The sequence below is a fragment of the Hylobates moloch genome, unplaced genomic scaffold, assembly GCF_009828535.3.
Source record: "Hylobates moloch isolate HMO894 unplaced genomic scaffold, HMol_V3 SCAFFOLD_21, whole genome shotgun sequence".
Taxonomy (NCBI): Eukaryota; Metazoa; Chordata; class Mammalia; order Primates; family Hylobatidae; genus Hylobates; species Hylobates moloch.
This window is the reverse complement of record NW_026652296.1, coordinates 981,380-1,049,660: the sequence shown is the minus strand read 5'-3', so window position 1 is coordinate 1,049,660 and position 68,281 is coordinate 981,380. Positions and strand designations below refer to the sequence as shown.

General features: G+C 56.8%; 3 protein-coding genes and 1 long non-coding RNA gene across 8 annotated transcripts in view; 1 reads left to right on the top strand and 3 right to left on the bottom strand.

Annotated features, from left to right (window-relative positions):
* Positions 1-19,150, bottom strand: part of YTHDF1 (YTH N6-methyladenosine RNA binding protein F1) — a 21,112-nt gene extending 1,962 nt beyond the window's left edge. Inside the window, exons 1-4 of the mRNA XM_032142015.2 lie at positions 18,838-19,150; positions 18,549-18,573; positions 16,835-16,914; positions 5,218-6,738 (exon numbers count right to left, since the gene is read on the bottom strand). Of these exons, the coding sequence (XP_031997906.1) occupies positions 5,218-6,738; positions 16,835-16,914; positions 18,549-18,573; positions 18,838-18,864 (1,653 nt within the window). The 5' untranslated portion in view covers positions 18,865-19,150. The remainder of the gene's footprint in view (positions 1-5,217; positions 6,739-16,834; positions 16,915-18,548; positions 18,574-18,837) is intronic.
* A 19,039-nt stretch (positions 19,151-38,189) lies between these two features.
* BIRC7 (baculoviral IAP repeat containing 7) lies at positions 38,190-43,442 on the top strand. Of its 3 annotated transcripts, XM_032142030.2 has the most exons (8): positions 38,190-38,319; positions 38,484-39,255; positions 40,710-40,809; positions 41,203-41,284; positions 41,377-41,422; positions 41,963-42,034; positions 42,160-42,412; positions 43,062-43,442. In XM_032142030.2, the coding sequence occupies exons 2-7, from the start codon at positions 38,907-38,909 to the stop codon at positions 42,405-42,407; spliced, it is 897 nt and encodes a 298-aa protein (XP_031997921.1). In that variant the 5' UTR covers positions 38,190-38,319; positions 38,484-38,906; the 3' UTR covers positions 42,408-42,412; positions 43,062-43,442. The 3 variants fall into 3 exon arrangements, with proteins under 3 accessions (XP_031997921.1, XP_031997923.1, XP_031997920.1); XM_032142032.2 differs by having other exon boundaries at positions 38,190-39,255; positions 42,214-42,412; XM_032142029.2 differs by having other exon boundaries at positions 38,190-39,255.
* Positions 43,443-43,564: 122 nt separating this feature from the next.
* Positions 43,565-57,719, bottom strand: NKAIN4 (sodium/potassium transporting ATPase interacting 4). 3 transcript variants are annotated; one of them, XM_058433196.1, is made up of 7 exons: positions 57,518-57,719; positions 52,890-53,027; positions 51,774-51,854; positions 50,606-50,803; positions 47,071-47,131; positions 45,349-45,421; positions 43,565-44,314 (listed from the first exon to the last, which is right to left on the bottom strand). In XM_058433196.1, exons 1-7 carry the CDS (start codon positions 57,569-57,571, stop codon positions 44,305-44,307), a joined length of 615 nt encoding a protein of 204 aa, XP_058289179.1. In that variant the 5' UTR covers positions 57,572-57,719; the 3' UTR covers positions 43,565-44,304. The 3 variants fall into 3 exon arrangements, with proteins under 3 accessions (XP_058289179.1, XP_031997931.1, XP_031997934.1); XM_032142040.2 differs by having other exon boundaries at positions 43,566-44,314; positions 45,337-45,421; positions 57,518-57,716; XM_032142043.2 differs by lacking the exon at positions 45,349-45,421 and having other exon boundaries at positions 43,566-44,314; positions 57,518-57,716.
* A 10,349-nt stretch (positions 57,720-68,068) lies between these two features.
* LOC131382239 (uncharacterized) overlaps positions 68,069-68,281 on the bottom strand; it is a 7,211-nt gene continuing 6,998 nt past the window's right edge. The window contains exon 3 of the long non-coding RNA XR_009211538.1: positions 68,069-68,281. This exon is cut by the window's right edge and continues 2,658 nt beyond it. This is a non-coding gene — a long non-coding RNA (uncharacterized LOC131382239).

The following is a 68,281-nucleotide window of genomic DNA, read 5'->3' as shown; positions in this document are numbered from 1 at the left end:
CCCACTCCCATAAGAGAATCATCTTTAGAGTGTGCGTGACACACAAGCTTGAGACTTACGCCCGAATCTCTTCCCACACTGGCCTCCCTGAGTAGCAGGGTCTAGAAGCCCCTTCAGTCTCCTTACAAGGCAGCATCCAAAGACGAAAATGTGTGATCTAAGGGGCACACGCTGCGCCGCTCAGCTCGAGAGACGTCCCAGGCCGAGTGTGGTGGCGCACCCTGTAATCCCAGCTATTCGGGAGGCTGAGGCGAGAGGATCGCTTGAGCCCATGAGTTTTCGACTGCAGTGAACTATTATCTGCCCTGCACTCCAGCCTGGGCAACAGAGAGAGACCCTATCTCAAAATAAAAACAAAACAAAAAGATGCATCCCAGGCACATCCACCCTCATCTGGCCCCCTTATCTATCAAGATGCAAACTAATAAAGAAAACCAGCGGGTGGGACACCCAAACATTTAACCTGAAACCTCCTCTTTTGCTAAAAATGGACTGAATGTGTCTTCAGGTTAATAATAAACTTTGCTGGGCAATGGAATAAACACCAGCCTCCTCAACTGTGGCTGCTCTCATAAGCAGCTGTGGTGCTCCCTGTCCCGAGAAGGCTCCAGAGTATTTTATTTGGATTAAGGACCTGGATAGGCAGGTCTTACTCAAGAATTAACATTTCCTCCCTACCCTCAAATGTAAAACTGGAAAAATTAAGAACTCTGTGTTTTGCATTCTCTTAAAAATTCTCTGTTAAAAAAATATCTCTTCACAGGCTGGGTGTGGTGGCTCATGCCTGTAATCCTAGCACTCTGGGAGGCCAAGGCAGGCGGATCGCCTGAGCTCAGGAATTTGAGACCAGCTTGGTCCACATGGTAAAACCCCACCTCTACTAAAAATACAAAAAAAATTAGCAGGGTGTGGTGACGGGCGCCCGTAATCCCAGCCACTCTGAAGGCTGAGGCACAAGAATGACTTGAACCCGGGAGGCAGAGGCTGCACTGAGCTGAGATTGTGCCACTTCACTCCAGCCTAGGGGACAGGGCGAAACTCTCAATCAATCAATCAATCTCTTAACAAAAGAGGTATTGCTGTTCCTAAAAAGCAAATACCAATCTCTTGAGTTCAAATGGCTGATGTTAAAGCCACTCATAGGGAAACTCCCCAGATCCCCGTCTCCCTTCAGCCCTTATAAACAGCTACAAAGTTTAGCTTTAATGTTAGTTTAAATGTGCTCTTTAAAAAATACTATTCCTCATAAAATTTCTCAAAAAAAAAAAAAAAAATGACAAAGAAGTACAGCTCGTTCTTTCGAGGAATGCTCACCAAGCATCCAGGAAATGCTTATGGGCTAAGATTCTCTCTGCTCTTTACTTAGTTTCCAAAGTCAAAGAGCCACTCTGCTGAGCCGGCCTGGAGGTCGACGTGGGGTCGGGTCAGGGGCACCTGCCGCCAAGGCAAGGACAGTCAGTCTGAGGAACGAAGCAATGCTCACAGTGTGGGACACTCACCACTTTCACTGTTTTAAGCTAAGAAGTGGCCGTTTCTAGGTTTTTTTTTAAACCAAAAAATGTATCAACCCAGGACTTGGTCTGACTCTGCTGCCATAAAAACTACTGCCGTCCTATGAAATCAGTATGTTTCTAAATTTATAGCTGGACAGCAATCTTGCAAAATGCTAACTCTATTTCACTTTCTCAACACTCAACTTGTTTATGACCTTTACAGCAATGGGGCCAAACTCTAAATGATAAAGAAAAGGTGGGTCTGTTCTTCGAAGTCCTGAGAGAACCTTGAGAAAACTGCCCAGGGGGCTCCACCAGCACAACCCTACAACTCTCTCTTCAGTACACTACTTTGTTCCTAAAACTGCACTGACTAGGCCGGGCACAGTGGCTCACGCCTGTAATCCCAGCACTTTGGGAGGCCGAAGCGGATGGATCACGAGGTCAGGAGATCGAGGCCATCCTGGCTAACACGGTGAAACCCCATCTCTACTAAAAGTACAAAAAATTCACTGGGCGTGGTGGCGGGTGCCTGTAGTCCCAGCTACCTGGGAGGCTGAGGCAGGAGAATGGTGTGAACCCAGGAGGAGGAGCTTACAGTGAGCCGAGATCACACCACTGCACTCCAGACTGGGCAACAGTGCAAGATTCTGTCTTAAAAAAAAAAAAAACTGCACTGACTCTTCACGGGAAACCCAGAGGGAGAAAGCATTAGACACCCAGAGTCTCAGCCTCAAGACACCTAAGACTCCAATCCTGGATGAGCCACTAGCCCAGCCCATTAAGCACAGGGCCTAGAGCACCTTGGCAGGCAGGGACAGCCAGCAGCCAAGTCCAGTCTGGGGACCTCCTCAAGGACCACCTCCATTTCTCTACACTGCCCAATAAGCTTAAAAGATATTTGACACCAGGTACAGTGGCTCATGCCTATAATCCCAGCACTTTGTGAAGCCAAGGTGGGAAGACTGAGCCCAGGAGTTCAAGACCAGCCTGAGCAACATAGCAAGACACTGACTCTACAAAAAAATACAAAAATTAGCCAGGCGTGGTGGTGCACGCCTGTAGCTACTCAGGAGGCTGAGGCAGGAAGACCGCTTGAGCCCAGGAGGTCAAGGCTACAACAAGCTGTGATTAAGTCACTGCACTCCAGCCTGGTAGACGGAGAAAGAACTGTCTCAAAAAAAAAAAAAAAAAAAAAAGCTATTTGAGGCGGGGCATGGTGGCTCACACCTGTAATCCCAGCTCCAGGAGGCCGAGGTGGGTGGATCACTTGAGGTCAGGAGATCGAGACCAGCCTGGTCAACATGGCAAAACCCTATCTCTACTAAAAGTACAAAATTTAGCTGGGTGTGGTCGTGGGCGCCTATAATCCCAACTACTTGGGAGGCTGAGGCAGAATGGCCTGAACCTCGGAGGTTGAGGTTGCAGTGAGCCAAAATTGCACTACTGCACTCCAGCCTGGCTGACGGTGAGACTGGCTCAAAAAAAAAAAAAAAAGCTATTTGAAATTCCACTAAACATTAACAAATCAGGTTCTCATTTGTCACTTTTTTTTTTTGAGACAGAGTCTGGCTCTGCCGCCCAGGCTGGATGGAGTGCAGTGGCGTGATCTCGGCTCACTGCAAGCTCCGCCTCCCGGGTTCACGCCATTCTCCTGCCTCAGCCTCCAGAGTAGCTGGGACTACAGGCGCCCACCACCACACCTGGCTAATTTTTTGTATTTTTAGTAGAGACGGGGTTTCACCGTGTTAGCCAGGATGGTCTCCATCTCCTGACCTCGTGATCCGCCTGCCTCGGCCTCCCAAAGTGCTGAGATTGCAGGCGTGAGCCACCGCGCCCGGCCTTGTCACTTTCAATAAAATGAATTAATGTTAACACGACCCACATGGGCCCAAAGTTTTCCAGCTTGGCTAACAGTTTAGGGGAGGGTTACCAAGTTCCTTCCAATGATGCTCCACCGACGGTTCTGTCGGACTCGCCCTGGAGCACCCGGTGGTTTGAGGAACACTTGGATCTTGCCTGCAGGCAGATGCCCACAGACCCTGCAAGCCACTTACCAAGATGCTTACCATAACCCGACACAAAAAAGCAGTTATCTGAGGATCAAGTTTTTATAATGCAAGTTGTAGGACACTAGAATTTTAAAAACACCAACCAGGTCAGGAGTCCACACACTTTATGAAAACCCAAGTATTACAGTATTTAAGAAGAAAAACTGTGTGCACACACACACACACACACACACACACACACAGCCAGCTTCCAGTTTAGCCAGCTAAGGACCTAAAGCTTCATTAGCAATTATCCCTGCAAATTTAGCAATTCAGTATTCATTTTATACCTAAAAGAGCTATGTCTGTAATCCCAGCTACTTGGAAGGCTAAGGCAGGACAATCACTCGAACCCAGGAGGTGGAGGTTGCAGTGAGCCGAGATTGCACCACTGCACTCTAGCCTTGGCAACAGAGCAAAACTCCATCAAAAAAAAAAAAAAAAAAAAAAGAGCTAAAACACGGAATTTCAGTAACTAATTCAGAGTTCAGTAACTGGAAATAAATGACATCCTATTCTCTTCTCACAAGAGAGGGACTGATACTTTTCCAAAGTTCTACAAGCCCCAAGTTGTTCAGGACTCGCATAATCTAAGACTGCAGACAGTGTAGGCGGCTCTACTCTATACATCCCTATATATGCCATGTACATGCCTTTCTGCCCAAAATACATTAGGACACTTGGTGCTCACAGGTGAATAATTCCTTTAATATAGAGAACTGAAAAAAAAAAAAAAAAACACTGAAAACCCACCTATTATCAACTGACATTTCAGGAAGGGATATTTTTTAAAAAGCAGGAGAGAATCTCAGAATGAACTCTCTCGAATAAAGGAAGCATTATGAAGTATGTCACCATCATCATTTTCCCATTGCTGGCTCCAGTTTATGGGCATCTGAGCGCTTCTGAAGAGCAAACACAGTCCCGTCGGACATCACATGACAGCACAGACTCAGGAGTTTGGCTACAAGTATCCCAGGAAATCAGGACTGTCTCAAAAAGGCCCAGTCAATGGATTTTTGATATAGGCTCCATATTTGTTATTATAAAATGTCTGGATTCCAAACCTACCCCACCACCACCATTTTCTTTACGACCTAGATGGAGTGAGTGTTTCCAAACACTGCAGGATACTGGGTTTTTTAAAGAAAAATAAAGCAATGACCTCCAGATCAAAGACCAGAGATTCCCAACTACTGAGGGGCAGTGCCCTGGGAAGCAAGGGCCCTTGGCCAGGTGGGGTCTCGATGCCCTACGTGCCCACCGCAGGGCTGTGTGAATATCACCTAAGTGTTCCTCATGGACAGAGGCTGGGAAGCACTGTTCCAGAAAGTATCACAATTCAAAAAGGAGAGGAGAAAGTTACCCTCAAATTCTTTGGAACAGAATGTGTACACTGCGGTCCCAATTATTCAATTATAATTGGAAAGTGATCAAAGTCGTTTGGTGACATCTACTCAAATACCATCACTGGTTACTAGCAGTACCCTCCGCAGGGAAAGCCCACGAGGCTGCCAGGACCCAGGCCCGCCCACCTGCAGCCAACTGGGAGCTGCCTGTCACGAGACTCAGCTCGGCGGACCTGCCGCATCTGCTCACCACCAGGCCACCTGGTCTAAGTACAGCACTAAGGACACACCTGCATGGCAGCTGCCTGCAACACCCAGCCTCACCTTGCGCACCACCTCCTCCTCCTCCTGGCGCTTCTCGTAGTGAGCAAAGTCGTCGAAGATGGAGGTTGTGTGCTTGTAGGAACTGATAATTTTCAGCACTTGTTTTGCTTTTTCTAAGGGCACCTCCTGGGTGTCCCGGGAGTTTGTGACCGGTTTGTTGTCGTTATTCTCCAGTCTGATGTGCCGGAGCTGGTTATTGGGCACATCCTTAACAAAAATCCACTTGACATCAAACTTCCCCTTCCACTTGTCCTGAGACCAGACCCCAGCACTGGTGCCATAGTCCACGGGGGACTTCATCTCGGCCACCCCACAAAAATGCCCACTCCCATTGACGCTGAAGAGCAGGTAGACGGGCCCCTTGCTGCTCATGCAGCGGAAGGCGCTGTCCAGGCGTTTGTTGCCGTGCTCTGTGCTACACCAGATGGAGTACTTAATGGAGCGGTGGATGTCATCCTCAGAATAGCTCTTGATGATGAAAACACGCCCGCTTTTCAGATTCCAGTCAAACTCCTTAGGGTTGTAGCTGTGAGCAGCCTTCAGTTTTTCAAGGACAGGGTGGGATTCGATGCTGGGGGCAGAATTAGGCTGGACATTTCCAAGAGAGTTGCTATCACTGCCAGCCCCTCCACTCTGCCCAAACGCTGCGTTTCTGTTGCGTGGGGCAACCCAGCGGGTCTGGGATGGCTGCTGAGGGCTCTGATACGGCGGTTGAGCCAAAGGTGGGGGCTGTGCTGGGAGAGGCTGAGCCACCTGCTGGGGCTGTGGAGCAGCCTGTGGAGAGGGTGCCTGTTGGGGGACTGGGGCCTTCGGCACAGGCCCCTTGTTATCCCAGGTGCCAATGTCCATATTATGCTTTATGGGTGGAGGGGGCAGCGCACCCCCCATGACAGGCCCGCTCTTTGTTTTCATTTTAGGCTGTGGTTTTGCAGGCTTGCTGGCAATGGCAGCCCACGAAGTCGGCTTTGAAACTGGCATGTTCACATTTGTCCCACCGTTGCCAGAAAGGACACCAGTCAGTGCCACGCTGCTGACGACGGAGCCCACCGTCTTGACAGCAGAGGAGCTGACGTCCCCAATCTTCAGGCCAACCATGCCCTGCTCCAGGCTGTTCATCCCGGGGGCCTTGCTGAGGGTGTCACTGTGAAAGCCTGGCTGCCCATCAACCACGGTGCCACCCAGGGAGCTCGGTGGGTAGGTGTAGCTGCTCCCATACGCGGAGCTCTGGGTCTGCTGACCTTGGGACCCACTTGTCCCCCATGCTGAGAACGCAGGGTTTTCAGGGAAAAAATTAAACCTGTGCTGATAGATGTTGTTCCCCAGGCCCCCAGGCTGCCCAAAAACAGCATCGTGCATAAAATGATGGTCTCCGTTACTGAGCTGTCCATAGGTGGTGAGGTATGGAATCGGAGGGTCCCCTGCAGTGGACCACGGAGCCTCATTGAGGGAGTAAGGAAATCCAATGGACGGCGGGTAATAGCTGGACAGGTAGGGGTCGCTCATTGAGGGGTAACTGTTACTCTGCAAAAGCAAACGTGACAAGTTACACCACTTCCACAACACGAGGAGATGCTAAGAATGCCAACGCCTATCGCCTAAGCACAGGTGGAGCAAAAACAAAACCTGCACAGCACGGGGCTACTCCTTCCAGAAGGAAAGCTGTGGTCGCCAATGTGAGAACCAAATCAAAGACAGAGAAATTAATAATGAACACAAACCAGGGTGTCGTCTCAAAATACGAGGCATCATTTGCAAGGCTCTGAATTCAGGCTAAATGACTAAGCTAAGCCTCTCTAGAACTGGCAAGGTAGCAGCCCCTCCCTCTACTCTTACCTACAAAGGAATCCAGAGTTAGGAATAAACCCCTGCCTGCTGACGACAACACTTATGACAGACACGGACGGCATCATGGGAACTGAAACAGCTTTGTAAGGCAGAGATACTTCCATTGGCAAACCAGGATGTGCAGGGCCGTGAGGCAGTTTGCTCCAGAGAACAGACCCCAAGCTCGCTGATTACTCAGCAGGCCCTGGGCGCCCACCTCGGGGCCTTGACATTCCTCCTGGGACACTCTCCCATACCTGGACCAAAGCTCTCCCAGAATCCTTTGAGGGTGCTTCAGAGGCTCCTTCCACACACCCTTCCTAGCAGACGGCCCCTGCCTCTAAGTCCAAGGGGGTTCACATTCCCATGATTTCCTGGGCACAGCGTTGGGCTCTTGCAGTAGGCCCCTGCACAGAGTGCCCTGGCTGGCTCCAGCTCCTCAGCCAAGAGAAAGCATCCGAAGTGTGGACTCTGCGCTCCGGGTGCAGAGCAGCCCTCGCTTTGGATGCCAACTCACCTGGGCTTCCTTATGAAAACATGTCTGTGTGGTGACTGGAACCTCAGAGAGTGGTTTTAAAGTGACGGAACCATGAGGCAAAAAGTTCTGCTATAGAAGGTGAGTGCCTGAGCGCCCCATCATAGGGGTCTCTGAAGAGCTGCCCAGGGCACAAATTTAGACTTAGGGTCAGCAGTTCTGGGACAGCATCTCCTTGGAGAGGCTCAACCAAGGTCTGGTCATGATTGGGACCCTCCAACACTGCCTTAAAATGGCTTTCGTGTGAGGTGTGTCTGTATGTGTGCACACACACACATGCACACAGGCGGGTGAGAAGGGGTCCAGTGTGAGGTAAGAAGGCTCCCGCCTAGATGCATCGTCTAAGAGTGCCAAAATGCTATTACAGAAAACAGAGCAGGAAGTAAAACACGGAGCTCTCCAGTCTGTGACACCCGTTTTTGGATTTTTAGTTTTCCTGCTCCCCTCCCCCGAGTCCCCCAAGTAACCAGAAGGTTCTACATAAAGAGAATATGCTCCAGACCTCATGTCACAACCTCATCCCTGCCACATTGACCTTTCATGATGGCATCAAAGGCCACACTATGAAGGATAACAGCACCCAGTCGGGGACACCAGGTGGGAAGGTAGCTGAGGCAATGAGGGAGACTGTGGGATCCCAGACAATGAAACAGGCCTGCTTCACTGGAGGGGTGACCACAAGCAGCTCTCCCTGGGGGCAGTGCCCCAACACCAGCCAACACTGGTGGACTAATGAACCGGTGACCCGGCCACCACTTCCTGCCTCCTGCTCCCATCCTAGAATACCCAGGGCTTCAGAAATCCAATTTATTTTCTAATTTTCTTCCTGTTGACTTCCCCACTTGTGAGCAGACAATTCCAGAACCCCCCCCGCCTTTCTTTTTTGAGACAAAGTCTCACTCTGTCGCTCAGGCTGGAGTGCAGTGGCGCGATCTCAGCTCACTGCAACCTCCGCCTCCCAGGTTCAAGCGATTCTCATGCCTCAGCCTCCCAAGTAGCTGGGATTACAGAAACACACCACCACACCCGGTTAATTTTTGTATTTTTAGGAGAGACAGGATTTCATCATCTTGGCCAGGCAGGTCTCGAACTCCCAACCTCAGGTGATCCACCCGCCGCCGCCTCCCAAAGTGCTGGAATTACAGGCATGAGCCACAGGGCCTGGCCCTAGAATCATCTTTTAAAATGCACTAACTGCTGTTTCCTTGTAATACAAATTTGAGATTCTGGGGGTATAAGAAGACAAGTGGGATGCTATCAGTGTTCTACAAACATGAGATTAATCTGAGCTTATTCTCCCTCAAAACAATTTCCATGATGCTGGCTCCTTTGCTGCAGCCTTTCCCTCGGGAGCTGCCCTGGCCAACAGGCCCAGACAGGACAGTGAGCAAATCAGGGGAGCGGTCTGTGCACAGGACTTGCTCCTTGAGTCGCTGGCCGCAGGTGCCTTCAAGGACAGCAGGCAAGGGGACAGTCCCCCCCACAGGGAAGCCAGCCCTCCTCCTCCCATTAGCTGGACACATGCTCCTCAGCAGCGCTGCAATCACAACACATCTTCCTTCCCATGCAAAAAGAGCAGATGGGAAAAAAAAGACCCCTACAGCTGTGTGGTGTTCTAATCCACTCGGCCACAACACCAACCAGAGGAGCCAGGCACAGAAACAGATGCCCAGGGACACTTCTGACTTATACTTAAAGCCTTAACTAAGACAGGACATCGCTTCCCACATGAAAAAATGCACATTACATTAAGCATGTAACATCCCTGAAAATCCGTTTTAAGTACTAACTAAATGGACACACCTAGCACACAGGCCTCAGAGAGAGCCCACAAATGACCCATCCAGCTTCCCTCTACCCAAGGTGCAGGGCCTGCAGTTCCAGCCAGTACTCTGCAAATCCTTCGGCTCCAGATCACCACCATTCACACCCTAAGCCACAGAAGACGGTGATGCTCATCAGCTCTGCCGGCAGCCCTAAACCCTCCTGACACTTTCTGTCCTCACCGGGTTCCACAGCCACACAGGCAGGCTGGATATAGTGACCTGCGGTCCTGTGGGCCGGATTTCCATTTTTACCTCAATCTTACTGACAGCCCATTTCCTATTAACATCTGCCATCTTTCCTCCAAAACTCTGAAGGTAAAGAAGCAGGTTAATTTGTAAAGCTACGTGAAGTCAGTCATTCTGTACATAAGAAAACCTGGAGATGCTCTCCTCCACCTTCTTTATGAGCTACATGTCAGGCTGCTGCCCCACACTCCTTCCCTGGTGAGGGAAGCTGTCCCAGTCACAGTCCTGGTCACAGTGCGTGGGCAACAACTGGAAACGCACAGTTCGGGCTGCCTGGAAAACACATGCAGCCTCCTTTCAGGGCCTTTGATCTCCCTTTGTCTCACGCACAGCCAGGCATAGGTTCAGCGCTCACTCGCTGCCAAGTGCTGGAGGTGAGCTGTGCTGCTCCCTCAACATTCCTCAGCGCCACGGCTCCATGGGCACTGAGTTATGAGTGTGAAAGTTTACTTCTCAGGGATATAGTTGCATTAACTCTGGGCACGGTGGCTCATGCCTGTAATCCCAGCACTTTGGGAGGCTGAGGTGGACGGATCACGAGGTCAGGAGATCAAGATCATCCTGGCTAACACGGTGAAACCCCTTCTCTACTAAAAATACAAAAAATTAGCCAGGCGTGGTGGCGGGCACCTGTAGTCCCAGCTACTCAGGAGGCTGAGGCAGGAGAATGGCATGAACCCGGGAGGCGGAGCTTGCAGCGAGTCGAGATGGTGCCACTGCACTCCAGCCTGGGCGACAGACCGATACTCCGTCCCCCCACCAAAAAAAATTCAAAGCTTGTTCTTAACACATTACTACCTCTGAGCAAGCATATTTTGGTCCTCGTAAATGAGTGGCAATAAACAGATCTTTTAAGGACAATACAAGCAAAACCATGATCCTGCTACTCTGCAGCCGCCTCCACAGAAGACTGCTGAACACTTCCACATGCTAGGCACCTCACTGCAGCCCCTGCGGAGAACTGAAGACCTCATCGAAGAAAGGCTAATACATTTTTGGCCAGGCAGTGGCTCTGACCTGTAATCCCAGCACTTTGGGAGGCCAAGGCAGGTGGATCATCTGACGTCAGGAGTTTGAGAGTAGTCTGGCCAACACAGTGAAACCCCGTCTCTACTAAAAATACAAAAAATTAGCCGGGCGTGGTGGCGCGTGCCTGTAATCGCAGCCACTTGGGAGGCCAAGAGAGGAGAATCGCTTGAACCCGAGAGGCAGAGGTTGCAGTGAGCCGAGGTTGTACCACACTGCACTCCAGTCTGGGCAACAAGAGCGAAACTCCCGTCTCAAAAAAAAAAAGAGAGAAAAGAAAAAAGAAAAAGAAAGAGTAACACGTTTCAAATGCAAAATCAGAGTCCCCTGACAAAGGAAAATACAACTTTAGATTCTTAAGCCTCCTCCTGTGACTAACTTAAAAATGATAAAAGAAACTTTAAATAATCAGGGAACATATTATCTCCAGGTTATTTGAAAATCCAAACAGTAAAACACAAAAAAGCCCTAACTCTACATTAGAACTAGGCCGGGCGCAGTGGCTCGTGCCTGTAATCCCAGCACTTTGGGAGGCCGAGGCAGGTGGATCACAAGGTCAGGAGTTCAGGACCAGTCGGATCAATATGGTTAAACCCCGTCTCTACTAAATCGGGCATGGTGGCAGGCACCTGTAGTCCCAGCTACTCCGGAGCCTGAGGCAGGAGAATCGCTTGAACCTGGGAGGTGAAGGTTGCCATGAGCCAAGATCACGCCACTGCACTCCAGCCTGGGCGACAGAGTGAGACTCCGTCTCAAAAAAAAAAACAAAAACAAACAAACAAAAAAGAACTAAGAGCAGTTTTACATATTTACTCAAATTTAACCACATTAAAAAAAAAAGAAACTTCCATCCAAAAGACGAGAACCATTTAAGTTGAAGTTAAATGGTTAAGTTTACTTCCTATATCCATTTTTCTGAGATGGAGTTGGAAATGACCAAGAGGAGAGACTAGAAGGAGAAGCGGAAAGGGTCCCTTCAGAAGCCCAAGAGGAACAGAGAGAAGCATTTGCTTAATAAAAAACCAACAAACAAAATAATTAATTACATAAAATGGAAAAGTATCAAGGGTACTGCTGAAAAGTGAGGGACTGACATGGCTCCTGGGAACCAGCTCTGACCCAGGACTGGGAACAGGCCTACCAGGATGACCTGTGGTTCTTCAGGAGAAGACTTAGGGAGCACAGAGAAAATGTTAGAGGAAAATAACCGAAAAACCCTAATTTACTTACTTGGCTGCTCACTTTTCAGATCTGTTTTCAGGACTGGTCCTTCTGAGGCTGCAATTTCAGCCCCTCAGCTGGTGGCATCAATATGCAGAGACAGCAGTTTCTGACAGAATTTCTGCATTTGTTTCAGCAACTTGCCAGTAAGAAGCATGTTAAGATCCCACTATGTCCTTCCAGCTGCGTTTCTGGGAAGCCGTTGTAATGGCAAATGCCTACTTAGCAGGCACTGCCACTGGGTATTTTAAGGAAGCCCATATTTTTAGATGCAGCCACAAGAAAGTGACACTCCCCTGCTGGCCCTCAGGTCACCCTGAGCCCACCAGAGCTGCCCAAGCACAGCAGGAAGCCCTGTGCCAAGCATCTCCAGGTTGTTCTCAAAGAACTCCTAAATGCTCTGATGAGGCATTGTGTTCAGTGAAAAAAACCACCCAAAACCTGATGAGCAATTTCGTCACTGTGTGATCAGTGTACTTACACAGAGACATGTGAGCATGGAGGCAGTATCCTTACCACACACTGAGGCTGTAATCTGTACAGCGTGTAACTGTACTGAATAATGGAAGTAACTGTACCATCAATGATAAGTATCTATGTGTCTAAACATATCTAAACACAGAAACGGTACAGTAAAAATACGGTGTAAGCAATCAAGAATGGGACACCTGTACAGAGCACTTACGGCGAATGGAGCAGGTAGGCCTGAAGTTGCACTGGGTGATCAGTGAGTGAATGTGAAGGCCTGGGCCCTCACTGGACACCACTGTCACCTTTAGAAACACCGTCCACTTAAGACTACATTCAATTTTTAAATTTTCCTTTCTTCAATAATAAACTCTAGCCTACTATAGCTTTTTTACTTTACAAACTACTTTTTTAAAAGCTTTAAAGTTTTTGACTCTTTTGTAAACACAAATATGTCATATAGCTGTACAAAAATATTTTTGTGTTATATCCTTATTCCATAAGCTTTTTTCTATTAAATTTTTTTTAACTTTTTGAACTTTTTTGTTATAAATGAAGACACGGCCAGGCACAGTGGCTCATGCCTGTAATCCCAGCACGTTGGGAGGCCGAGGCAGGAGGACTGCTTCAGCCCAGGATTTCGAGACCAGCCCAGGCAACACAGTGAGACCTCATCTCTACAAAAAATCAAAAATAAGGCAGGAAGATCACTTGTGCCCAGGAGGTCAAGGCTGCAATGAGTCACCACTGCACTTGCACCCAGGTGAGGGAGAGACCCTGCCTCAAAACAAAACAAAAAAACCAAAAACCCAAAAATACACAAAAAACACACATACTAGCCTAGGCCTACACAGGGTCTGGATCTTCCACCTCCACATCTTGCCCCACTGGAAGGTATTCAGGGGCAACAACCCGCATGGAGCTGTCATCTCCTGTGACACCAATGCCTTCTTCTGGATTCCTCCTGAAGAATCTGCCTGAGGCTGCTTTACAGTTAACTTTGTTTCTAGTAAGTAGGCAGAATATGCTCTTAAAAGTATAGTAAATACATAAAGTAGTAACAGTTGTTTATCATCAATTATTACGTACTGTACGGTACTGTACGTAACTGTAGGTGCATACTCTGGTACGACCGGGGCAGTAGGTTTGGTTACACATACTGCAGCACCACAGACACATGAGTAATACACTGCCCTAAACATGGTAGCTCCAACATCACCAGGTGACAGGAATTTTTCAGCACCATCATAATCTTATGGGACCACTATCATATTGTGGTCTGTTGCTGACCAAAACTGCATCCAGCAGCACAGGTACAGGTGCCATCTCCCCCATGCCAGATGGCCTTGGTAATTTCTGTCAGTGGGATCACAGCAAACACACTCGGTCTGTTGGTCAGGGAGTGTGCAGGAAGCCTGGGGGCCAGCGGCATCTATTCCCAACTCACGCATCATGCTGAGACGGTGTCCTCTAAACTCTGAGCAGGAACTGTTCTGGGTCATTTCACAGTCTTTCCTTTCAGAAAACAACAGAGAACTGGGAAACCAGAAGTCCCTGAGCAGGCAAAGCCTTCCCTCTCTGAGGGAAGGACCCCCACCACATGGCAACAACCCCTCACAGCCCATTACAAGTTAAACCAACCTAACAGGCAGGCATTCTCCTAAGACTTTCTAAACCATTCTAAGTATTACAGTTTCACACAAAACACAGGAACCACAGTAGCCTCCAACTGACTACTACAAACCATATCTGGATTTTTCTCTTTTAAGCACCCAGGGTTAGGTTGGGCACAGTGGCTCATGCCTATAATCCTAGCACTTTGGGAGGCTGATGCGTGTGGATTGCTTTGAGCCCACGAGTTCGAGACCAGCCTAGGCAACACAGCAATATTTCGTGTCTACTAAAAATTTAAAAATTAGCTGGGCGTGGCGGCACATGCCTGTAGTCCCAGCTACTTGGGAGGTTGAGGTGGGAGAATCACCTGAGCCTGGGAAGTCGAGGCTGCAGTGAGCCGTGATCACACCATGCACTCCAGCCTGGGCAATGGAGTGAGACCCTGTCTCCAACAAAAAAGGACTCAGAGCTAATGGATATGCCCACTGTCTTAACTGTGGCCACGGCTCCAGAGGTATGTCTGTGTAAATCAAAAGTTATAAAACCATACTGTATATTCTACATATGGAGCTAAGACACCCACTGACATAAAAATAATCGATTTGTACAGAAATCCTCCCAAACAACACAAAAGCTCCGACTTTATAAAAATATTTTTGGCTGGGCACAGTGGCTCATACCTGTAATCCTAGCACTTCGGGAGGCCAAGGCAGGAAGATCACTTGAGCCCAGAAGTTCAAGACCAGCCTGGGCAATACAGAGAGACCCTGTGTCTACAATCAATCAATCAATCAATCACCAGGTGTAGTGGTGCATGCCTGTAGTCCCAGCTATTCAGGAGGCTGAGGCAGGCGGATTGCTTAAACCCAGGAATTTGAGGCTACAGTGAGCTATAATCATGCCCCTGAACTCTAGCTTGGGTAACAGAGCAGGACCCTGTCTCCAAAATATACACATACACACACACACATACACACACACACACACACACACACACAAGTGTACTGATGCTCCCCCTTTATTGGCTAAAATTCAGTACATAATACCATTAAAGTACTAAAATAATAAGAACACACTAGAAAACAAGATATTCAAAAAATCAGTTAACTTCCTGCCATTACCTCCATGCAAAGGCCCATCACTGAAGTCAAGTCAGTTCTGCCCAGAGGAGGGGCAGATTCTCAGAAGGCAACCAAGAGACAAGAAACAAAAGCAGGGTCGGAGTGGGGAGCGTGGCTGCCAAGGCTCCACCTGTACAAGGTTTCTTGGTCTCTAAGCTGCTTGATTCGCCAAGTGCAGTAGGAGGGAGGGGGATGAAGGAACATTCTAAGAAGTTCTAAGACACCTCAGAAAAGGGCAGACTAGTTTTATTCCTTCACAGAGAAGAGGTGAAGCCTGGTTTTACTTTAAAGCAAACATGCCCAGTAGCTGAGGGCTACTTGGAGTGGCGGAGGAAGGAATGTGAATCACAGCACACGAAATGGAGCACTCAGAGCATCTGCTTTGTGCTGTCCCATGAGGCCTGCTCACCAAAGTGAGGAGCTCACAGAGGTGCAGTCCCTCATCCAAGCCACCGGCCTGGAGGTAGGAAAGTGAGGCAGGGGAAGTCTGGTTCCCGAGTTGGACTCTTAAACAGACATAAACAGACACCGCTTCTCTTGGGAGTTTTGCTGCAACAGTAGCACAGAGGAGAGAGAGCAGCTCCCAGTAGATTTTAACCAGGGCAATTGTATCCCTCAGAAAACATCCACCAAGGCACTTTTGCTTGCTACAACTGGGGATGGGGAGAAGGAGCTGCTAATGGCATCTAGTGGGTGGGAAGCCAGGGAGGCTGCTAAACATCCAACAATGCACAGGACAGCCCCCAAAACAGAATGTTCCTGTGCAAAATGTCCACAGTACCAAGGCAGAGAAAGCCTGAATTACCTAAGAAAACAGGACAGCTATGACTCACTGGGCCCTGCTGTATCAGGTACTGTCTCAGTGCTTTATGTGCAGCATCTGATGTCATCCTCCCAACAATTCTACAAAGACTTACTACTCTCTCTCTTTCACAGAAAAGGAAATTGAGGCAAGAAAAGGCAAGCCACGGACACAGGCCAGTCAGTGGTGGAGTTAAAACTGAAATCAGGCCAAGCGCGGTGCCTCACGCCTATAATCCCAGCACTCTGAGAGGCCGAGGCGGGTGGATCACCTGAGGTCAGGAGTTTGAGACCAGCCTGGCCAACATGGTGAAACCCCGTCTCTACTAAAAATACAAAAATTAGCTAGACGTGGTAGCGGGTGCCTGTAATCCCAGCTACTCCCAAGGCTGAGGGAGGAGAATTGCTTGAACCCGGGAGGCAGAGGCTGCAGTAGGCTGAGATCACACCATTGCACTCCAGCCTGGATGGCAAGAGTGAGACTCTGTCTCAAAAAAAAAAAAAAAAGACTGAAACCCAGGCGGCGTCTGGCTCCACAGTCGCTCCACAGCCCAGCTCTTAGCTGCTTCCCCAGACCACAATTCCAATCATCCAGAGCTAAAAATAACCAGGAAGCTTCAGAAACACACACACACCTCCACTGCGTCAAAGGCAAGACACACCACTGACCCACAAACACTGGAGCCAACTAGACCTGTCTGCATCCCGGCCCCAGTGGGATGCTGCCTCCTCCACGGGGAAAATCATTTTCACCCCACTCATGCCCAAGGTTAACAGGAGGCACATCTTCATGAGCATTCTATCATTTCTAATACTTCATAGTCTGCTGCTTTGTTGTTTAGGATAATTTAAAAATCAGAAATGACAGTAAAGGTGTGTTACAAAACAATTAAAATCAACTTAAAAACAAATATATGCTAACAAAATAAACTCACCTGATTTGACTGTCCAGTAAGGTAGGGCTCAAAGTCATTGTCATGAACTGTATCCTTCTGATGTAAAGAACCATTTTGTACTAGAACAAAAAGTTGCAAAATATTACCCTCAAATTTTAAAAGATTACTTTTAAGCATGGAAGTCAAAGTTAGCAAAGTCTATTTCCATCTATTTCTAGCAGAAATTATGCTTTAATTTTAAAAGGAGTACAACCGGTATAGAACTGATGTTTACACAACTAATTAGAAGGGGGATAGGAAACTTTCAATAATTTAGGCTAAATTTTAAATAAAGGCTTAATCGTAATTTGGGAAGATTAACCAAATTAAGTGTTAACACATAATGCAAGGAACACATAATCAGGGTGAAAACTGACATGGTCTAAGAAAACTTATGTGTGGCAAATAGAAGTGGAGCCTCCAAAAGCCCAAATGCAGAATGTATGCCCAGATGTATGGAGAACGGAGGGAAGAAAACTTAGGAGGCAAGGGGCTGCAACTGAAGGACTGTTTGGAGCTATTATCTGACTCTCCACAGTGAACCCCAAATATCTGAGACAGGTCTCAGTCAATTTAGAAAATTTATTTTGCCAAGGTTAAGGACACGCCCATGATACAGCCTCAAGAGGTCTTGACAACATGTGCCCAAGGTGGTCGAGACACAGCTTAGTTTTATACATTTTAGGGAGACATGAGAACAATCAATGTAAGATGTACATTGGTTTGGTCCGGAGAGGTGGGACAACTTGAAGCAGGGAGGGGGCTTCCAGGTCATAGGTAGATAAGAGACAAAGAGCTGCATTCTTTCCAAAGGAAAGCTGCCTTTCCAAAGGAAGCAATCAGATAAGCATTCATCTCAGTGAGGAGGAATGACTCTGAGTTCTGTCTTTGTCCACCCGGAATTTCCTTGTGGGCAAACTGTGGGGGAGGTATGTAACTTTTTTTGTCTTAGAAGCTATCTTTTTCAGGAATAAAATGGGAGGCAGGTTTGCCCTCAGCAGTTCCCAGCCGTAGCCTTCTCCCTTTGGCTCAGTGATTTGGGTGCCCCAAGACCAGTTTTCCTTTTACACCACTTACCTTCCCACTGTTATTATGCTCAGCCAGAAAAAGCAAGTAAAGGTAAATAAAGTGCTGGGCCTTTTCCAATCTTAAAACACGATGAACCGTATTTGGTTACACCTGAGCTGACACACAAACGGGCTAAAAAAGTGTGCCAAGTAAACGTGAAGTGTCACTTAACAGTTTTCACACGAGTGCGCTCTGAGGGTTTATCCCAAGCCATAATGTCACAGGAGATGCTAACAGGCTTGGAAAACAGGGGCTGAAACTACGCGGGATATGGAGCTTAGCCTGCAGAACCTCGGACTGCCCCTCTCCTAGAGCAGCCCCTGCTGGGCGGAAAAAGGCAAGTCGATCGTCGCCTGCGGCCATGTCCACCCGGCTCTCCTACCTCCCCTTCCCCAAAGCAAATCCATGATCATGCAGTGGGGAGAGAAGGGCCCAAATTACTCTGAGCAATCATTTATTCACTTCTTGAGAAGCCCCTGTCTTCGACCTGTCAAATCTCCCAGAATCGTCGCACAACCTCAAGTTTTATCTCCCTGAAGCTGGCGGAAGAGAGAAAGTTTCCGGTTCCAGACGCAGCTTCCTGGACCGTTCCTTCCCCGTCCTCCTCCACTCCAGCCCGCGCCGGCAGTCCCGGGACTCCGCTCACCTTTATTATCTTGTCCTTTTGTTCTCTGCACCGCCGCAGGCCGGGACGTGGGGTACACACAACCCGGGGGAAGAGGGAAACACAAAGTTATTCACCAGAGAACTGGTCTCCAACGGGCCGCGAGCTCCGCCGGCCCCGAGGCGCGGTCACGTGCGACCCCGGCCCCGAGACCCCGGCCCCGCCTGGGCCCGGCCCCCGCGACCCTGGGCTCTGCGTTCCAGCCCCAGGACCCCAACCCAGACCGCGCGACTCGGCCCCGGCCGCGGCCCCTGTAACCCAGCCTCGCTACCTGGGTGTCCACGCTGGTGGCCGACATGCTTCATGAACAACTAGACGCCGGGCCGGGGCGCCCGCCGGCTCGGGCCTCCCCCAGAGGCCGGGCCTGTCACCCTAGCTCGCGCGGCCCCGGGCCCCGCCGCCAATTCCCCGGGCGCCGGCCGGGCGGCGGCGGCGGCGGCTGCTGGGCGCGCGGGCCCCTGGCGAGGCGGCAGCGACGGTGAGCCCGGGACGTGGACGCGCTGAGGAGGCGTCGACTCCAATGGCGGCGGCGGCGGCGGCGACAGCGGCAGCGACGGTGGCGGCAGGGGACGAGACTGCGCGGCGTCAGCGTGCACGCGGGGCAGGCCGGGAGCCCTGCGCCGGGCCGCCGCGCTTCGCGCCTGCGCGCTGCCGTCTTACGGGACGGATTTCGCTCTCAGGTCCCAGTCTCGCGCGGCGGGGCGGGGACCGCAGCCGGCTGGGCGGGGAAGCCCTGAGCCGGGGAAGTCACGTGGGGCGTGTGCCGAGGCGCCGCGGGGCCTGGCGGGAAGGGGCTGGCGGGCTGCGGCCAGGTGTGCGCCCTCCCACACACTCCGGCCACAGCCGCACCCCCGACGCGCTACGGGCACTGAGGCCTCTGTGGTTTTCCCCAAGGTCCGAAGACTAAACGCTGTTCTGGTCCGACAGCCGGGCTACGGGTCTGTCCGGGGTCGGTCTGCCCTTCCCCCACACGCAAACAAACACCTGCCCGCCCAGAGCTCTGAGCCCCTGCGTGTTCCAGGTCGCGCGCCCCGGCCCTTGCCGCGGGACCTGCGGGCTTTGTTCGCTTTGCGGCCCTGGCCTTCAGCCGCAGCGGAGCCCTGGGCCCGGTCCCGGAGGTCAGTTGTTCTGTGGATGCACCCCTGGACCTGCGAGAGGCTCGCCGGCTTATAACCAGGTTCTCATGTTAGATTCTTGACCCCGATTTCATCACCAGGAGGAAAAGAGACTTACAGCAGTGCTCTGTGCCCCAGCCTAGGCCGGGCCAGGGGACTTCTCGTCTTTGTTTGAGGATGGACAGCCCCTTCTTAGCTGCAACTGTGCAAAGAGAGCCCAGTTCTCAGTTCCTAACCCCTCAGCATCCCCAGCCTGGACGCCCTTCTGGTCAGGTGTTGAATTTCGCTCCCTGCAGCCAGTATCCAATCCTGCCACCCTCGTGGCCGACTCCCTGCAGAGGCTTCCAGGTTGATAGTTTTCTTTCCAGCTCTGGCAGGTGTAACATCTTCACGTGGCCTGGATCTGGGTCCTGCTGAAGGAGAAAGACCTGGAATGGGGTGTCAGGCGGGCTGACGTCAAATGAGTGTTTTCCACAAAGTGGGCCCGGGCAGATGCGCTAAGCAGGGTGAACAGTGACAGCAGGGACGGCAATGGAGTCCCAAGACGGCTCCCAGCCTGGACATCCGCATCAGTGGGGCAGCAGACAGCCTCTCACACTGCTGCAGGAGGAGGTGGAAACTGCCCCCAGCAGGCCGGTCAGCCACAGAGAGGACTACTGCTCCAAGTTGCTCATCACCAGGTCTCCCTGGAGCCCTGCCTCGCCTAAAGCTGGGGAAAGTAGGCTGGGCTTGTTTCCCTGGAACAGAGCTGAGGGATGTCTGGTGCCCTGAGGATGAATCTGGATCCACTGGGACTTTGATGTGTTTGGGCCGTGGGCAGGCATCTCAGGCCAAGATGAAATCTGTGCATTTGGGGTAGATCCGAAAATGAACAGCGCGTTTCCAGGATGGTGGCAGACATGGAGAAGATGTGTGGGGATTGTAGGGACAGTGGGGTTGCTGGGGGCACCCTGCCACCTGCCTCTGTGATAAGGCCTGCGCATCCTGGGCAGGCCCTGAGTGCCTGCTTCCCAGGACACTGAACTGTTTGGCGGCCATGACTGCAGCAAGGGGGTGTCTAGGTGGTCAGAGTAGACACTCAGACTCTTGGAGCTCCTGTCTGTCTTCTCCCCCAGCTCCCAACCCTCGGCCAGGACGGTGCAGTGGTCACCACTGGAGTTTAGAGCCTTACAGCCAGTTACGGTGCCTTCAGCCTCAGACCTCCTTTCCTCCTCTGTGGTGAGGTAATTACTCCCCTTTCACAGGATGAGTGTGCGGAAGAAACGGTATGCAGCCCTTGGCATCGGGCCGGGGCTCTATCAACACTGGCTGTTACCTGCTGCCTTCACCCACAAATGCCCAGCCAGTCACAGGAGGCAGCGCTGGCCCTGCAGGAAGTGGCCACTCCGAGCTTAGGGGCCTTCTTAGATGGCTGAGTGCCGGCAATGCAGGACCCTGGAGGTGTTTCAGTTTCCTGGAGCTGTCTTAACAAAGTACCAGGAACTTGGGGGCTTAAAATAACGGCAATTTATTCTCTCCCGGTTCTGGAGGCCGGAAGTCTCAGATCAGTATTGCTGGGCTGAAGTGGAGACACAGGCTCCTTCCAGGGCCCTCGGGGAGGATCGTAGCCTCCTCCAGCCTCAGGTGGAGGCCGGCAGCCCTTCCTGGTCTTCCCTCCTCGCCTCTGTCACCTCATGGCCTTTTCCTCTGTGCCTGTGTCTCTTCTTATAAGGACGCTCATCTGGATTTAGAGCCCACCCTAATCCAGGATAACCTCATCGTCATGTGATTATATTTGCAAAGAACCTATTTCTAAATAAAGTCACACAGGTACCAGGTGGACGTGAGTTTTGGGGGTACACTCCAGCTCACTACAGAGATCACTGGGGGGGCCTCACAGTGATGCCTATGGAGGGATTTTGGAGGGTGACTCCTGGGGCTGAGTAGGTTCTACTCACAAATGTAGATGGAAGGAGAGGCCCCCATAGCGAGGCCTGAGGGGGCACCACCATGCCAGCCTAGCCCCACTGGCCAGGGAAGAGGCTGGCAGGATCCCACAGCCACTACCCGGACCCACCCAGGCTTTTGCTGTGAACTCCAGAAGGCTCCATGCTGACCCTGACACGGAAGGAGACTGGGGGCTGCCCAGGGGCAGGACAGGTCTGGTTGGCGGGAACAGGGGGCCCTAAAGTGAATTGAATGCAGGGGCTGTGGCACCAGCAGTGGGGGCTGAGGTCCCCAGGCCAGCTCTGGGGGGAAAGCCTTTACCTTGGCCAGGCCTGACGACCTGGGATGGTGTCACAGAAAACCAGGAGTTGAGCTGCCTGTAACATTGGAGGGCCACGTCCACTGCCCAGCCTGCGCGGGTTCACACCCCAGCCCAGCTCTCGGCCAGGAAAAGGGAGGTCACCCAGCACCGAATGTCAGGGAACAACTGTCTCTCCCTCAGAGGGAGCAGGCAGCTCCTCATGTCATGGACGGAAACGGATCAGAGGGCTTTGGCCACTTCTCTGGGTGGCCCAGCGGTCTTGAGACAATGTCTGCCATTTCTAAGCCTGTGCCCTCAATGACAGACAAGAGCCCGTCCCCCGTGGGCCATCTGCCTTCAGACGGGAACCTTCTTGCTCGGGGAACCTGCTGCTCATCCAAGAGCCCTTCCTAGCAGCACCCCTTCCCGGCAGTACCCCCTCCTGGCAGCACCCCCAAGTGGTATGGGATTGTCTAAACATGACTAGCATTAAGAAGGTTTAGGTTTTTATTTATTTGAAAGTCACACAGGCGCATAGTTAAAAAGCTATCTTTGCACTCAAAGGATATAAGGTGGGAAGCAAAAACCACCACCCCCAAACCCCTCACAGAGGGACCCCTCCAGATGCCTGCCTGTGTGTGCAAGCATGAGTCTCTGTCTCCACTATCTGCCCTTGCATCTCACTTGTTGGGAAACCGCACTTTGGGGATCCACAGTGTTGCTGAGTGTCAACACCCACCGTCCACCCACCTCGTCCCTCTCCAGGGAGGGCATGGGCTCCAGCCTCATCCAGTGAGTGTCCTGGCCCCAACACACATGCACACGTGTGCGAAGACACCTGGCAGGAGGCTCCTGCCCATGGAATCACTGGGCCAAAGGCGCTTACACTGGCCATTGTGCTGATGTTGCCAGATGGCCCCCAAGGAGGCTGTACCAAAACCCCCAGCCAAGAGGAGGTTTCTGAGCTGGGTGCAGGGTCCAAACGCTGTGGGCCCTGAATTCAGATGATCCCTGGCTGAACCAAACCCCTCCTGAGTGCTGGACACAGCTCACCCTGCAGCTGGCCTCTGGGGGCTCTCAGTGAAGATGGTATCTTCACTCGATGGACACCAGCCACTCAGGCAGCTGCCCTTTCCACGAATGCTGTCTCAGGTCCTCATTTCCTCCCTCAGCTCAACCCCGGGCTCATCCCCAGTCGGCAGGCCTCCTTCCAAAAGCGCTCCCCACTGTACTCCGTGGCGGGGTTGCTTTGTCCTCGATGAAACCAGCTCCTGCTCTCTTGGCTCCTCCTGCCTCCCTGTGCCTTGGGAGTGCACTCATGTGGAGTGTGTGGAGTGCGCTGACATGCCTTCCATGATGCACGGCACTTTACAGTTTTCAAACCTTCTCTCCGTAAGCTTCTCATTGGACCATTCACCCCACAAGTGTGAACTGAGCACATACTTATTACGTGCGTGGGGCGTGGGGGCACGAGGTGGCCCCTGCCCAGCAGAGCTCCTGGTGCTGGGACCTTCCATAGCCCTGCAAAGGTTCATCTAGCTCCACTGAGCACCTGCTGTTCTCCACACATGGGGACAGAACAGGCCAGGTGCTGCTCCTGCAACCCAGATGGGAGGCAGAGGTGGATGGGTCACTGTGGATCTGAGCTGTGATGGAGGCGGGACAGAGAGGAGCCCAGAGACTCAGGATAGGCAGGCACTCGCCAACTGAGGATGCAGGCGGGCGGGCAGGGTGCCCCAGGTGGATGGACAGCAGGAGGCAGGACACAGCAGTACCTGCCTGCCCACTGGAAGGTCAGGTCCCTGAGCAGGGCCACCCGTGTCCACTGCCGAGTGCAGGTGCGGGGAAGACAGCTCAGCACATGGAAGGAAGCTCTGCATTGCATCTAGAGAGCCAAGGGAATTAGGGCAGCTCTGGATTGCTGGAGCAGCTGAGCCTCTGAGAAGTTAATGAAAGTGCCCAGGCCACATAGTTACTGTGGCAGCTCCCTGAGCTTTCACCTGCTCCTGAGCCCTGGCACCTGCCCTGTCCTTGGCCCTGCCCCATCGGCATGACACCCCCCAGGGGCCCGCAGCCCAGCCTGAACAGTGAAGCCGCCAGCCCCGGGCCTGCTTGTCTCCAGGCCTCAGCTCCCTCCCTGCTTTTCCAGGAGTTGAAACGGGGCTGTTTCAACTCCACTTTGCCAAAAGCCTCTTCTCCTGCTGCAGAGAACTGTCATCTGCCTGTAAGTACCAGCGCCAGGTGCTCTGGGGCCGATGTCTCCTTTGGCCCCAAGGTGGAGGCTCAGGGAGCAGATGTGAGTGTGCCTTGCTCATCGCAGTAGCTGCCGACCGCAGGGATTGCAGGCCTGCATTGCTCTTGCAGCACCACCCGCCTCCGGGGTCACCCTCAGCAGTGAGCCAATGCAGGCTCTGCCACAAGAGGTGCCTACTGGGCTCTGCTCTGGTGAGGAGAGGCCTCGCCTGGCAGCCAGGCGAGGTCCCAGCAGGGCAAGATGAAAATTCCGGGCCCTCGTTCAAACAGCAAGAGAAGACTCTTTCCTTCCTTCCAGCGCCCCTCTCTGCACCTGTGATGGTGTTTTTATTTGTTATTTAACGTCACGTGCTCTTGGGCAAGGGGAGGGGAAACTCTCACAGGCACCTGAACCTGTACCTGTGGCTCCGTGCATGGGCCATGCCCCTGATCCCTCTGTGCCCACACCCAGGTCCCTGCTGGGATGAGGGTTGGCAGGGGTCACTGGGTGGCCAAACACCATTCCTGGGGGTGGGGGGAGCAGGGCTGTGCCAAGCCAGGCTCCCACACCCCAAGTGTAGATGCATGCCACCATCTTATCAGACGGCACTCACAAAACACAAATTCAAAGACAAAAGTGTTAATATCAAGATGGTGACTACAGCACCCTCTGGGTGTGGGGCCACTTGGGTCACATCCTATGAGGCCAGCCCTGGGTCTGAAAGACACCAGAGCAGTCCCTGGACGCCACCAGGACTCTGGGGCTCTACCAGAGGTCTTCAAAGAGGGGGACCATGGGGATGACTCAGGCTAGAAAGTGGGGAGGAAACCATGCTAGGAGGAGGACCAGAGAGTAACCAGCATGATCAGGTGACACAGATAGGCACCTGCAGGCTCAGACTTCACAGCTACAGCTGCAGGTGGCCCAGAAAGGGAGGCCCCACAATGGCTGGATCTACCTGGGCCAGGTGCTTAGGGAGGGCCACAGGTGGGGCAGGAATGAGAATGGGCAGGGCTAGCTCTGGAGAACAGGACCTGGGATTGGGCAGTGCTACAGGGAGGCGTGCCGGGTGCTGAGTACTGCGCTAGCAAAAGACGCTGCTGCGTTCATCTGCCCTTCCAAACAGCAGCCTCTCCCCAGGGGAGCACCTGTCCCAAGACGGGGAAGGCCACCTGGACTCCCCCATCCTTCCACGTAGCTTGCTAGTTGTCTTGGGTGACCCTACTGGCCTGCCCGGCATGCAGCTCTCTTCAGTTGAGTGACCACCTTCCTGATATTCTTTCAGGGCGTCCCCTCCTCAGCCCCTGTGGTTGGGGGTGGATGCCTCACCTGGGCCTGATTGGAGCCTGTGAGCACCCGTCCAGGACAGACGCTGGAATTCTGGAATGGGATGCTTTCTCCCCGGAAATGCTGAGCTGTGAGCACAGCACCTGTCCGCGGCCGCCCCTGCCTGGAACTGATGTCAGCCCGGAGAGGGAGAAGCAAGTGAATGAAGATGCTTGAACACCAGGATCCAGCTGCATCTGAAATGGTCCACTTCTGTGCTTTTGGTTGGGTGAAGCAATACGTTTCATTTTTAGCTTTGGGTTTCTGTCACCTGCAGCTGAGTGTCCTGACCATAGGGACAGGCATAACATACGAACCTCAGGCCTGGCCCACAGTTCCACAGAGGAGGAGTGTGTCTGGACAGTCCAACCCTGCTCAGATCCCTCCCTTGTTCCTAGCCCCTCTTGGATCAGGGGCTCCAGGTACCCGTGCGCTAGCCCCACACACCTCTGCACCCCCATCTGCCTACAGTCCCCAGGATGCCAGCCACATGCACATCCCCCAGGGCCACGCTGTTCCCTCTGCCTGAAGCCGCCTGCTTCACCTCCTCTCCGAAAACTCGTGTGGCTCCTCGCAATCTCATGCTCACCCTGGGGACGCCTGGGACCACTGGGTCATCACTTGTCTGCAGGGACAACTCCAAGGCCCCTGGTGTCACCTCTGTGCTGTCACCTCCTTTATGTCCAGCAGAGGGAGCTCTGAATCAGGAGTTAGGTCCTTGGCGCACACCTCCCAGCTCCCCAGGGACCTGCCTCAGTTTCCCCAGCTGGGAGGCAGCGTGTGGAAGGGAATGCCAGAGGGGCTCACCCCACCTGGTGGGCATTCTGTAACTTGTGGGTTGCTGTGTCCAGCAGGTGCTGCTATTGAACCCTTGAAATTGAGGAACTGCCCTTTCAATTTTATTTAATTAAATTCCAATGGACACACGCAGCTAATGGCTAATGTCTTTGACGGCCAAGCTCAGACTCTAGGCAGTGATACTCAACGCTGGTCCTTCACACTCCCAGAAAGCTTTAATTAACACACATGTCCACCCCTCTGTGCCCCACCCACCCCCAACAGAGAAATCAATGTAGTCTGGGGTGGAGTTGGTGACCTACATGTTCAGGAGGCCTCTGGCTGAGCCTGAAACCTCCAGGTGAGCCAGATGGCTCCACATGTGCCTAACACTCAGCGAGGTTGGCAAGCTCCTGAGACCTGCTCACCCACCCTGCTCCCTCTGCTGCGTGGAGCTGGGGAGTGCTCACTGGCCCTGCTCCCTCTGCTGCGTGGAGCTGGGGAGTGCTCACCCACCCTGCTCCCTCTGCTGCGTGGAGCTGGGGAGTGCGGTGTCCAGTTTGCCTCTTGCAGCCTCTTGCTTCCACTTCCCTCTCCAGAGTCCTCCCTGTGGTCCCAGAGCTCCCTGATCTAGCCTTTCCAACCACCTCCTGGATTCCCAGGCTGGAATCTGGGGCCAGAGATGGCGCATCTCATGTTTTCAAATGATGCCCAGAAGCTCACAGATAGCAGGGCTGTTCGGTGGATGTCTGGGCTCTGCAGGATTGTGGGAACAGAAGCCTGCTGCTCTCATCCTCCCGCCCTCCCCATTAATACAGACCTTCTGTCCATCCCTGGCCTTAGGTGGCCTCTCAGCTCAGCTTCGCAAGCCGCAGGGGCTTGGGAACCTGCAGGAAGGAGCCAGGCTCAGCTGTACTGAATAAGCTTCTCCCCACCTCTGCCCCCCACAGGCCTGGGCCAGGCATGCCAGGAAAATAAATCAGACTAATGGACCCAAGTGGGGCCACAGCCACGGGAGCTGTGGTCCAGACAGCTGCAGCGGCACTGGGGAACACTGACCATCCAGCCTGAGACCCATGGTCGGGTCAGCATCCGGCCCAGCCCAGTCCAGCAGGTGGGGAGAAGCCCATGGTGGGGCCTGCTCTGGGCCCACGCTGGTCTCAGCATGCTCCCTGCTGGCCTCTTGGAACTCTACCTGTGGCTCTCTAGGAGCCAGCGCTCACCACAGCCAAAGCCCAGAAGGATGGACTTGCGCCAGGATGCTGGCCCCGTGACAGGACACCCGGGGAGTCCCTGGGCTCTGGGAGGCCCTCAGCAGGGTGCCAAGGGCAGTGACCCCTCGGGAACATACCTACTGCTCATTTTTATTTTGGGATCTGCTCTGGAGAGCTCCACCTAAGACTCGGGGAGGAGGCTGTAAACCAAAAAGCATGAGAGGCAGGGCTCAATCGGTCGAGACGTTTATTTTGCCAAGGTTAAGGACGTGCCCAGAAGAAGAGCATGTGGAGTCACATGTCCTTTTAGTCTGCGGTCTGTGCCTTTCTCCAAAGACGCTTTTGAGGGCTCCACCATTTAAAGGGGGGGAAGCAGGCTGGAGGGGCAAGAGGGAGGCCTTGGGAATCACATGCTGCAAGAGAAGAGGAGCAGGCAGGGGAATCGTCAGCTGTGTGTTCCTCTCATGCTCGGAAACCTGCACTGGCATGAAATAAGGTGAACATCTCCTGTAGAGATGCTTCACCTGTTATCTGTAACTATGTGCTTAGGAACAAAAAGAAAGGCAGCTTCTCACATGACTTAGCTTTTAGTTTAATTTTTTTCTTGTGGCAGAGTGAATTGGGGTCCTGAGTTTATTTTTGTTTTTGTTTGTGTTTTGAAACGGAGTTTCGCTCTTGTTGCCCAGGCTGGAGTGCAATGGCGTGATCTCAGCTCACCACAACCTCCGCCTCCAGAGTTCAAGCGATTCTCCTGCCTCAGCCTCCCAAGTGGCTGGGATTACAGGCATGCGCCACCACGCCCGGCTAATTTTGTATTTTCAGTAGAGATGGGGGTTTCTTCATGTTGGTCAGGCTGGTCTCAAACTCCCAACCTCAGGTGATCCGCCCACCTTGGCCTCCCAAAATGCTGGGATTACAGGCGTGAGCCACTGCACCTGCCTTGTTTTGAGATGGAGTCTCGCTCTTGTTGCCCAGGCTGGAGTGCTGTGGTGCAATCTCAGCTCACTGCAACCTCCGCCTCCTGGGTTCAAGCAATTCTCCCACCTCAGACTCCCGAGTAGCTGGGATTACAGGCGCGCGCCACCCATCCGGCTAATTTTTTTAGTAGAGACGGGGTTTTGCCATGTTGGCCAGGCTGGTCTTGAACTCCTGGCCTCAAGTGATCCCCACCTGCTTCAGCCTTCCAAAGTGCTGGGATTACAGCTGTGAGTCACCGCGCCCAGCCCCTCCAGACCATCTGAAAACAGGAAACTAGCCAGCCTGCCTGTCTCACTTTGAGCTTCTTAATGCCGTTGCCAGCCTCAGAAGCTGGAAGCCCCTCCTGTGGGCCTCTGGTGTACTTGTCCAGAACCCTGCGGTCACCTGGAGTCCTTGCTCTGTGGCCACAGGGAGGGTTGCTCCAGTGCTGGCAGGCTCTGGCCCCGAAAGCTGGGGAGGAGGGGACCAGCTCAGCCACTTTTGGTGAGGGCACTCAGGGTTGTCTCAGAAGGAGTGCGGCTGGGCGCGGGAGGGTTGCCTGTCACAGGGGTTACCAGCCCACCTTGCCCAGCATACACTTGCTGAGCTTCCTGGGAACCCAGGCCTGAGGCCTGGACAGGAAATGGAGCTTCTCCTCCTCCATCCCGCCTCTTTCCTCCTCCTCCCTCCCACCCCTTTCCTCCTTCTCCCCCCCACCCCTTTCCTCCTCCTCCCTCCCACCCCTTTCCTCCTCCTCCCTCCCACCCCTTTCTTCCTCCTCCTCAGCTTCTGTGGGCTCCAGGTCCAGCCTCAATCCAGCCGGCACGGCCTGGAGGCGAGCAGGACCTGGCCTCATGTGACCGAAACCACAAGCCCAGCCTTTCATTGCAGCCACTGACCCAGAATCCCAAGACTGCCAGGACTGGACGGCCCAGAGGCAGTGGTTGTGGGGCCCACAGGTGGAGGCAGGCTGGACCCCGCCCCAAGGTTCTACCACCACAAGCAGATCTCTAAGCAGGATGTGGGCAGGGAAGGCTGGGGAAGGGAACCTGAGGTCCCTGTAGTACCACACCAGGCCCCCAAGGCCCCTCTGTCCCAGGCCCTCGTCAGGCAGATCTGGGTGTGGGGCATGGCCGTGCCACAGCAGGCCAGGATGATGAAGGCGCCCGGCGAATTTCACCCCAAAATACGTGTGAGAAAAAGAGCCAAACTCTGTACAATATTTAAAGAGGTTTATTCTGAGCCTAATACCAGTGACCATGGCCTGAGGCACAGTCTCATTATATCCTGAGCACACGTGTCCTGGTGGTTGGGTGACAGCTTGGTTTTATACCTTTTAGGGAGACATCAGCATCAGTTAGTACATGTGAGGTGTGCATTGCTCAGGTTCAGGAAGGCAGACTGACTCAAAGCAGGGGGTGGGGGCTTACGGGTCCTGGGTGGGGCCTTATGGGTCCTAGGCGGGGCCTTATGGGTCCTGGGTGGGGCCTTACGGGTCCTGGGTGGGGGCTTACAGGTCCTGGGTGGGGGCTTATGGGTCCAAGGCGGGGCCTTACGTGTCCTGGGCAGGGCCTTACGGGTCCTGGGCGGGGCCTTACGTGTCCTGGGTTGGGGCTTACGGGTCCTGGGTGGGGCCTTACGTGTCCTGGATGGGGCTTACAGGTCCTGGGTGGGGCCTTACGGGTCCTGGATGGGGCCTTACGGGTCCTGGGTGGATTGTGGATTCAAAGATCTTCTGATTGGCAGTTGGTTGAAAGAGTTAAGTTATTATCTAAAGACCAATAGGAAGGAGCATCTGGGTTAAGACAAGGGGTTGTGGAGACTGAGGTTCTTACTACGAAGATGAAGTCCCATAGGTGTCTGTCCTTAAAGACAGTAGATGGCAAATGTTTCCTGTGTAGGCCTTTAGAAGGTGCTGGACTCTCAGGTCACCTCTTCAGGATTGGGAGGGCCTGGAAGGGGAAAGAGCTAGTTATGTTAGTAGAGATTCCTTTACAGACACAAATTTGCCCACACAAGATGGCTTTGCAGGGTCTTTCCTTTCTTTTTCTTTTCTTTTTTTTTTTTTTTTGAGATGGAGTTTCGCTCTTGTTGCCCGGGCTGGAGTGCAATGACGTGATCTGGGCTCACTGCCACCTCTGCCTCCTGGGTTCAAGTGATTCTCCTGCCTCAGCCTCCCAAGTGGCTGGGATTACAGCCATGCACCACCACACCTGGCTAATTTTGTATCTTTAGTAAAGATAGGGTTTCTCCATGTTGGTCAGGCTGGTCTTGAACTCCCGACCTCCCGACCTCAGGTGATCTGCCTCCCTTGGCCTCCCAAAGTGCTGGGATTATAGGTGTGAGCCACCGCACCCAGCCTTGATTCTTTTTTTTTTTTTTTTTTTTTTGACGGAGTCTCACTCTGTCGCCCAGGCTGAAGTGCAGTGGTGCGATCTCCGCCTCCCAGGTTCTAGCAATTCTCCTGCCTCAGCCTCCCGAGTAGCTGGGATTACAGGCACACGCTGCCACGCCCGGCTAAGTTTCTGTATTTTAGTAGAGACGGGGTTTCACTGTGTTGCCCAGGCTGGTCTTGAACTCCTGAACTCAGGCAATCCACCCGCATCAGCCTCCCAGAGTGCTGGGATTACAGGCGTGAGCCACCACGCCCAGCCGACAGGGCCTTTTCAAACTATGGCAAAGAAACGTATTTGGGGATAAAATGTTTTTCTTTCCTTGTTTGCATGTGATGTTATGCCAGAGTCAGGCTGGCATTTGGGATCTTACAGTCTGTTTAGTCAGTTTGGGGGTTTTTTTTTTTTTTTTTTTGGAGATAGGATCTCCCTCCGTCATCCTGGCTGGAGTTCAGTGGCTCAGCTCAGTGCAGCCTGGACCTTTCTGGCTCAAGCGATCCTCCTGCCTCTACCTCCTGAGTAGCTGGGACCACAGGTGCACACCACCACACCTGGCTAATTTGTTTTGTTTTGTTTTGAAAGATGAGGTCTCATTATGTTCCCCAGGCTGGTCTTGAACTCCTGAGCTCAGGAGATCCTCTGGCCTCAGCCTCCGAAAGTGCTGGGATAACAGGCATGAGCCACTGCGCCTGGCCTGTTTTGTCAGGCTTAAGAGCTCGGTTTTAATGTTGATGCTGGTCAGTTGTTCCTGAACTCCAAAAGGAAGAGAGTCTCATGAGGCCTGTCTGGCCCCCACCTTCCTGTCATGGCCTGAACTTGTTTTTCAGGTTTCTTTGAGTACCGTTGGCCAAGAGGGGGGTCCACTCGGTCAACTGGAGGCTTGGAATTTTATTTTTGGCTCACGTATGGTGCCCTGGCGTACTCACTGCTTTAAGTCAGAGGCCACTGAAGGGCAGCAGATGCTGGAAGAGAGTCTGCTGTGATTTTCCCTTTTCTGCCTTGGGGCCGGCCCCACCACGGAGAAGTGCAGTCACCTTCCACCCCTTCCCTGAAACCTCAGAAAAGAGGGCAGCAGCAATGCAGCCTTACCTGGACGGACCTGTCCTCCAGATAATGTCTCCTCTAGAGATCGTTCGAATTCCAAAGGGAATCGCTTACAAGTTAGTTCCTGTCTCTCGAGTCCCTCTCTTCTCCCTGATGATCATTCATCCCCCATCAGGAGAACCATCCACACTCCCTGTCTCCCCTCCCTGATGAAGAAGGGCACAGGAGCACCGGCCTCCCGGCAGGTTCTCAGGCCATCGCCCTCCTGCGGCCCCACCCCACGCGTGGGGAACATGTCTCCCCCCGCAGCGGCTGCCACTGCCTGCCTAGACAGGCTTCCTGGGTCTGCATATCCGCTCTCAGCCAACTCGTTGTGCCCCGAGCCTCGGTTTCCTCACCTCTGAAGTAAGCTCTGGGCCCATCTCAAAGGGTAACTGAGGAGATCAGTGAGGGAATGTGGGTGATGGTCTTAGCACAGGGCTTGGCACACTGTCCTGGTAGGGACCCTCCCAGGGAATCCCAAAGCAAGCTGACATCTGGCTGTCAGAGAGGAGACCGTTCCTTATATTGTCTTATACTTAATTTCTCGTTTGCTGAAAAAGTAGAAGTTAGAATAGGCAGAAGTAAAAAATCATAGACAACTGGGCACCACATTTCGGGCCTGGTGTTAAAATTCAACCTCTGACCTCACTGCTTGTGCTATCTATAGATGCAGACATTGTATAAAAAAGCATTATGAAATCCCTGTTCCGTTCTGTTTCGTTCTGATTACTGGTGCATGCAGCCCCCAGTCATGTACCCCTTGCTTGCTCAATCGATCATGACCCCCCCTCACACAGCCCCTTTAGAGTTGTGAGCCCTTAAAAGGGACAGGAATTACTTATTCGGAGAGCTCTGTTTCTAGGACGTGAGTCTGCCGATGCTCCCAGCCGAATAAAGCTCTTCCTTCCACAATCCAGTGTCTGAGGAATTTTGTCTATGACTCCTCCTGCTACAGCTGGAGGGAAACTCTCTTCCTTCCTAGCCCCAGTTGTCTCCTTGTAACTATGATAGTTTGCTGCCGATTGCACACGGCAAGTCTGTATGCTGAGATGCTGGGTTGCAGCAGAGAAGGGGTTAATCATAGGGTCACTAAAGAAGCTGCTGGGAGGGAACCTCAAATCCATCTCCCAGAGGAATCTGGGGCTGGGGTTTGTTGTTGTTGTTTGGTGGTTTTTTTGGTGTTTTTTTTTTTTGTTTTTTGAGACAGGGTCCCACTCCAGAATTCAAGGGCACAATCATAGTGAAATGGCAAAGGTTTCCTTGTCCCCTTGCAGGGCCTGCGATGGGGGACTGGCTCGCTTCTTTGATGCCCCACTGCTCAAACCCCATGGCAGCTTCTAGGGGTGAATGTTTACAGCTGAAGCCCCAGTGGGCATGTGCTACAGGGCACTCTCTTAGTTTAGCTGTGCGTAGATGGCTTGTGTTAACCAGCTCAATTAGGCCTCTGCCTTACTGCAAGGACAGAGGACTTTCAGTATCCCAGGGTTCTTGCTGTACCGGAAGAATCGGATCACACATGGGCTTGGAGAATGAGTGTAAAGTTTGATTGAGTGGAAGTAGCTCTCGGCAGATGGGGGAGCCAGAAGGGAGATGGTTTTCCCCTGGAGTCAGGCCGCTTGGCAGCCCGGGCTGTCGTCCGGCCATCCCGGCCAAGCTCTGCATCGTTCCACTAGCCGATCGCCTGCCGGGGTCTCAGTGTGCTCTTCTGCCGGCGTGCTCCCCCTGACGGCCTCTCGATGTCCAGCCGCTTGTGTGTTCTTCTGCCGATGGGTTCCTTTCCGTGTCCAGCGCTTGGGTGCCTGCCCGCTAGGTCTCGGGGTTTCTATAGGCACCAGATGGGGGCGTGGCAGGGCAGGGTGGTCTTGGGAAACGCAACATTTGGACGTGAAGGCAGGGTGTGTCTATCCTCACCTAGGTCCGTGGGCACAGGCCTGTGCGTGGAGCTCTAGCCGGGGACCACGCCCTCCTCTAGCCAGCACTTCCCTGCCCACCGCCCCTGTCAATAGTTCACTGCAGCCTTCAACTCCTGGGCTCGCATAATCCTGCCGCCTCAGCCTCCTGAGTAGCTGGGACCACAGTTGTGCGCCACCATGCCCAGCTACATTTTTTAAATTTTTTTGTGGAGATGGAGGCTCGCTATGTTGTCCAGGCTGGTCTTGAACTCCTGGATTCAAGCAGTCCTCCTGCCTTGAGGCTGGGGTTTTCCAGAGTTTTGGAGTGGGCTAAATGTGCAGATGATTGATTAGTAGAAGGTTGCAGGGTGAAGCCACAGGACAGACTGAAGAAGCTGTTCTCACGTGGATCCCATCCCTCCATGAGGGTCTTCAAACTGGTTGCTGGAATGTGGGGTCTGAAAAACATCTTAAGGAATCCTCAACAAAAGCCTCATGACTCTAATATCAGGGATCCCGTCTATGGGAATGCAGTGGTCATGACCGAGGGCAACGTGGTGATGTTTAGCAGCGAGAAAGCGGGCCACCGTGCAGTCTGATTAATGCTTAATTCTAACAATATTTCTGTCCAGAGCCCGACATGCAATTCTTGTCAGCCCTGTGGAGACAGTTTTGTTACAGGAAAGGGGTCCGGATCCAGGCCCCAAGAGAGGGTTCTTGGATCTCCTGCAAGAAAGAATTCAGGGTGAGTCTGTGAAGTGAAAGCAAGTTTCTTAGGAAAGTGAAGGAATCAAGCACGGCTACTCCATAGTCAGAGCAGCCCTGAGGGCTGCTGGTTGCCCACTTTTTTGGTTATATCTTGATGATATGCTAAACAAGGGGTGGATTATTCATGCCTCCCCCTTTTAAGACCATCTAGGGTAACTTCCTGACGTCGCTATGGCATTTGTAAACTGTCCTGGCGCTGGCGGAGAGTATAGCAGTGAGAATGTCCAGAGGTCACTCTCGTGACCATCTTGGTTTTGGTGGGGCTTTGTCGGCGTCTTTACCGCAAGCTGTTTTATCAGCAAGGTCTTTATGACCTGTATTTTGTGCCGACCTCCTATCTCATCCCGCGACTTAAAATGCCTTCACCGTCTGGGAATGCAGCCCAGTAGGTCTCAGCCTCATTTTACCCAGCTCCCGTTCAACACGGAGTCGCTCTGGTTCACATGCCTCTGACAGTTTCACCTTCTGGTCAGAGCATTTGGACCTCCACAGGCTCTGACTCAGCCCTCTAACCCCAGGCTAATCCCACCCCTGTCTAAAAATCCCACTACCTTCCTTCTGAGAAAGTTGAGAGTCTTGTTTATACTAAAGTGTTAATGACTCACAAAGCATTCCCAGAGGAGAAGTTAACAGGAAGCGACTCTGAGGCTCTGGCGGTGGAAGGTCAGGCATCAGCCCTGGGGGGGATGTTTGTTTCTCTGGAGGCCCCTCCTGAGACCCCCATCTCTGCACAGGAATAGGAACCCTGTGCCCAGCGGGTCCACCTGTCTGCCCACGTGGCCCCAACCCCAGGCTTCGTGGAGTAGAGCAGGGCTCATTCGTGTGGCACCCACACGCGGTTTCAGGGCGTGGACTTTCCCGGATGGCTGGGTGGCTTCGGGGGAGGTGGGAGCTGTTGGTGGAGAATGCCCAGCCCGGCCCTGACGATGGTCCTCTTTTCCTGCCTTAGTAGGCTGGTCCCCATCACCGTGGGGGGCCTCAATTTGGGGTTATTCTCTTCCAACTCCTGCTGGTTCCGAATCTTGCAGGGAGACCAGCATCTCCGTTAGCTGCAAATCCCGGTTGCTGTGGGGTCTTGGGGCTTCTGGGAGTCCCTGCTGGGCCCAGCGCTTCCTTTCTCACTGACCTGGAGGCCTCTCCCCACGGCTCCCCATCTGACATCTTCTCACCTGGGAGACTTAATTGTAAAGACTCACAGGGACCCAGGGGGCATCACGGGGGGCCCTCCTAGGTACTGACAGATGTTTATTCATTTTGAAAAATGGGAAAATAGCAAACAAAGATGTGTAGGGTATGTTCGGAAGAACACAGCAAAATAGTAACAGCAGTGCTTACCGCTCAGTGGGGAGAAGGCATATGGGTTTTCCCAGCTTTTATTTGGAAATCACCGTAGATGCAGAATTGCAAAGAAGCCTAGAGGTGTCCATGCACCCTGCCCCACCCCACGGTGTCATCCTGCAAAGCTGCAGGGCAACTGCCAAATCCAGACACACATGCCCCGGTGCCCACAGGGATGGCTCAGACAGCGAACTTCGCTTTCTTTATACTCCCAGTATTCCCAACACTTCTGGAATAGGCACATGATCATTATTTTTAGCTCCTTATTTCTTTTTATTTAATTAAATAAGCAACATATGGATAGTCCTTGTTTTGAGAATTTTGGGCCAGCCACGCACGGCAAAGCGGCTGAGCGCCCCTCGGCGGCTCCCTGCACAGTTACGCACTGGGATGGCACTGGGATGGGTGCGGAGAAACACCCGCTGGGTTTGGAGGTGCACAGGACCTCAGGGGGCAATCCCACCGGAGGAGCGGGGCGTGGCTTCTGGCCCAGCTACCCCCAACTTCCCAGTGGGCCCCAGGGCCTTTCCTTCCACTTCCAGGAGTGACACCAACCTTGTCTCCTCTCCCAGCCCCAAGCGGTGGGAAGAGAGGGTCCCATAACAGGCCGTGGCAGTGGCCTCTGCTGCCTGCCCACCTCAGAGGGTCCCTAGCTTGAGAGTTCAGAGCAAACCTGGGTGCTGCATGCGTCCCTCCCCTGGAAGGAGCAGGCTGGAGACAGTAGCCCCTCGTCCCACCTCCCCGGTGCACTGCGGGCGGACTGGGAACCAGGCAGCAAATCCACCCAGCTGGAAGCCCACATCCTCCTGAGAGGGCCCCAGGCCCACATCCATGGTTTTGCTGAAGTGACCAACGGTAACAGCTGTGCTGAGGGGGCTAAAGTGACCAAAGGTAACCGCTGTGCTGAGGGGGCTAAAGTGACCAAAGGTAACCGCTGTGCTGAGGGGGCTAAAGTGACCAAAGGTAACCGCTGTGCTGAGGGGGTGCTGGAGGACAGAGCGGGGGGGAAGGCGTGGTGGGCGCTGGAGGACGGGGGGGGGGAAGGCAAGGTGGGCGCTGGAGGGCAGAGGGGGCAAAGGTGAGGTGGGAGCTGGAGGACAGAGCGGGGAGAAGGTGAGGTGGGAGCTGGAGGACAGAGAGAGAGCGGGGGAAGGCGAGGTGGGCGCTGGAGGACAGAGAGGGGGCGAAGGCGTGGTACCCTGAGATCATCCCAGAAAACACGTTGGGAAGTTCTACCTTGTGTCTAGCCTAACTCCTTTCCTGGCCCCCAGGCCCTTTCCCGACAGCCCTCCCCTCCTATGCCCCTGAGCTTCCTGCTGCCTCTCCCTCTGCCCCCTGCAGCCCTGGCTTCTGGGCTGTATCCTCAGCAGGGCCTGCAGACACCCCAGAGGCCTTAAGAGCCTGGGAGGGGTTTCCAGCCACACCCTGCACTTTGATTTCTGCAGGAAACCAGGTGGCTGTGGGCCTTGGATAGGAAAGGGTTGCAGGTCTCTCTGGGGCCCAGCAACACTGGCCTGAGTATGACCAGAACAGTCACCAGAGGCCTCCTGGCAGGGCGGGTGCCGCCCCAGCCCCAGCACCTGCCGTGAGTAGGAGGAGGGGGGCAGGTGTGAAAGGTGGGCAGCAGCTGGGTCTATGCGGCTCAGCAGTGGGAAGTGAGCAGGCCAGGCTTCCAGGCGAGCTCAGGGACGGTTTTCACTGCAGCTAACCCTCTCCTGCCCGCCTGCGCTCCCCGTGGCAACCAGCGGCTCCGCAGTGTGCAACTCCTCTTTATTCTTCCAGACTCTGTGAGCCTGCACACGCTCCCATCCATCCAGGATGGAACAGCCGGGGAGAGTGGCTGAAGGATGACAGGGGTCTTTTAGGGCCAGCTGGGTGGATGAGCTGGGTCTGCTGGGGTTGAGGGCTCAGTCGGGGGTTGGGGGTTGTCGAAGTCTGGGCCCCATCCAGCTGTCCTCTTTGTCCTGCCCAGGTGTCCCTGGGGTTCCTGTTCTGCCCCCGGCTTCTCTGGGGTTAAGTCCTCCTCCCTGTTCCCTCACTGTGGGGTTTGGCAGCATGGCACAGTGTGGAGCTTGGACCGGCAGTCAGGGTCACAGCAGACCTCAGGAACTCCGATTCCAGCGCCAGCACTGAGTACTCCTCTTTTGGGGACATCAGAGCCTCTCCCTTGGCTACCTGGGGAGGCTGGTATGGAGGGAGCTGGAGGGAGATAGGGGGAAGTGAGGGGAGGTGGGGGAAGGAGGGAAAGAGCGAGGAGGGGGAAGGGAAGGAGGAAGGGGAAGAAGGTGGAGGGGGAAGGCGGGGAGGGGGAGGTGAGGGCAGCTCAGGCCCTTCTTCCTGCTCTGATCTTCCTGGCCTGAGGACAAGAGCTGCTCCCAGACCTTCGGAGGCCCCCTGGGGCAGAGGGATACTTCAGAGAACAGCCGGGTGACCTGCCTCCCTGCCTCCCTGCCTCCCTGCCTCCCTGCTCTGCATGACGCAGCACTAGGCCCCTGTGAGGCCAGTCACCCCTGCAAGGTGGGGGGTCACGGCCCCTGCCTGGACGGGCGGCACAGCCCATATGTCCTTACTTGAGCCTTCTCTGCTTCCAGAGGCTGCCCTGGGCGCCTGACCCCGGAACCATCATCTCCAGCTCCCCAACCCGTCCCCCACGGCCTGGGGCAGGCACCAGCCTGGGGAGGGGTCTCCATGCTCAGTTCCTTCCTGTCTTGTTCAGAGAGACATGGCCTGACCACTTGCGGTCAGCGGGATCCGCAACCCTGCCAGGGGCCCCATGACACGCCCCCGCTGCACAGAGCATGTGACCCCAGAGGCCACCCTGGCCACTTCCAGAAAGCTGTGGGCCCTGGGATACTCCCCTCCCGGGGTGTCTGGTGGCAGGCCCGTGCCTATCCCTGCTGTCCCCGGGGTGGACCCGGGAGTCAGGAGCTCCAGCACGGCCAGCTGGGCATATTCTGAGATTGGCCATCAGCCCCATTTCTGCTGCAAAACTGGTCAGATCTGGTGTTGCCTCCATGGGGCCTAAAGACAGGGCCAAGTGCCTGCACCGTGGACCACAGCCGAGCCACTGGGCAGCCGGCGATGGCCCCACACAGCAGCACTGTGGACCCCGCTCTCTGGGCAGCCCTGTCCTAGGCCTGGACACCTGCAGAGCCTGGGACCGCGTGGATGGGCAGATCCTGGGCCAGCTGCGGCCCCTGGCAGAGGAGGAAGAGGAGGAGGGCGCCGGGGCCACCTTGTCCAGGGGGCCTGCCTTCCCCGGCATGGGCTCTGAGGAGTTGCGTCTGGCCTCTTTCTATGACTGGCCGCTGACCGCTGAGGTGCCACCCGAGCTGCTGGCTGCTGCTGGCTTCTTCCACACAGGTCAGTCCCGGGTGGGGGAGCCTTCCTGCCGTGGGCCTGGGCACGATTCTGGACCCTTCCAGCCCAGGGCTCTGCCTCCTCTGTAGCATCCATCCCCCAACAGGAAGGGCCTGGCCTGATGACGGAGCAGTGGTCCTGCAAGCCCCTTCAGTGCCCATGGGCTCGTGCCTGACACCCTCCCCCGGAGTCTCCGCTGGCTGAGTGTTTCAGACTGTGGGACATGAGGAGGGGCTGCCTCTGGCCACGGTCTGGGGGTCTCAGCTGTGGAGGCCACCAGCTTGGTGCACAAGTACCCTTTTGTGATAGAAGTGGGTGGGGCTGACATTGCCTGGGGCCCTCACCTTCCTTGCTGCTGTTCTGCACGGGGAGAGGAGATGTTTAAAGAACAGGATCAGGGTGACCAAGGCAGGCCGTGGTCAGCCAGAAGGTCCTGGACGCTCAGGCTGTGGGGAATTTCTCCAGGCCCCAACCTGCAGCTACTGTCTGGTCTTCCCCAACTGAATCAAGTCCCCGTAGTACCTATCCTAGTCTTGGCCTGGGCCTGCTCCTCAGCCCTACAGCTGCGGACCGTGTGGTCAGACCTGAGTTCAGGTCCCAGCTCTGCCACTTCCTGGCTGAAGGACAGGGCAGCAGGGCCCACCGAGGGCTTTACAAATACTGGCACAGCCATGGTCATTGTCAGCAGTGGGCTCTGGGGGGCACCATCCTGGTAAGGCTGGACCAACTTAAGACAGCTGGTGGCGGGGACAGTGGCTGGGACAGTGAGGAGCCGTGGTGTGAAGGGGCAGGCCCAGCTCACCCACCTCCCTGGAGGTCCAAGGCTCAGCAGGCCAAGGCCAGGCAAGAGGCATGGCAGGTACAGAGCCGGGGTCTTTGGGGCTGGTAGAGGTCCAGTGCCCGATGCAGCCCAAACCCGTGATGTCAGTGGTAGGTGACGTATCTCATGGATGCCGACGAGGGGATGGGGCCGCCAGGAGGTAGAGAGATGAGGGGTCCCCCACCCCCAAAGGGAGGTGTGCGTTCCTCAAACCAAGCCTGGCCCCAGACTGGCCTTCTAAGGCAGCCTGCCTTCTTCCTCTCACTGGGAATCCATCTTGGGGAAGCAGAGACCTGGGGAGGGGCCCTTCTGGCTCCTGAAGCCCTAGGGCTCTAGATGTGCCAAGCCCTGGGGGCCCCACTGCTCCCTCTGTGAACAATGCAAATGCCAGCTCAGTCCTTTCCTGAACATTCTCGCCCATCCTGGCCGGCACCCCAGTCACCCTTGTCCCATTTTCACCTTTGATGCTAATGAGGTGCAAGTGACATCCCCCACCAAGCCCCTTGCCCACCCCCTCCTCCTTCTTGTCACCTGGGAGCTCCCCTCCAGCTGAAGCTCTCATAGCCTTGGAAGGACACACCGGGGGCCCGGGAACTGGGTGGGGCCTGGCTGAGGCCAGCATCTCTCCGCACCCCAGGCCAGCAGGACAAGGTGAGGTGCTTCTTCTGCTGCGGGGGCCTGCAGAGCTGGAAGCGCGGGGACGACCCCTGGACGGAGCATGCCAAGTGGTTCCCCAGGTACTGGCCGCCCCCACAGGGCTCCGGGTCTGATCACGGGTTGGGGGTGGGCCCCAAACGGCTCTGTCGACCCAACACCAGGCCTGCTTTGCCTCCCTGGCCCCACAGGGCACTGGGGAGGCTTTTCTGTGGATGATGCTTCTGGCCGGCAGGTACCCACTTTTCCTGTGAGGGCCCTTTTTAGGAAGGGCTGCTGGGGGCAGAAATGCCTCTCACATGGGACTACCCTGAAGCCCCGTGGAGGCGTCTCCAAAGCAGCCCTCCTCGCCCAGGCCCACGGGCACTGCAGGGCAGCGGGAGGAGGGGGCCCAAAGCTGACCCCCGGGGATCCAAGGGCTTGAAGCAGACAGTGGGGGCCCTGAACGCCAACCTACATCTGTGGGGCATCTGCAGCTGTCAGTTCCTGCTCCGGTCAAAAGGAAGAGACTTTGTCCACAGTGTGCAGGAGACTTACTCGCAGCTGCTGGGCTCCTGGGTAAGCGCCACCTCTCCTCGGGGCTCCGGGCGGCAGTGGGGTCCTGCCCCTCCTATTTCCCCAAGGCATCAATGGTCTCTGGCTCCTTCCAGGACCCGTGGGAAGAACCGGAAGACGCAGCCCCTGTGGCCCCCTCTGGTGAGAACTGACACCACCCCCGCTGACTCCTTGTGCACCTGCAACCTGTGCTTGGCCAAGGCCACTGGGTGTCCCCACCCTCCCGGACAGCAGGGAGAGTGACGGGCACGTGACTGGATGTGAGGCTGCTGCCAGGGTTGGCTTCAGGGAGCTGTGCCATGAGAGGGGTGGGGGCGGGGCGGCAGGGGCCTCCCCCAGTGCTAGGCCCCATTCTGCTTCTCTCCCAGCTTATCCCTTGGGCACAGCCCATCGCCCCTCGCCATACCACCCCCAACAGTGCCCAGCACTGCAGCTACTGCCAGATGGGCTGGATGTGCAGAGGGCCTTGGACAAGGGACAGGCTCTCTGGTGACCCCTCCAGGAAGCCTCTGGATCCTGTTATGCTGTGGGAGGGGTGGGAAGAAGTGCCGGGAGCGGGGGTACTCCGCAGCCCCTCCACTCCCGGCCAGAACTGGACCCCACAGGCTGCGGACCTGTATCTGGGCCGGCCCAGCTTTCCCTTTGGGAGTTAGGCCTCAAGTCTATCCTAACTGTCCACAGTCCCTGCCTCTGGGGACCCTGAGCTGCCCACGCCCAGAAGAGAGGTCCAGTCTGAAAGCGCCCAGGAGCCAGGTGCAGGCCCGGGACCCCCTGGGGTGGGGGCTGGGGCAGGGGAGGGCTAGGTGACCCCGACCTTCCATGGCCCATAGAGGGTGGGGGCCAGGGCCTGGGGACATTTCGCAGGCCTGTCCTCCTAGGAGGAGTCAGTCCATCCCAGGCCCAGAGGGCGTGGTGGGTTCTTGAGCCCCCAGGAGCCAGGGATGTGGAGGAGCAGCTGCGGCGGCTGCAGGAGGAGAGGACGTGCAAGGTGTGCCTGGACCGCGCCGTGTCCATCGTCTTTGTACCGTGCGGCCACCTGGTCTGTGCTGAGTGTGCCCCCAGCCTGCAGCTGTGCCCCATCTGCAGAGCCCCCGTCCGGAGCCGCGTGCGCACCTTCCTGTCCTAGGCCAGGTGAGCGCCCCAGCACCACACGCAGCCAGCCCTCCTGCGGAGGTGGCCCTAAGCCGGCCGTGCCCGGCCCTCCTGAACCCATGCAGGCCCTTCCCGGGTGGCAGCATCAGCCTGTCTTTACCGCGCCCGCAGGTCCCACTGATCGCGCCCGTCAATCTTACTGCCTCCCTTGGCGCTTAGGTTGGGGCCTGGTCCTTCTCAGCACCGCGCCCTGGCGGCCACCACAGCTCTGCCTGCCTGCATTAACTAACGCCTGCCGGCTCCTCTCGGCCTTGATTTTCCTCAGTGGTCAAGGAAAGCCGGCTTTGGAGGCGTTTGGGGAAACAGGGTGGGCCGGGTTGGGCTTACACAAGCGAGACACCGGCCTGGCCTCTACGCAGGGCCAAGGCATGGTGGGAACACCTGCATGGGAAGGGCGTGTGTGAACCTGTTCTTAGAGAAGTGGGTGGGATGCCCCATGCTGGCCGTGGGACAGGTGCTGTGACCGCCTCGGGGCTCCCCAGGGCCTCTGTAGTTACCCCCAGGATGTGTCTGAAGATCTTCTGGCGGGGGACAAAGTGGTCGGGCAGGGAACTCTGGGATCTGAGGCTCCTGGCTAGGTGGGCCCCGTCGGTTGCCATTGACTCACCCACCCCTCCTCTCCCTCTAGGTGCCCTGGCCGGCCAGGTGGGCTGCGGAGTGGGCTCCCTGCCCCTCTCTGCCTGTTCTGGACTGTGTTCTGGGCCTGCTGAGGATGGCAGAGCTGGTGTCCATCCAGCACTGACCAGCCCTGATTCCCCGACCACCGCCCAGGGTGGAGAAGGAAGCCCCTGCTTGGCATGGGGGATGGCTTTACTGTAGCTGTTTGGATGCTTCTGAATAGAAATAAAGTGGGTTTTCCCTGGATGTACCCGGCAGCCTGTTCCAGACCATGAGCTGCCTCCCCACCCACCCAACCCGACACAGGTCACCACCTCTCCAGGCCAGCAGGGCAGCACCTGCCCAGGTGCAGCTGGCTCCAGGCTGCTCCCCAAACTTCCCCCACTCCCGTGGACTCCCCCTTCCGGGCCCCTTGCCTCCCCCTCGCGCTTATCCTCCAGTATTTTAAGGACTGTTGGAACGGGCAGGCCTCAGGCCCCACCTGAGATTGTACCCCTGACTGTCCCCCAAGCTCGGCATCTTCCGGAGAGTGGGCGAGGGCCATGTTCCTGTTTATTTACCAACTTGATGATACCTGGGGGAGCCTTTGGGACTGTTTGCCCAAGACCCCTCTTTACAAGAGTACCGCCTGCTCGTCACCACCACGTGCCCTGCCCTGTGCCTTGGGGCCTGGCTCTGCCGTTCCTGGTCAAGCCCAGCCCCCACCCCAGGGCTCCATCAGCCTCAGCTCCTGGGTGGAGTGGGGATTCTTCTGGCACGAGTTTGGGGTTGGGCACCCTCCATGTTCAACTGGGGCCCTCACCACTTGAGGGGTCTCGGGGCTCACATTGACTTCCTGGGGAGGCTGCGCCGTTCCCGCGTCGCTGCATCCTAGTAGCGGTGCTTGCAGCCTGAGGGTCCAGCAGCCCCAGGTGGGCACCTGAGGGAGGGGCGCCTCGATGAGATGACGGCCTGGGGGCAGAGCTGTGACCCCCATGTTGCCGGAGGAGGTGGGCATGTGGGGCTCTGCCTTTTATATGTTTTCTTTTTTTTTAAGAGAAAGGAAATTACAAACTCTCTTGATGCTGCAGCCAGCTGTGGCACTGCCCTGCCACCCTGGCTGGTGTCCAGCACTTAGAACCCAGGGCAGGTGCTGCTGGCCACCTGGGGGGTGCTGGTTGGGGGTACGTCCCAAGGCCTGGCAGCTCCTGTCATTGTCACTGGTCGGTCACTGAGGCTGGAGGCCGCAGGAGCAGGATCAGCTGTTTCCTCACTTACGCAGGCCTGTGGGGACAAGGTCAGAGAGCAGCTGGGGGAACAGGGCTGGGGCGGCCACTGGGGGCTGCCACCCCCTCCCCCTGGAGAACCTGAAATGGAACAAAGTCCAAGCAGTGGAAGGCTTCAGGCCTTTGGCAGAAAGGAGGTGGGTGGGGCTGAGGCCCTGGAAGGCCCCCACTGCCTCTCCCTGTGCCGGCAGGTCTTGTGCCTGTTTGCTGACATCTCAGTGGGATCTGGGCTGTGGGGCTGGGGGTGGGGTGGAGGCTCACCCAGGGGTGTGCCTGGGTCCCTGGCTCAGGGCCTGCATTTGACCCCACCCCTGCCCAGGTCTTTACTCCCTCGTTCTCTGACATGGGAGCTGGGCTCCTGCAACCTTGAACGGCGCCTGCCATGACAGCCCTCATTTTTAGGAGAGAAGGGCCGGGGGCTACCCAGGGGCATGCCATCAGGTGTCTCTGGGGGCCTGGGCAGCCCAGGGGCGGTGCAGCCACCTATTCTGAGCCCCAAACTAGGATTGTGTACAGGGCAGGCTGTGTGGCAAAAGCTATTTCAGAGGAGGCCAGCTGGGAGCCCCGGCACCCCACCCCAAGGTCTGGGGTTTGCAGAGTTGTGGACACTGCCTTTCAAGAAACAAGCCTGGTTCTGCCAGACAGGAAACCAGGGCCCCAGCTCCTGCCATGGAGAGAGCCCTGCAGCACCCCCATGCCGCCTGCTGGGAAGTGGCTCTTCAGGACACCCTCACGGCCCCTGACTCAGAGCCGACTCCTGGACCCAACCCCCTCCCACAGGCTCCATCTCTGCTGGGCTCTGAGCTTCTGGGCTGGGACTGGGTCCCAGGTCTCTGCAGCCCCAGTACCACCCCAGAGCCTGGCACGAAGCAGATGTTAGAAAAGTGAGGGTGGATGGATGGATGGATGGCAGAACGGACAGGCAGGTGCCTGGTGAGGCCCCCAAGGAAGGCAGCCTCTCGCTGTGAGCGCCAGATTGGCCAGGCTGGCCGCAGAGCAGGTTCTGCCGGCCATACTTACAAGTACACCTACTTGGACAAGAGGCTGGATGGCTTTTCATTGACATGGTAGAGAGGAAATGGATCAAATCCACCAATGAAATCAACTGAAAGAAATCAAGACCCAAATAAAACAAAACCCACAAAATGGAAAAGATGTCAGAGTGGAAAACAAGCCCAACCAGAGAACGAAGCCCAAGGGGTCCCTGGGGGCACAGACGGTGCCCAAAGCCCTGACGTGACAGCAGAGGGGACATGGCCTGGGGGGACGGTGGGGGTAGGACAGCCTGGGTCCTCTGGCCCATGCGGGGATGGCCTGGGGGGACGGCGGGGGTAGGACGGCCCGGGTCCTCAGCCTGTGCCGGGGCTGCACCGTGTTCCGCCCACTCTCCCGCCACCCTCCGTCACATTCAGACACGATGGCTCCCTTGACACTGTGTCTGCACAGCCAGCAGATGGCAGGGGCTTGCTGGGCAAAGTCGATGCATTTTGAACCCCAGGTTCAAGTGGGGTTCCCATCTTAAAATGTTTGAATGGAACCAGCGTGAGGAAGCCGTTTGCCTCCTCCCAGGAAGCTGGCTGAGCTCTGAGTGACGGTTTAGGATCAGCAGCAGAGTGGCTGAGGGATGCTGGGCGCTGGGGGCCAAGGCTCTGAGGGCGTCCTTCACCTCTGGAATCAGGCCTGGTCTGAGGGTAGAGTGCCCTTTGACACGTGGACTGCTGACCCCATGGCCCCTGGAGTCCTGGGGACAGATGGCTCTGAACTGGATTCTGACCCCAGGGATAGTTCTGTCCATAGGAACCGTGGGACCCCTGGGCGCACCCAGATGCTGCTTAGCGTCTGCCCTTCCACTCGGCTCTATCCTTCTCCACAGGGTCTTCCTGTGAGACCACATCTGGATGAGGGGCCCAGCGAGGGCACCTGAGTGGACCACTCGTATAGCAAATCACAGGAAAGCTGACGGGGGCTGGCGAGCAGAGGGAAAATGAAAACCCTGCCTAGATGGGTCCAGGCTGCCACCGAGGGCCTGATGTGAGCGTCCCGGCCAGCGGGGCCTGTTTCTGAGCTGCCTAGATGGGTGCAGGCTGCTACCGAGGGCCTGATGTGAGCGTCCTGGCCAGCGGGTCCGGGTTCTGAGCTGTCTAGATGGGGTCCAGGCTGCTACCGAGGGCCTGATGTGAGCGTCCCGGCCAGTGGGGCCTGGTTCTGAGCTGTCTAGATGGGGTCCAGGCTGCTACCGAGGGCCTGATGTGAACATCCCGGCCAGTGGGGCCTGGGGGTCCAGGCTGCCACCGAGGGCCTGATGTGAGCATCCTGGCCAGCGGGTCCCGGTTCTGAGCTGTCTAGATGGGGTCCAGGCTGCTACCGAGGGCCTGATGTGAGCATCCTGGCCAGCGGGGCCCGGTTCTGATCTGCCTGGAGGCTGCAGCGGCCTGGACCTCAGCAGTCTGAGCTCAGACCTTCTACCTGTGGCCACTCTGGGGATCATGAGGGCAGGCCCAGCCCGAAGCACAGGAGCCCTTGGACCTGGGGGGCAGCTGACCCCTGGAGTCCCCAGGCCAGGACCTCTGCTCATCTCTTCCCTGGTGTGTGGCAAGTCCTTGCTCAGGCCTACAGCCATGAGCAAGGCCCTGCTGGACGTGGGGTCCCTCCCAAGGGGGGAGGTCTCTCGCCTTGCCCCAGACAGGACAGACTCAGAGCTGCCACCTCTGTAGGCGTCTCCCGCCCCGCTGCCTGCGGAGGCCCCATACTCACAGCTGTCCTCTTCCTCTGTAAACACGCTGACCACATAGCAGCCACAGACAAAGCCCAGAAGCTGAAAGACACCACAGGCGGGGGCATGAGTGTGGCCAGGAGAGCCTGCGGGGTGTCACTGTGGCGACGTGGGCAGGGGCACCCGACCACCAAGGCCCTGCCCCTCCTGGACCTCAGGTTCCTCCTCTGTAACATGGAGTAGGAGAGCTGACCCGTGGGCATCCTCAGCTCTCAAGTTCCGGACGCACCCCTGCCTTCCACCCCCCCCACTCAACTGGGTAGGGGCAGGTGGGTGAGGATAATGGATATTGGGTGGGGCAGATGACCAGGTCAGCCTGAGTGGCCGCAGGGAGCGGGGTGAGGACACAGAAGCCCAGGCTGGATGAACCCCAGGCCAGCACAGTCCCAGCCCAGAGTCCCCTCAGGCCTCCTGCCTTTGGCCCCAGCCCACCCCAGCCAGTAGCCACCAGGGGTTCCTCCTCCTCTGTGGAGCAAGCCATCTGGGATTCTGGTTTTCAGCCCGGCAAAGTGCAGGAGAGACAGGCTGAGGACTCGGGGTCCAGCAGGCAACTCCGGGCAGAGTTGGGGGCTGGCTGCTGCCTGTGGGGCAGGGGTCAGGCAGGGAGAGGGGAGGGACTGGGAGTCCAGGGCAGAGGGCAGGCCACTGCAAAGCCGCAGACACCTGCATCCAGGGCCACTGAGGGAAAAAGGGCTCTGGCAAAGGGGGGACAGTGCTGCCGCAGCCAGAAACACCAACGGCGTGAGCGAGGGCCTGGCCAGGGGCACTCCAGGCCACAGACACCGAGGGAGGCGGCAGTGGGTCTGTGACTGGAGGGGCCCCAGAACGAAGCAGGAAACCTTCCTGGCTGCACCTCAGGCCAACCGCTGAGCAGCCGCGTGACCTCAAACATTCACTTCATCTTCTGGTCTCGGTTTCTTCCTCCATAGCCCTGGCCCAACAGCCCCCCGTGAAGGCCACCGTGCCCAGGAGAGGAGACAGGACATGCAGGCCAGGCCCCAGGGCTGGACATGCCTGGGCTCCGTCCCCCCGATCCCCCACCTCATCTGGTACAGGCAAGTTGGCAGTTGCTTTCCTGGAAATCCAGCTCCTTTCTAGGGGTCAGTCAGGGGCCAGGAGACCTCTCTTACCACCAGGCAGGCAGACCTATCTCCTTGATATTGAGACAAACTCAAGAAGCTGTCCCAAATGGCCATTTCTGGTTCCATGCCATGGCCAGGGTGGGAGCAGGGGTGAGGGTGGGCAACCTCCATGGCTCGTCCCCCCCTCACCCCAAAGGAGCCCAAGACTCCCCCATCCTGGAGCTGGTCGTGGTGCTGAACAGGCAGCCGAGCTTGGGGAGCCATTGGAAGGTGCCCCTTCCAGCCAGTGCCCTCCCCGCCTAGGGACCTGCAGGCCGCCTCTGTCCCACACCCCCGTGCTCCCCACCCTACACACCACCGCCTCCTGCCCATTCTCCTGGCTCCAGCCCCAGGTCCACCCCCAAGCTCTCCCCTCTCCCTGCTACATGGAGGCCTGGGATCTGCAGGCCCCACGCCTCACCCCCCAGAGCCTGGCATTGTCAGACGACTCTCTTGCCACCACCGTTTCCCTCCCCCCCTCCCCAGCACAGCTCGGCAGAGGCCAACCAAGCCGCCAGCCTCTCCCAGACCCTCCAAAGCAAACAGCAGAGCCGAGCTCCTAGCGAGGACTAGCTGGCTGGAATTTAGAAACCACATCCTATCAAAGAAATTCCCACCTCTGGGAGTCAGGATAAAAGCCAACAGGAGGCCCCATCTCCGCAACCATGCAGAACACCCACTCCTCCAGCCTCGGCTCCCACAGCCCGCCAGCCCCCTCCGAGAGAATCTTCATTCATTCCCCTCTAGCTTCCTTTTTTTTTTTTTTTTTTTGAGATGGAGTCTCGCTCTGTCTCCCAGGCTGGAGTGCAGTGGCGCAATCTCGGCTCACTGCAAGCTCCGCCTCCCGGGTTCACGCCATTCTCCTGCCTCAGCCTCCCGAGGAGCTGGGACTACAGGCGCCGCCACCACGCCCAGAGAATTTTTTGTATTTTTAGTAGAGACGGGGTTTCACCGTGTTAGCCAGGATGGTCTCGATCTCCTGACCTCGTGATCCGCCTGCCTCGGCCTCCCAAAGTGCTGGGATTACAGGCGTGAGCTACTGCGCCCGGCCGAGCTTCCTTTCTGTTGCCTTCTCACAAAGCCTAATCTCGGGAGCTTTGATGTGCACACTTGGGAAATCGGCTCTTTCTCCTCCAGTGGCAGGCACCTGCATTCCACGCATTTTGGGGGCAATTGGGGCCCCCTCTGTGCCTTGCTGAGTGGCTTTGGTGGGAGAAACAAGCCCCGACCGGAGCTGGCAGGTGCGTCTGTGGCGCCTTGCTATGGGGCAGCACCTTCCTGGCCTGATTTCCCGCAGGAGCAGAGCAGAGCCCAGGAAGGAGTCCGGGGAGCTCACGAGGTCACCCGCACCGTGACGTGTCAGGCCATGGGGTCCTTAGATTTGGAATGCAGCTTCCACCGCCAGCTGCTGGCCATGGAGCCTCGCTCCTAGAAGCCCCATGTCCACCTGGTGTGTTGCGTCGACGCCACCGTCTGCACCAGGGAAAGTCAGGGAGCCTCGAGATGGGTCAGAAGTTCCTCCAGAGACGGCACCAGCCATGCTGCAGTCACATCGGCCCTGCCCCAGGAGCTCCTGAGGCGAAACGCTGACCAAGCACCCTCCACACACCCACCTCAGCTTTTGCCTCCTTCTGAGCACTTCGAGGAAGGCACTGGCACATCTGCATTTTACAGAAGCGGGAGCTGAGGCACAGGGAGGTTGTTAGGCTCACAGAGGCGGCACAGCGGGGAAGTGGCCGTGTGGCCAGATCAGGAGCAGCATCGTAGCCCCTGTTCTCGACCAACCCGTGCAGGGCGGGAGAGGACGGCAGAGTCCCGTTCCTGCACAAGCAACAGCTGCTCCTCAGGGCCACCCGGGGCCACAGAATCCCTGTCCGGTCAGACCTGGGTCACGTGGTGCCAGCCTTGCCAGGTGCACACTCCAGGTTCCCGACAAGGCTGAGGGACTTCTTGCCAGCCAAGCCCCAGGCTCTGTCCACTTCCCGTGACTGGCATGGGCTCGGGGCAGCCGAGGGAACAGGCGGGACACACGTGGATGGGTTTGTCAGGAAGATGCATTCCCCTCCTCCTTGGGGCCATCAAAGCCAGAGGCGGGGTGTCTCGGCCTGATCTGGGTCCTTCCCACTCCCCACAGCAAACACCATGCTCAACTTGAGAAATGGCCTGGGTTGGCCCCGCCTGGGGGAGGTGGTTTGCAGAGGAGGCACTGAGGTGCCAGCCACATGGGACCCACCCGTGACACCTTAACCTCTCCGGCAAGGGTGGGGGATGAGGAAGGCAGAGACAGGCCTGAGGCCTGGTCAGCTGGCCCCGCCCCAGGGAGATGAGCTCCCAGCTCCGTGTCCCCTCCCCCATCAACCCATCCCTACCCCAGGGTCCCCTTCCCCACGCTCACCGCGATCAGGATCTGCAGGCCGCTGTGTAGGGCCTCCACATAGCTGGGCTCCAGGGCACAGCCAGCACGTGACACCAGGGCTCGGCCATGGGGGGTCCTGAGGCCCACTGCCGGCACCTCCTCGTGCAGACAGCCCGGCCAGTGCTCACGCCACCAGGAGCGATGCCGGGAGAGGCTGAAGGTCAGTAGCTCGCTGTCCTAGGGGAGAGGTGCGGGAGCAGGGCTGGTTAGCACCAGGAGGTGGGCGGCCTCACCCACTGCAGCCTGCCGGGACAACACCACAGAGAGGCAAGAGGAGGTCCTGTCCTCCCACCTCCTCTGTCCTCCCACTGCACTCTGCCCCCGGGGCTCCAGCCATGGTGGGGAAAGGAATACCAACGCCCTCCCAGCCGCTCCTGTGCCTGCCCTCAAGCCACACACCTCCTCCTCTAGGAAGGCCTCCCTGCCCAGACCCCAGAACTCGCTCTCAGGGGCACTGGGCCCCTTCCTCATGTCTCTGGCCAAAGCTCCATGTGACGTGTGTCTGCCTCAGGACAGTCTCCCCAGCTGCAGCCCCAGGTATGGTTCCAGGAAGCGGAGGCCCGTCTGCCTGGCTGGGCACCTGCCCTAGTGCCCACCTGTGCCGCACCGGCCAGAACAGAGAGCCCCCCGGGGAGACCAAAATCCACCCACCCCGGCTTTAGGACCAACCTCTGAGCTGCAAGCAAAGTGCCTGAAACAGGCTCAGTCAGGGTCGGCTCAGCGATGACCCCCAGCCCTGTTTCCCCTGGTTGCCTGCATTACAGGAGGCACGAGGCTTTACCAGCCTGGAGGGTTGGTCCGGCTGGGGCAAAGGACCCCACGTGGCCCCAGGATGGTGGTGTCCATTCACCTGCACATCTCTGCCAGGATTTGTCCCTGCTCTGAGGCCCCTCTTCCCCAGCTGGAGCCCCCTCAGCTGCCAATACTTACAGACGCCTTTCTTTCACCAATCAAATAACTGGTCTTTCCCCAAACCTTTACTGAATTACCAACTACAGACCAGGGATGTTCTGGGTGCTGGGGACAGAGCCATGCACAGACTGAACCCCTGCCTCAGACGACAGATGAAGAGCAAACACGGGGTGTTACCAGGGGCCTGGCCGGGAGCCAGGGAAGGACCTCGCATTGCCTCCCGGTCTGTACTCACCTGTAAGAGGCCACCGACTTCCAGGTAGAAGCAGATGATGAAGATGTTCCAGGTGACCCAGACCGTTGCCCACACCGTGTACTAGGGAGAGGAGAGGATGGGGCGGCAGCTGAATGCAGCTCCTGGGCACACCTGTTTGCACCCAGCCCCCGGGGGAAGGGGTCCCGTGATTGCATAGGAGGGGTGGCCCCTGCTCCTGAGTCTGGCGGCCCCCAGATGCACAGCATGGAGAAAGGGGTCCCCCAAGCCCACCCTGGGACATGTCTCAGAGCTTTCCCACGTGGGCGCCCCAGGAATAAGGCGGTGGGACAGCCAGCTCGAGGGAGCCCCAGCGCAGGTCGGCGTACGGACAGTGTCCCCGGCTGAGCTGCCACGGCCTGTCCTCACCTCACCAGGCAGGCATTGCATGCGGACAGCACAGGCCTCCACTGCAGAGCACCCCCAAAACCACCCCCAAGAGAGCACCCCAAAGAGCTGCCAGAAGCTTTTGTAAATGAAGTTTTGCGGACACAGCCACACCCATTTGTGTACACACAGCTCAGCTGCTTTTGCGCTGGGACTGCGCGGGCCACAGCACCTAAAGTATTTACCATCTGCCCTTTACAGGAAAAGTTGGCTGCAAACCACTGGTCTGGACCGATTATTTGGTTCTGCACCGAATGAAAATGCTGACTAAGCAGAGACATTTTTCTGAACATTCTTTCAGCTTCTCCAGAGGATACAGTAAGGACAGTATGGCCGGGGGTCTGCTGGGTTCCAGGCCCCACCCTGGGCTTGCTGCAGTGATTCTGTGCCTGTTTTCCTATCTGTAAAACAGGGATCATGGCAGCACCTAGATCCCTGGCTACTGAGGGGATGAATTCATGAAGGCGTTCGGTGCCTGGGGCTCCCCAATATATGCAGCTTCTCCTTCAAGCAGCCTGAGAAAAGCCCCTCCGTCCGAACCAGAATTCTAGATGTCCAGGCAGCAAACAGGTCTGAACCCAGGGGTCTGGGTTGGCATTTGTGGGGTGTTCAATGGTGTCCAGGAAAATATGCCAGGATGGTGCCACGGGAGCTGCCATCCTGGTCACCCCAACCCACCTGCCCATAAAGGGGGCCGGGCCCAGGACTCACCACCATGACGTAGCGTGGCCGGTATTGGATGGTGCCGAAGAGTCCCAGGATGACGACGATGATGTGGACGAAGTTGGCCAGGATGGGCGCCCACTGGTAGCCCAGGAAGTCAAACACCTGCCTCTCCAGGGCGGTGACCTAGGAGCAGGGCGGGCGCCATGAAGTGTGGACCTGAGGGAGGCCCCAGGCCTGCCAGCCAGGTACTGGGCCAAGGTGACAGGATCTCAGCAGGGACTTCCTCCCCACACCCGCCCACCACACCTTTGTTTGACGAAGGATGCCAGGGCTCTAACTCCTGCTCCATGACCACCACCGAGCAGGCACTGAGCATCTACTGTGTGCTTGGCTCTTCCAAGAAAAATCCCCAAATGAGCCTGACAGGCCCTCGTGTGTCCCCACGCGTCACCGTCTGTCCCTGCGTGAGCGTTCCTCCCTTGAGTAGGCCCCATCCCCTCTGTCCCCAGTTTCCTCATCTGGAGAATGGGAACACCGGGGGCTGCTCTAAATCACGAATTGTAGGGCCAGGTGGCAGACACACAGATGGCCCAGAAAGCGCCACTCGGGGGGGTCAGATGGCCAGGAGGGACCGACGCGGATTCACAAGGGTACTGGATGCCGAGGCCCCAGCCTGCTGCCTGCATCTCTGCCTTGGGGACAGTGCTGGTGAGGCTGCTCTCTGGCAGGCAGGCAGTCTCCCCTCCACTTCAGGACATTACAGGACTCTGTTGAACTGGCCCTCCACACGAGGCCGAGAGAGAACCAACGAAGGGGGAGGGAAAGGTGCCTGAGGAATATAAAGTTGGTATTTTATATTTAGGAGACCAAGAAAACCTGAGCAAAGCCATGACCAGGCCACTAACCGCAGGGACTGGCGCACTCGGCCCCACCCGTCACCAGCTCCTTCCCACGTGCTGGTGAAGCACAACCCAGAGAAGAGAAGATGCTGCGGAACCCACCCCATCCCCCACCCCAGCCACTCCATCCCCCACCCCCCACCCCAGCCACTCCATCCCCCACCCCCCACCCCAGCCACTCCATCCCCCATCCCAGCCACTCTATCCCCCATCCCCCACCCCAGCCACTCCATCCCCCATCCCCCAGCCACTCCATCCCCCATCCCCCACCCCAGCTGCCCCATCCCCCCCATCCACCCTACCCCCACCCCAACTGCCCTATCCTCCACCCCAGCCACTCCATCCCCCATCCCCCATTCCAGCCAAAAGACAGCTGGGCCTGGGGGACCACTACCACCAAGGCGCAGAGACCGGTAGTGGCCCCGAATGCCGGGATGTGCTGATATTTATTGGATACAAGACAAATGGGCAGGGTAAGGAGTGTGAGCCATCTCCAATGATAGGTAAGGTCACGTGGGTCACATGTCCACTGGACAGGGGCCCTTGCCTGCCTGGCAGCTGAGGCAGAGAGAGAGGGAGAGAGAGAGACAGCTTACACCGTTATTTCTGCTTATCAGAGACTTTCAGTACTTTCACTAATTTGCTGCTGTTATCTAAAAGGCAGAGCCAGGTGCACAGGATGGAACATGAAGGTGAACTAGGAGCGTGACCACTGAAGCACAGCATCACAGGGAGACGGTTAGGCCTCCAGATAACTGCGGGCGACCCTGACTGATGTCAGACCCTCCACAAGAGGTGGAGGAGTAGAGTCTTCTCTAAACTCCCCCGGGGAAAGGGAGACTCCCTTTCCCGATTTGCTAAGTAGTGGGTGTTTTTCCTTGACACTGACGCTTCTGCTAGACCACCGTCCGCTTGGCAACGGGCATCTTCCCAGATGCTGGCGTTACCGCTAGACCAAGGAGCCCTCTGGTGGCCCTGTCAGGGCATAACAGACGGCTCACACTCTCGTCTTCTGGTCACTTACTGTATCCCTTCAGCTCCTATCTCTGTATGGCCTGGTTTTTCCTAGGTTGTGATTATAGAGCAAGGATTATTATAATATTGGAACAAAGAGTAATTGCTACAAACTAAAGATTAACAGTATTCATATATAATCATATCTATGATCTATATCTAGTATAACTATTGTTGTATTATATATTTTATTATACTGGAACAGCTTGTGCCCTCAGTCTCTTGCCTTGGCACCTGGGTGGCTTGCTGCCCATAAAACTCTTAGTCCCAGGCCTCCCCATCCTGCCCAGAGGACACTAACCTATGAGGAGGGATGTCTGCCCTGCCGGAGCCCCGGGGGGGAGGTAAGCGAGACCCCAAGGGGGGCAGTTCTTGCCCTGGCCCACTTCGCCTACGCCAGGCACAGTCCTGTGAGGTCTGGGCTGGCGGCTGGGGCAAGCTGCACATCTCGGCTAAGGGGTCTCCGCCTGAGGAGCAGCCTCAGGTCTGCCTCCAGAATGGAGACCCTGCGGCACAGAGGGGCAGGGGGCGTCTTTTTCATCTCGAAGCCAAGGCTCCCAGAGGCTCAGGGCTCCATGACATGTGGCCACATGCGTGAGCAGTGAGTCTCATGCCACCATGGAAGCAGGTGACCCTGGTGGCCCTGCCAGGACCCAGCCCCAAACCCCTTCCTGGGCCTTTGGCTCCCGGGTCTCCTCAATGCAGCAGGGCACAGCCTGGGAATAGGACGCGGCACAGCCCCGCTCAGAGCCAGCAAAGTTCACACTGTTCTTTGGGGAGAAAGGCTCCCAGAAGAGACGCCTGGGCCCTTTGTCCTGTAGCTTGGTAACACAAAATTCTCACATTTGTCAAAAAAAAAAAAAAGGGCTACCCAACCCCCGCTTCCTCCCGGCCCCCCACCCACATGCAGTGACTAGAGCTGCGGTCAAGGACTCTTCTTCCCCAAGGCAGAGGAGGCACAGTGGGGTGCCAGATTGCCTTTGACAGCTCCCTGCTGCGGTTCAGCAGCGACCCTAGAGGCTGGCCCTGAGAGGACACGGCTCTGCCCGGTCCCTGGACAGTCCCCAGGTCTGCTGGGGAAGCCCTGTGGGCCTCAAGCCAGGATGACTCTTTCCCTCTTGGCTGCAACCAAATTTCCAAGGGCCTGCATGTGCCCCCATCTGTCTACTGTCCACCTCAGAGGTGAAACGGGAGCACGACCCCACCTGTCCCTCTGTGACCCGAGGTCACATCTGACCAGCACAGTCGTGCCTCACCCTGCACCTGAGACTGAAGCACCCATTTCTCCTGCCCAAACCCCAGCACCATCAACCCCAGCACATCCTCACACCACCTTCAACAGATGGAAACCAATGTCACCAGTGTCCCCCAAAGCAGCCTCGCTTCCTGACGCCCACGCACCACCAGCTGCCACTGGCCGTGCTCCAAACTGGGGTACCGTCCAGGCTGGTGCCTGTCCTTCATGAGGTCATCCGACAGGTATTCGAGTCTTCGAGTGGACCACCCTTGCCCTCCCCATTCCTGCTTCCAGCCCCTCCCCACCCGTCTCCTAAGGGACTCCTGCCACTGAGGAGCCACTCACTGAAAGATACCAACTGTCCCAAGGCCTGGGATGGTCCTTGGGCCCCCCAGCCTGTTGCAAGGCCTCAGGTTATCTCCGCAGCCCCAGCGAGCTTCCCAGGAAAGCTCCGGAAGCTCCTTCCTTCCAGGAGGAAGGACACGATGCCTCCGCCGTCCCCAGGTCCGCCCGCAAGCCTGTGCCCCTAAGTCGAGGACAGGACACCCAAGCTGCTCAGCCACGGACTCCGAGGGTTTTGCTGCTCAAAACTCTGAAACAGCCCTTTCTGGCCCTTCCAGCATCAGGAAGAGGAGGGGGGCGCGCGGTCCAGCTGCGCTCCGCAGCCCACAAAGCATCATTTCCTTTTTAAGAGGGGAGACCCAGGGCCAATTAGCATCGAAGCAAAGCAGCTTCCCCAGCCCGGACTGGCGAGGCCTTTGTTTAGCCCCCTCCCCCGAGGGCAGCGGGCTCCGGGAAAGAATCTGCCTCCCAGGCGTCCCGGGGAGCTCCGGACTCCGGGGCAGAAAGGAAACTTGGCCGAGGGAGCCCCGGCCAATCCCGACACAGAAGACGCTCGCGCTGCGCCCCGGGCATCGGCTCCAGCCCCTTCTCGCCTCCGCAGCGCTCCACGCCGGGCGGAATCGGGGCGGCGGGGGCGGGTGGGGCCGCTTTGCTCGCGGGTGGGCAGGACGCTCTCACCCCCCGTCCCCTACACTCGCAAACTCGCAGGCACAGCCTCCGTCATCGCCCCACCCGGATCTCAGAATCGGAACTTGGCCGCTCACTCGGCGCCCGGGGCCGGCTGCGGGAAACGCTCGCACAGACAGAGACACGCGCGCACCCGGGGCCGCACCCGGGGCCGCACACGCCTCCCCAGGCGATGAGGTCCAGGCGGCCCCGCCAGAAGGCTTCCGTCCCGCCCGCCCATCCAGCCGCTCCCCGGCACCAGTCCCCGCCGCTCCGGACCCGCGGCCGCCCCCCGCGCACGCACACCGGGGACGGGACCGGGCGCCGCGACTCCCCACGCCCCGCAGGCGACACCACCTTCTGCCGCAGCAGCCCAGGATCCGAGGCATCCCCCTCGGAGCTGGCGCGGGACCCAGCGAACGGGCCCCGGGGCGGAAGGACGCGCCGGGACCCCGCAGCCGCCGTGGGTCGGGCCCCTGGGGCTCCAGGAGGCTCGCGGAGGGGTCGCCACTCACCAGCTGAAAAGCGCAGAGGGCGATGAGCGCGCAGCGGCCGGAGCAGGAGCCCATGGTGGCCGCCTATACAGGAGGCCTCCGGGTGCCCAGCGCTCGGCCCCCGCCCCCGCTCCGCCCACTCCCCCCGCGCTGCAGCCTCGGCCCCGCCCCCTCAGCCTCCCGCTCCCCCCTCCTCCCCGCAACCCCCGGCCCAGCCCCACCGCCGGGTGACAGCTGCGCCGCGTCTCCACTCCCACCCCCGCCTGCAGCCCCTGGGGGCTTCGCGCCGGCCGGAGAGGGGGACCCTTCTTAAAGGGGCGATGGCGCGGTTTCTCGGGTAGCGAGGGGCGGCGCCGTGGCCCCAGGACAGACCTGCAGCTGAGGGGAGCCCGCCCCGGACGCGGCAGGGATGACCGGCGTCCGCCCCCTCCTCCAGGATGGCCTGCCCGGCACCTGCTCCCGCTCTGCGCCCCCCGGTGTGAGATCCCCAACAACCATCCCCGTGGGGTGTCTGAGCGACCCGCATCCCGGAGGCGTTTTCTCTGAAAGTCTCAGAGATTCCTTGGCTTAGAGAAGTCCTGGACCCAGGTCCAGAGCTCAGAGATCCCCTCCACGGGCGGGCCGAGGACTCAGGAGGTGGGAGTGAGCCGGGCTCGGTCACCTCCCACAGTGGGCTCCTCTGCTGGAAGGCTGAGACCTGAAGGCCAGGTCTGCTCCAACTGCCTGGACCGGCCTCCTGCCTGCGCGAGAGGGGCCTAGGGAGCCTCGGGTTGGGACAGCCTGAGGCCCTGTGCACGGTGGAGGCAGGACCCAGCTGTCAAGGGCAGATCCTGGGGTCTGGATGGGGCTGAGCCCTGTAAAGCCTGCGCTTCCGGAAGAAGCTTGTGCTGGAGGCAGGGAAGGGTCCCAGCCAGGCCCGAGAGGAGCAGGACGTGGACACAGTGAGCCAGGGGCAGAACAGCAGGAGATCACGGCAGGTGGCCGGGCCAGGGCTGCCACTTGGTCTTTACTCAGTGGCAGGGCAGGCTCCCTGACTGCCACCCACCACCTGAGGAGCCTGAGATGGGTTTCCCATGGCAACCTGAATTCCTGCCCATCTCGAGATTTTACGAATTACTGAGGATTCCTGCCTTCCTAATTTTGGTTGTGTGTCCCGCAGTCCCGGGGATCAGGAGGGGTTAACAGAAGACCAAGGGTCAGGTTTTCTGCACTACGGGGAGCCACTCCAGATCTGTAATCCAGGCTCATGGGTGGGTGCGGGGGTAGCTTCCAAGCCCCAAAGGTCAGAGAGCAAAGGTGTGGCCAGTTGTGGAGGGAGGGGGAGCATCAGGTTGTTTGCAGTGCTGGGGAGATAAGAATATTCAGGAATTAGATGGTGGTGATGGCTGCACAGCTCTGTGAATACACTGCAGCCCACTGAGCACTACACTCTAAAGGGGTGACTATTATGGTATGAGGATTATATCCCAATTTTTAAAAGATGTGAAAAAATTAATGTTTATTTATACAATATATAAGACATTGATTTTTAAATACAGCAGTATCATCCCCGTCCCCCATAACCCTGGTTCCTCCAGGCACTTGGAGCCATTGGTGGAAGGACGTGGACTCCTAGAAGATGATTCGCAAAGGTGCCACGTAAGCAGAGGAGCCACGTAAGCAGAGGCCCGGTGCCACGTAAGCAGAGGAAGGCCCAGAGCCGGCTGCTGAGGTCCTGAGGGAGAGGGAGGGGCACCTGCTCAGCCTGCCTGTGTGTGGATCCTTCTCTCTCGGTCTCTCTCAGGGGAAGCTGCCTGGACATGCATGAGCCTTGCGGTTCTGCCCTCCCAGGCTGCCTGCTCTTCCTGTTGAAAGCAAAAGCCTTCACTTGCTGAGGATGCGACGATGCCCTAGTGTCCCTTGCAGGAGCCAGTGTCAGAGCCAGGAGCCGTCGTGGGCATCCTCTGCTCCAAAGTTACGAGTTCTGGTGAAGGGGTCAGGATAGCCCCTTAGAGAGTTCAGCAGAGCAGGTCTGCACAGGGCCCACGCCGTGCACGGCCCACACTCCAGCTGCCCTGGTGCACACTGACGGCAGCAGCCAGCCGCGGGGACCCCAGGCGCAGTGTCACCCACATGAAAGTCAGCGCAGCCTCCAGAGGCGGGTTCCGTTTGCACACCTGGTTCGCGGGTGACACGGTTGTGACTTGGCTCAGGTCAGTTGTTGGGGCCTGGCCAGCTGTGGGTGGTGAGGTTTTCTCAGACACTTCATCTGCTCTCGTTCTTGCTTGAATTCCTTCTGCCTAAGAGTGACAGCTTTAAAAGCGGAATGGCACCACGTCTCCATCCTTACACAGAATCCCACGTGGGAAGACCCTAGTCGGAGGCCCCCACCCTTGCCCGGAGCTAGACTTTGGGGCAGCAGCAAACTGCAGTGAGCGTGAGTCACACCTGAGGACAGGTGGGCTGTCTTCAGGCTCCCAACAGGTCTGTTGCTTAAGGGGCTGGGGAATGGGGGCCGGAATGCCACGGCCTGCCCACCTGGGGGACTCTGGGCAGAGCTGGAGCAGCCTGGCAGGAAAATATCCCCCAGTTTCCAGAGAGTAAAAGCTGATGGTCCTACTGAGGCGTGAAGGACAGTGACGGACAGTGATAGAAGGTGATGGACAGAGGAGGACAGTGATGGACAGAGGAGGACAGTGATAGACAGCAACAGAGAGTGGAGGACAGTGATGGACAGTGACGGGCAGTGATGGACAGCAAAGGACAATAATGGACAGTGAAAGACAGTGGAGGACAGTGATGGACAGCAACAGACAGTGGAGGGCAGTGATGGACAGCAGAGGACAGTGATGGGACAGCAGAGGACAGTGATGGACAGCTGAGGACAGTGATGGAGAACAGAGGACAGTGATGGAGAACAGAGGACAGTGATGGACAGCGGAGGACAGTGATGGAGAGGACAGTGATGGACAGCAGAGGACAGTGATGGACAGCGGAGGACAGTGATGGACAGCAGAGGACAGTGATGGACAGAGGAAGACAGAGAAGGACAGCAATGGAAGGACAGCCACCCCAGTCAGCACAAACGCAGGCCGAGTGGGGCCCATGCATTCCTGGGACTACTGGCAAGCTGGGAAAGGCCTCCAGGGCAGAGAAACTCAGGAGAGTGACAGCTTGTTCAGGCCAGGACCTTGTGCGTCTTCGCCTTTTTTCTTTCTTAGTAAACCCAGTGGATTCATTTTTGGGGGGCTGCCATGACAAGTTCCCATAAACTAGCGGCTTAAAGCCACGGAAATTTTTTTATGTCCCAGTTCTGGAGGCTAGACGTCTAACAACCAGGTGTGGGCGGGTTGCACTGCCTTCGAAGCTCTGGGGAGGGTCCTTCCTGCCCCTCCCAGCTCCCGTGGCTCCCAGCATCCTCAGCCTGTGGCCGTATCGCTCTGGTCTTTGCCTCCACCTTTGCATGACCTCGCCCTCTCCGGTGTGTCACTTGTTATGATGCTTCTGATGCCATTTAGGGCCCACCTATGTAATCCAGCATGCTCTCATGTCAAGATCCTTAATCACATCTGCAAAGAACCTTGCCCCAAACTCCTGGCTTCAGGCAATTCTCCTGCCTTGGCCTCCCAACGTGCTGGGCTTGCAGGTGTGAGCCACTGTGCTAGGCCTAAAATTGGGGGGCCACCATTCAGTCGCTGCTCTCCCACACCTGCAGCAGCCCCAGCCCATCCGCAGGGCAGACCTTCCTTGTGGCAGAAACAACAGGAAAAGGAAAGGAAGAGGAACCCAGGCTTGGGTTCCCGGCAGAGCTGCTGGCAGAGCTGTCCGCAGAGCCTGTGCGGGGCTGCAAAGACCCCTCTGTTGTCAAAACACCCCTGTCCCCGTGCACCAAAAGCAGCCAGAACAGCCACAGAGTTTCAGATGAAACTGGGAGAACTGTCAACTGCAACAAACACTCCCGGAAAAGGAGAGGCCAATCCCCAGGGCTCCGCAGAGAGCACAGCCCGACCCCTTCATCCGGGCCCGCGGGCAATGTTGTCGGCTCTGTTCTTCCTTTGAAAGAAAAGGGCGCTGGTTGGTTTCCAGTTTACCGCAGACACACAGAGAGGCCCCTCTCTGGCTCAGAGCCTGGCCCGGGTCTCTCCAGTCCCAGCTTCTCCCTCCCGAAAGGAACGTCCTGCCCAACAGTGCAACACGTGTGTGCACTCCCAGTGTGGGAATCAGGCTGAGCTGGACTTCAGGGGCAGCCCAGGATGGTTGCCTCGGGGGATGCGTTTTCCCCGAGGTTTCCCGGGAGCTGCCTGGGAGTTGCCGAAGCTTCTTCCCAGCTGGCTTCAGCCCAGGCTTCCTGGGTGAGATTCTTGTTCCCTGGCCCCTCACGGTACGCATGGTCCTGTTCCCCGCAATCCCCACCCCCTTGAACTCCGTTCCCACACTCAGGACCCACCCAGATGCCAGCTCCCCACAGAGCAGTGCAGCCCCGCTCTTCCGGCCCTGACAGCACACACCCTGCCCCCCACCACCATTTTGGAATAGTTCTTCGCCAGAAATACCGTTTCCCACCCTGTCTTCTTATTCTCAGAGGCAGAGGCGCTTCAGCTTCCTGAGCCGTCTGTCACTGAATCACCCTGGTTTCCACTGGCAGTGCCGCCTCTCCCTCACTCGGATGCTCCTGTGCAGCCATGCAGGCTGTGTGTGCACAACCTCAGGGGGCACATCAACCGCATCCTCAGGCTGGCCGTAGAGACATGGCCTCAGCCCAAGCGTGGCCGTCAGACTCTCCCTGGTACTATGAACCCTTGGCTGAGGGGGCAGAGGGGCAGCTAGGATGATGGCCGCAGCTCCCGGAGGGGAGCCCCCAGCCTCCCGGCCGTCTTCCTGAGCCTGCTCCCCAGGCCGCGCCTTTCCTGACTTCCCTCCAGGCTCCTGTTGCTGGCGACCACAGAACCAGCCCCAGGGCTTTCCTTTCCTTCCCGTCAGGGGTCCTTTCCCAGAGGTGGGAGCTCTGGGCGGGTGGGCCTGTCCCGGGAGAGTCACGTAGCTTGTTTAAGGAGAAGATCCCCACGGCTCCTGTGCACACATGTGGGGCCTCTCTCCCCAGGGGCTGCTGTGAGCCTGGGAAGTCCTGGGTGGTGTCTCATGCCCCAGAGAGCAGCCCCCAGTGCACCTTGCACGCGCCCTCCTGCGGGTCTGCCGACTTTCTCCTCTGCCTCAGCCAAGTCTCCCACGGGGAGCAGGTGGGAACCGAGTGAAGGCCTCACAGGATTCTGAGGCCCCGGTCTGACACCCGCCTGGCTCAGCACCTGCTTCCTCAGCCTCCAGCTGCACGGGTGGCTGCAGGCGTCAGGGTGTGATGGCAAATGTGACAGCAAACGTGGCCGGTCCGGTCAGAGGTCTCTGCATCCTCCACACCTCTGGCCAGGTGAGGCCCAGCCTATGTCCCTCCCAGCTCTACTGATGGACGGCAGGAAGCTGAGACCCCGAGCACGTGTATCCTCGGTTCTTGGTGCTTTGTAATGCCCCTGGCCCTGGCTGCAACCGCCCACTGGCTGGGCCCCGAGCCTGCCCACCCTGCAACACTCACCCATCAGGAAGAGGGAGCCTCGGCCGAGAGGACAGCCAGAAAGTGTAAGGCGAGAGGGTGCTTCCTGAGACACGCAGTGGGTCCAGGGCTCCTGTGGTCTCCTGCCTTGGCCATTCCGTCCATCTGTGGGAGGGCCTTGGCCTCTCTGCTTTTGGAGCAGGGCGCTGGGGCTGGGGGATTGCAGCCACAGCCACGCCACTGCACTGGTTGGGAGCTCAGATCACCTGGGTGCAGAGGAAGCTTTGATGGCAAGGGTTGGTGTGGCTCATCTCGCCCACCATCTGCTGTCCCTCCTGAGCCTACGTTGGGCTCCATCCTTCCCCAGGCCCCATGCCACCAGCAAGAACAGCCCAGCCAATGCAGACTGCACCCCTCGGCCTCGGCCGGGACCGAGCACACTGCCCTGTGCTTGTCCAGTGTGCTGTCCCTGGCCCCTGAGGCAGGTGGCCTGACCCCCGTCTTCAGAGGGGAAAGCTGAGTCTTGGGGAGGCCACACAGCCACGAGGAGTGGGGGCGGAAAGAACCCAGCTCCACACCAGGCTGTGTCAAGCCGGCCTTTAGTGCCCGGCAGCAGCTGCGGCCTCTGCAGGGCTTCCGGGCACAGGCGTGGGCTCTTCCAGCACAGAGCATGGGCTGCACCAGCTTCGGGGTGCACCGCATACAGGGTAGGGCCATGGCCGCAGCCGCTGGCTGACACCAGGAGTAAACGAGGACACCAGACCGGCGCAGCCCAGACCCGGCTGGGTGGCAGGCGCTGCCGGTGCCTCTCGAGGGGGCAGCAGGGGCAGCTGCAGATGAGGCTGCCCCAGGACTGGCTGCCAGCCCTCAAAGAGCCTCCTGGGTCCCCCCGGCACAACTCTCTGCGTGAAGCCCCCAGCAGGAGAAGGATTCACTGCCCTGAGCCTGACACAGCACGAGACAGAGGCCTCACTGAGTCCAGGCCCCGCACTGGCCCTCCCCTGGATCGTGAGTCCAGGTCCCCAGCCGGCCCCTCCCCTGGATCTCCCGAGACCCTCTCTGTGGGAGCCCAGGGGCCGGAGCCGCTCGACCGCATCTTCTTGGTAGCTCTCATCTGGGACCTCATCTTTCATCTCAGCAACTCAGGGATCAAAGAGAAAAGGCCGAGGCAGGCGAGGCCGGGGTTTCCTGCTCAAGTATTCGGATCATTAAACAAATGAAAAAAGTGAAAGAGAAGGAAAGCCACAGGCTGCTGCTGGCGGATCTGTCTGCCCTCCCCGGATGCCAGCGCCGCACGCCCCTCCCTCCCTCTCTCTCCCTCTCTTCTCTCTGGCTCTCCTGATGGAGGCCCCACATGGGGTTAGGATTCCCAAATGTCATATGAAGCCAGTGTTTGGGGAGCGTCTCGCTCCGCCTGTGTTGCTGTAACAAACGCCTTGGACTGGGTTGTGCGTAAGAACTGGGTTTTTCTGGAGGCTAGAAGTCCAGCACTGAGGCAGTAGCAGGGTCGCTGCTTGGTGAGGGCTGCTCTCTGCTTCCAGAGGGCGCCTGATTGCTGCCTCCTCCAGAGGGGACGAAGGCTGTGGCCTCACATGGTGCATGGTGGGAGGGTGAGAGGGTGCCCCCTTCCCCCTGGAGCCCATTCACAAGGTGCTCGTCCTGTTCTCCCAGAGGCCACATGTCTAAATGCTGTTGCAGGGGGGACTCTTTCAACACACATTTTGGAGGAGATGTCACTCAAACCAGAGCAGGAAGTGCGAGGAAGGACTCAGGAGTGCCCCCCCGGCCGTGTCCTGGCTTTGGAAGCACAGAAAGCACCCGGCAGCCTCGCATTCTCCTTGCCCTCGTTAATTTGATTTTGCCTGAGGAGGACACACCAGTGCCCCCTCCCCAGTCTCTGCCCCTCCCTCTTCCTGCTGGAGCCCGGGAGGCACCACCCTGCACTGAGAAGCCCCCACGGCAGCCGTAGCAGGGACGTCCTTCCGCCCCCACCATCCTCCCATCAACTCGAGGGACTTCCTTCCGTCCCACCATCCTCCCATCACCTCAAGGGACTTCCTTCCGTCCCACCATCCTCCCATCACCTCGAGGGACTTCCTTCCGTCCCACCATCCTCCCATCACCTCGAGGGACTTCCTTCCGTCCCACCATCCTCCCATCACCTCGAGGGACTTCCTTCTGTCCCACCATCCTCTCATCACCTAGTTTACTTTTACAAGAACCCTTGGAGGAAGCGATCATCCATTCTCCTATTCTGCAGATGAGGAGACAGGGGTGGGGACGCGCTGAGGGACCCACAGGAGATGGGGTTGGGGACGCGCTGAGTGACTTACAGGAGATGGGGGTGGGGACGCACTGAGTGACCCTCAGGAGACGGGGGGTGGTGGGTGGGGGGCGTGGGGACGCGCTGAGTGACCCACAGGAGACAGGGGTGGGGACACACTGAGTGATCCACAGGAGACAGGGTTGGGGACGTGCTGAGTGACTTACAAGAGACAGGGGTGGGGACACGCTGAGTGACCCCACAGCTCAGAAGTGGAAGGGCTGAGTTTCACTCGAGGTCCTGGGACTCCCAGTCCCCAGGGTTGGGGCTCTAGCAGCGCCTCCTCACCCCAGTGTGGGAGCGAACAGCGCAGGACACCTGGACTGCAGGACTGCAGGTGCAGAGAAAGAGGACGCCTGGACTGCAGGTGCAGACAGAGAGGACGCCTGGACTGCAGGTGCAGACAGAGAGGACGCCTGCACTGCAGGTGCAGAGAGGACACCTGGACTGCAGTACAGAGAGGGTGCACCTGCAGACAGGTGGGGGCCCTCAGCAGGAGACACCTGTGTGCAGGCAGTAAGCTGCACCTCATCACTAGTCACTCACAGGGCCACACACAGACCCTCCTGCTCCCCTGAAACCCCGTCCTGATGGCCCCCAGTGCTTCTCCCCCAGAGGGAGTGTCAGAGACAAAACAACAACACATTTAGTTTCAATATCTTAGTTGTGTTTTATTTGCGACTCTAGAATCGGGCAACACGTCTTTCCATAAAACAGAACGAACGCTCTAATGAGCCGAGGGGAGGTCAGAGGTCGGTTTCACAGACAGAAGAGGCCCGAGGAAAGTAGACAGAAACCAAAGGCGTGCTGGTCACTTCAAAGTTACTTTTCCTGTAAAGGTTAAAGCAGAGGATTAAAGCCCACTCCTGTAATCCCAGCACTTTGGGAGGCCGAGGCGGGCAGATCACCTGAGGTCAATGGTTCGAGACCAGCCTGGCCAACATGGTGAAACCCCGTTTCTACCAAAAATACAAAAATTAGCCGGGTGTGGTGGTGGGCACCTGTAATCCCAGCTACTCGGGAGACTGAGGCAGGAGAATTGCCTGAACTTGGGCGGCGGAGGTTGTAGTGAGCTGAGATCGAACCACTGCACTCCAGCCTGGGTGACAGAGTGAGCGAGACTCTATCTCAAAAGAAAAAAATTAAAAAGGTGGGTGTGGTGGCTCACACCTGTAATCCCAGCACTTTGGGAGGCCGAGGCAGGCGGATCACGAGGTCAGGAGATCGAGACCATCCTGGCTAACATGGTGAAACCCCGTCGCTACTAAAAACACAAAAATTAGCTGGGCGTGGTGGTGCACACCTGTAGTCCCAGCTACTCAGGAGGCTGGGGCAGGAGAATTGCTTGAACCTGGGTGGTGGAGGTTGCAGTGAGCCAAGATCACGCCACTGTACTCCAGCCTGGGGACAGAGCGAGACTCTGTCTCAAAAAAAAAAAAAAAAAAAAGGTAAAGCAGAGGGGACTTCCTTATCATGTTGGCTTCTTGCTGGCTTCTGGTGGCCTGTTTGGGGATTCGGCTGCTATTTCTCCCTGATTTCTGGGAAGGATGGGGGTGGTCAGATACAGATCTTAGGAACCGCAGCATGAGTGACTCCATTTTGGTTTTGTCTGTTGGGCCTCCTGCAGGAGCTCCGTCCAAACCAATGGCCTCTGCATTCAGTTTTCTTTGACGAGAGCAGGCATCGGCCCCTGCCCAGCACTGGTGGGTCTCGCTTCTTCTGGGGGATCCATGTAAGTGGTCGGCGCAGCCCAGACCGTGTCCAGTGTGGCATGAGACTCGTCTGTGTCCTGGTGGCAGTGGTCTGCTTGTTTGCATGGCTGCGCAGTCCTTAGAGACGTGGACATGTGGCCGTCCACTTGCCATGCCCCTGTGCATTTTCTGGTAGCTTCGGCTGCTGGCTGTAGTGGGGACGGCGGCTGTAAGCCTTCTAGACTGTGCCACGTGGGAACTCCAGGGCCAGGCACATGCCTGCCTAGCTGTCCCTGTGTCTCCAGCACACGAGAAGAGGCATGTGGCTTCTCCAGGCTCAAAAACACACCGAGTCTTCCTGCTGCCGGGTCTTTGCTTCCCTTGCTTCCTCACTACCCCGCAGCGCGTGGGGCAGGGCCAACGCCTGCATTGGGGCCCGCACACCTGCTCTTTGTGGCGCTCACTGCCGTCCGTCTGATCATCCCTTGAAGGGGGACACTCCAAGTTGTGCCTGCCCCCCCCACATACTCCCAGCGCAGAACCTGGAACCAGCAGACGCTCAAAAATGTCAATGTTGAATGAATCGACACTGGCTGTGTTGGATGACTAACAAAGTCGTCTCAAAACAGAGATGTGAGTTGAGGACCCAGTGAGCATTCCTCAAAGTCTCTAAAGAAACAGATCTCATTTCTGAGACCTGGCCCAGTCAGAGCTGCCTGATATGAACTTGGGATTTCAAGAGCTCCCGTTTCATCCTTAAAATGCACTTGAATTTCACTTTGTAATGTACTTAAGCTTGTTTTAATATTGAAACAATGTTATTTTTAGTTTATTTTTCTAGATGAAGTCTTGCTCTGTCCCCCAGGCTGGAGGGCATTGGTGCGATCTCGGCTCACTGCAACCTCCACCTCCCAGGTTCAAGCAATTCTCCTGCTTCAGCCTCCTGAGTAGCTGGGATTATGGGTACCCATGACCACGCCTGGCTAATTTTTGTTTTTTTTGGTGGAGACAGGGTCTCACCATGTTGGCCAAGCTGGTCTCGAACTCCTGACCTAAGGTGATCTGCCCGCCTCGGCCTCCCAAAGTGCTGGGATTGCAGGTGTGAGCCACGGCACCCGGCCTGAAACAACATTTTAAACTGCTGATGAGGTCAACAGTTTATATGCCTCTGCACAAGCCCTGCCCCCCTTTCCTGGGCAGGGGTGGGGTGGGGAGATGTCTCAGTGCCCCCATAGCCCAGGCCCTTCTCT

What these genes read in the sequence shown, in the direction of transcription:
- BIRC7 (XM_032142030.2), top strand. Translation starts at nt 38,907, where the DNA reads ATGGGGCCTAAAGACAGGGCCAAGTGCCTGCACCGTGGACCACAGCCG. An exon ending in CATGCCAAGTGGTTCCCCAG is followed by an intron (nt 40,810 to 41,202) that starts GTACTGGCCGCC and finishes GGGCATCTGCAG; the next exon opens with CTGTCAGTTCCTGCTCCGGT. An exon ending in AGCCCCTGTGGCCCCCTCTG is followed by an intron (nt 41,423 to 41,962) that starts GTGAGAACTGAC and finishes AACTGTCCACAG; the next exon opens with TCCCTGCCTCTGGGGACCCT.
- NKAIN4 (XM_058433196.1), bottom strand. Translation starts at nt 57,571, where the DNA reads ATGGGCTCCTGCTCCGGCCGCTGCGCGCTCATCGCCCTCTGCGCTTTT. An exon ending in AAGTCGGTGGCCTCTTACAG is followed by an intron (nt 50,804 to 51,773) that starts GTGAGTACAGAC and finishes CCTCTCCCCTAG; the next exon opens with GACAGCGAGCTACTGACCTT. An exon ending in TACAGAGGAAGAGGACAGCT is followed by an intron (nt 45,422 to 47,070) that starts GTGAGTATGGGG and finishes GATTTCTTTCAG; the next exon opens with TTGATTTCATTGGTGGATTT.